The sequence below is a fragment of the Ascaphus truei genome, chromosome 1 (genome assembly GCF_040206685.1).
Source record: "Ascaphus truei isolate aAscTru1 chromosome 1, aAscTru1.hap1, whole genome shotgun sequence".
NCBI lineage: Eukaryota > Metazoa > Chordata > Amphibia > Anura > Ascaphidae > Ascaphus > Ascaphus truei.
In genome coordinates, this window is record NC_134483.1 from 224,432,263 (window position 1) to 224,504,351 (window position 72,089).

The 72,089-nt window shown below is 44.3% G+C and overlaps 1 protein-coding gene across 1 annotated transcript; it reads right to left on the reverse strand.

The window, feature by feature from the left end:
* Positions 1–5,015: 5,015 nt before the first annotated feature.
* On the reverse strand, positions 5,016–32,397 carry DCP2 (decapping mRNA 2). The gene is made up of 11 exons (XM_075601593.1): positions 32,198–32,397; positions 25,776–25,927; positions 24,693–24,820; positions 23,846–23,944; positions 18,865–19,017; positions 17,476–17,588; positions 17,137–17,244; positions 15,626–15,755; positions 15,006–15,116; positions 12,295–12,346; positions 5,016–11,492 (listed from the first exon to the last, which is right to left on the reverse strand). Exons 1-11 carry the CDS (start codon positions 32,251–32,253, stop codon positions 11,329–11,331), a joined length of 1,266 nt encoding a protein of 421 aa, XP_075457708.1. The 5' UTR covers positions 32,254–32,397; the 3' UTR covers positions 5,016–11,328.
* Positions 32,398–72,089: the final 39,692 nt, after the last annotated feature.

Here is a 72,089-nt window from a genome sequence, read left to right on the forward strand (position 1 = left end):
ACTACAGATCAACTACTGTAAAATTACAATACAAATGTTATTGTTTATAGAATAAAATGCACTGTTTAGTTATATTTTAGTATTCTACACCAGTCTTAATACTCCTTGTTGGTTACCACGGCTGTCCCCTCACTCCCGCGCCCCCCCCCCAACCCCAACTTACCCGCGCTCCGGCGTAATGACGTCACGTTGCCATAGCAACGTGACGTCACATGACCTCGCAGCGTCATTTTGACGCCGCGTTGCCATGGCGCCGCAGGGAGGAAGCCGCCGGAGCCACGGTAAGTTAGGTTTACAGAGGCCTGCAGCTCCCCCGGCACTTAATTTAAGTGCCTTCGGGAAGCGCGCGGGGCCTCTGTAAACCCCGCGCCCCCCGTCGGCAGTGTCGCGCCCCCCCTGGGGGTCGCGCCCCACACTTTGCGCACCGCTGGATTAGACAGAACAACCCATTCCTTTGCTACACAAAAGCCTTACAATGCTGTCATGTAATATTCAACGGAAATGTGATGGTGACCACAGCACAAGTGGAACTAAAGTGGCAAGACAGGAGACAATAGAAGGAAAAAAAACAACAGGTATTTTAGATGCAGAGTTCAAATGTGCTGGGAATCAGTCTTTCCACTTGTTTTGGCATCAAGGGGTGTGTGTGATTGTGTGTGTGTGTGTGTGATTGTGTGTGTGTGTGTGTGTGTGTGTGCGAGTGGCCTTGATTACCTTTATTGAAAACTAATTAACCAAGCTGCTGATCTAAGATCTTGCTACACAGGGTTCACTAAATGGCTGCCTTTCATTTTCAATCAATCAATCCTTCATCCTTCAATCCTGGAATGGGACACTGTGACGCACACTCCGCAACAGGACAGCTCGCCGCGGGACACTTCTCCGCGAAGTCCGCTCCTGCGCACAACTGCCCGCTCCGACAACTGCATCTTTAAATGTCCCGCGTGGGACATTTAAAGATGGTACGTCGGAGTGGCCTGTCAGGACTTGCAGACCGGGGCTTGTTGGGTCGGCCGCGCAGCGGACGGGCGCAGGAGCGGACATGGCGGTAAAGTGCCCCGCAGAGTTTTGGTCACGCCAAAAAACGTCCTAGACCGCCACTACAATGTATTCTTATATTACTAAGGTAACATTATCTATTGTTAGTTTGCAGCTCAAACTGCTGGGAATATTGGCAACAAATGATCACAAACAGGAAAATGTTACAAAGATCGTGCACTGCTGGGGGAAGTGTGCTAAAGAAGTATCCAAAAAAGTGATGGAAGGGGGTTAAAAATATAGAATTGAAGCAGGGGGTATCTGTAGCTGAACCCCTCAGCTCCGGTTACCCTGTGCTTCAGAAGATACCTACCTCCAAACTAGGTGTCGTAGCTGCTCCGGCTCAGCACAAAGGGCTTTCCCGTTTGAAGCTCCCGCCTCACGTGGACCAATGTGAAGCTGCACCGATGACATGACAGCAGTCTATTGGCCGCCAGATATCTGAAGAGCGGACATATTGTGAACCCTAGTAGCCGAGGAGAGCGACTACAGGCCCCTACTTTGGAGGTATCTAAGGAAGCAGGGGTTCCCGGGAGCTGAAATTAAACAGGGTCAGCTCCAGAGACCCCCTGCACTAGATATATGCCACAAAAATAAATAATAAATCCGTCGCCTTGGATTGCCTCTTTAAAACCTGCTGCTATAGAAGTTAAAGGATGCTTAGTATATTAAAACTAATTAAAAATGGCATTAAGAGTCAAAATTAAAAAAATGTAATAGCTAATACTAAAGAACGGATTTATTAAAGAAAAAAAAAAACACGAAACACGTAGTATATTGCAGGGATTGGTTCTTTGAACACATCACCCCTATCCTTCTGATGTGACTGCCATACTTCCCTTGAACAGGGGTTACGTAACTAGTGGGGTGGCAAACTTTGGCGTTTAGAGGCTCAGCGCTTCCCCGAAGGCATTTAAATTAAATTGTCTCCACAGCAACCCGGCATCAAATGACGCCGTGGGGATCACGTGACGTCACGTTGCCATGGCAATGCGATGTCACATGACCCCACGGCATCATTTGACACCGGAGCAGGCAGACTTAAAGTTTGCGCACCCCTTGGTTCGGATACATGAGAGGGTTGTGTGGGAGCTGCTGCTTTAAGCCTCGTTTGTAGTGGATGCTCGCGTGACGTCACGGGAACACAAGAGGCATGGCGGAGGAGTGACGTCACGCGAGCCGCTCGCTCTCATTGGCTGAACCACTCACGTGGCGCAGCCGCTGCGTGGCCAAAATTAAAATTGAAAATCTTGAGAAACGCTCGCAAGCTATGTGCAGCTGCATTGAAATACATTCATTATTGTTATTTCGGCGGCGCGTGCAAATATAATCACGGCCTTAGGCGCACTGCAACCTTGCAATTATTTGTGCATTCTCTTCAGTGAATTACAGACTCATCAACAACTCCCATCAAAACAGTACATACTGTGCATTGTATTTGAGCCATTCAAACCTTCAATTATAAAATGGTGTAAAATGATAGCAATGGTGTAACAAATGGGTGTTTACACATTATGCAAACGTACATACGTTTCTATATCCCTTCATAACTCAGGGGGAATGACTAAACTGCAGACTTATCAAAGGGCACGCTAGAAGCACCTACGCTGTGTGCACACTGCAGGCATTGGCTATAGTAAACCTGCCCAACACGGTTCATGGGATTTTTCACCGCATAATGTGCACTCTGTTTGCTGGGCTGTTATGAAGCCCCTTCTAATTTAAGATCAACTAGTGAAATCAGTTTTTGCATGAAAGAACCACCCAGTTACTACAGGAAGTAACCAAAAACAGTTAAACTGCAAAATGCAGCCTCTCTGTAATTAACAGAGCTCAGGTTTCATTATAATGCGAATCGGTAAAGTAAGTAACACAAAATGATTGTGCCCCGAAGAAAATTCACTTAAATGCACACCACTAGTTAAAATTTAACCTTTATTATTTTTATCTTAAAACATATATTACCGAGTGTTAATGTAACAGTGTCTATAACAAATGAAACATAAATTGAACACAGCACCGACAATCCCTTATGATTATGACCACTCACACATTAATAGTTGTGGGGTGGTAGGGATTGATGGTGCAAATCAGCAAGATGGATTGACCCACCAACACCAGCAAAATAACACAGTCAATCTAATTGTAGTTATTATAGGAGAGGAGTGAGTTAATAAGTCAACGTTGATAGTTGCCTACTCCAAAGAATACCACCATATTGTAATACTGATGTATGGTCCAATAGTGCCTGAAGGCTATGCTAGTAATTACAAGAGTATCAAAATGAGCTAGCATTACCCACACCTCACTCTATATAAATACTATGTATGCATGCATGCATATATATATATATATATATATATATATATATATATATATATATATATATATATATATATATATATATATATATATATATATATATATATATAATTATCCTTGTGAGGTAACACAACAGAAACCCACAACAGTGGGCCCCTACTACCACCAGATAATTATATGCTGTGGTAAATACTCAATATATACTGAGTGTGGCTCGATGTATACTGAGTATGATAGCAGCACAAAAGGTGCCAAAAGGCACAATATTGGACTGCAGTGGTACTTGGGAGAGGTGTATTGCCCTCACTATTAAGATGCCTTAAAATACTTAATTAATCATATATAGAGACTGTGTAACTGATGGAGCCGATAGAGCACTAAAACAAATTGTCCCTGAAGAAGCTCCGTAGCTGGAGGGAAACGTGGGTTGGACACGTGATGATGTCATCAGTCTCCGTTATGGGGCAGTTTTAGTTTAGTGCTCTATCAGTGAGGTGTGGGTAATGCTAGCTCATTTTGATACTCTTGTAATTACTAGCATAGCCCTCAGGCACCATTGGACCATACAGTACATCAGTATTACAATATGGTGGTATTCTTTGGAGTAGGCAACTATCAACGTTGACTTATTAACTCACTCCTCTCCTATAATAACTGCAATTAGATTGACTGTGTTATTTTGCTGGTGTTGGTGGGTCAATCCATCTTGCTGATTTGCATCATCAATCCCTACCACCCCACAACTATTAATGTGTGAGTGGTCATAATCATAAGGGATCGTCGGTGCTGTGTTCAATTTATGTTTCATTTGTTTTAAACACTGTTACATTAACACTCGGTAATATATGTTTTAAGATAAAAATAATAAAGGTTAAATTTTAACTAGTGGTGTGCATTTAAGTGAATTTTCTTCGGGGCACAATCATTTTGTGTTCCTTACTTTACCGATTCACTTTCAGTTCACAGTTTTGCACCCATTCTATAATTATCGGATGAATTTCTTTGTTAATTAGTATGGTTTAAGTTGATCACTCCCTATCCCTATCCTCTTTCTGTATTCATTATGTGTCCTTTAGTGTTAAATTCCTTTTACTTGATAACAGGCTGTCTCACAGGTACCCTGGAAATGATAACAGGAATCCTTTGCTTGAGACACCCATTGGATAAGAAGGTGAAATAACCGTAATAAAAATACAAAAATAATAAACCGTTATAAAAAAAAAAAAGAAAAAAAAAAAGAAACAAATGAAAAAGTGACCGTAGTTCACATCCAAACTAAGGGGAGCATTATCTGTGGTAAATCTGTCAAATGGAAAATCCATTGGCACCACAAATTGTGGAAACCCAAAAAGGTAGTCATCACCCAAAAGATGTGAGCCCACGTTCAGTAGGTACACTAATTCTGTATCTTCCTTGACCCAGACACAGCCGTATATGTGGAATAATGCGGCAGGTAAAAGCTCTGTCTATTAAATAAACTGGGTAGTCTAATGGGAGCTCATTTGCATGTCTCTTCCCATAATCCTTATCTGCAACCTAACCATTGCATGAAGGCGACAATGGGGTAAATGAATCACAATTGTGGACCTGTGGAAGACAAAGTCAACACATTTGTCACGCAATATGTGAACACGCTACAACAAACCCCCCCCCCCCCCCACCCCTCCCGAGACCTTGTCAATGGATTCTGAAGTATGTGTTCAGGTAAAGATACAGACATAGGACCATAAAGAGTGATAATATAATGGGAAAGATCAGCAAACTTTTTCTACCGGACTGGTTTTGGAATACAGATTATTAGTTTCCCCTACAGAAATGCTGATCATGAACAATTTGGAGTGTAGTAGCAAGAATAGTCGATCGTTTATTTTCTGGCATAACATTACTGTACTCCAATTCTGCATCAAACAATAGTTTGATGTGGTCATATCTGTAGATTACAACGGACGATTAAAAGGTTGCAACACAAACAGCGCTACGCTAGCTACTGCCTCAGAGGTGTTTCTGCTACCATTACTTGGCAAAGGTTCAAGAGCAACTGTCTAAAATGACCTCTGTTTCTTCTGAGCTTTGTAACAATCCAGTGAGATCTTACTTTGAAAATAACAATATAGCAACAAATAACAGGAGTCAGCTGCCAGCAACCAACAGAAAACCATGTACTGCAAATTGGATATCATTACAAGTGTTCATTTCACAGTACCCCATTTGTGTCTCTCTGTATGGACCACACAGTCACCTCTCAAATAACATCAAAAGTCACCTTAAGAAAAAGCCAACACTTGGGGGGGCTACGTTTCAAGACAACATTGGTAAAATGCAGGGGAAAACACACACTACCAGATCTATTAAAAAGCAAGATCGGTTTAAATGTAATTTCTTTTGTGCATATGGTGGAGAGATTTCCCCAGAATTGCACCAATATTGCCCTGATACAAACATCACACAATTTTGTCTGCGTATGATCCAACAACTTTGACCGCAAAACATGAAGTTTTGGAAGCAATTCAGCTAAACTCCTTTAAAAAAGGTACATACATTACATAAAAATATTACATAAAAGTAAAATCCCATCCAAATAGTTATTGTTAGATGAATGCAGGAAACAAACACTTTAGCAGTGTTTTATTCCTTAAACTATTCACCTTATAAATCAGAATAGATATTTAATTAAGAAACTGCAAAAAAATGTACAGTATTGCTCAACAGAAAATGGTAGCCTTTATATACTCCAAAAACAAACAAAAATGTATATGTATATGTATATGTATACACATTTCTTTGGCGTACTACAGTATAAAAAGGAGTGTTATTTTCAAAATAGGTTCTTACTAGGCAATATCTTAAAACTAAACATTATAGATTACTTCTAAGCACAAACACAAGCGTACATAAAAATACCTGCGTCTCAAAAATAAAATGATTGAATTTGCACAACTCGGTAAATAAATGCACAAACATTTGAGAGGAAATAAAAAATTGACATGGCAGCCTCCATGCCTTCTACAGAGCAGAAATACATGCATATATTTGCCATTGCAGAAGTGTCTTTTACGTCTCAGTAAATGAAGCTCCACAAAAGTGTAAACAGAGTAATGATTCCCGTAGTTGCTAGGAAATATATTCAAATTATACGGGCAACTGCTACATTTTCAAAATATCTCAATGCAAATTGTGACCAGAGTGAATAATAATTTGAAGAGTGGAAGATGGGGGGCATTATTCTCAGTGGGAGCCTTAGGCTACGCTTACACAGCTGGTGACTGTGACGCGCCTGAGGACGTCACCCGTTGCCATCGCCATTACGAAAGTTATAATGAATGTTTGGGAGATGTCGCTGGCTACAAGGCCAGTGACGTCAGCAAGGGGTAAGGCAGACGGGCGGAGAAGCTTCATGATTGGCTTATAGCCAGTCACATGTGGAGACCATCTCTTCAAAAATCAAATACCACCGACTACCAGATTTTTGGTAGCGCTATCGCTCCGTCGCGTCCACTATAAAGCGCCGGCGACAATGCATTTGTTTTGACGCAACATCGCGCTGCTGTCGCCGGCACTATAAACGCAGCCTTAGGCCGAGCGTATAGTAGCAGGGCTGACGCACGTCAAGCACACCAGTACTTGGCTATACCAGTTAGTCAAGTGCCTGCAGGCGAAGAGGCACCTTGACGCAGCAGCATTTTGAAGAGACAATAAATTGTGTCTTCTCAGGTGGCAGCCGCATGACGGCATCATGTGAGCTGGTTCAGCCAATGAGGGCAAACCAGCTTTGTGACGCGTTCGCCACGCCTCCGATCGCTGCCTCTCCCCCCCCCAATCTCCTGCGGCCAAGTGCACAGATCGCTGGGGCTGCAGAAGTGCGCGCAGTCGCATGCGGCCGCACAAGTAGTATACGCTCAGCCTTACTTGAACATGACAGAGAAATTTTGTAAACATTCAAGTCTGAATCACTCACTTTGTCAAATTGAGGTCTATACCAAGTTTTGAAAATGAAGGTTTTTCCTATTAAACTGAAGCAAAGAAAGCAAATGTTGAACAGGCATCATCCCCGTGGCAATATATTGAGGCATCTAGTACACGGAAATGGGACGTTTGGTCGTGGCTGTCTCTGCCGGCGTTCGGCCTCAGAGGGACCCTACTCTGCTGCGGCTCCACTGCTGGACACTCAGCCGCAGGCCGCTTCACCAAGTTCATTTAAGGGTTCATTTAGCGGTTAGGGTAGGGGGTGAAGGATAGGCATCTAGGTTTTTAGGGCAAGAGCGTTTAGGATAGGGGGGAGCGTTAAATATTAGTGGGTTTTAGAGTAAGCTTCGGGACATATCTTGGCAGCAAAGCAGCCGGCGGAGATTGGAATGTGGCAGAACGCCAGCGACCAAATGTCTTAGACCATCTAGTTCATGCACTTATTGCAGCCTGCTTGCATTAGCGAATGAGGTCTGTAGTAGTTTGGTAGATAGTGTTATGGAGAAGCGAATGCATGGACATACAGTAACAGATGGTACATTTTTTGTGCTATCGCTGTTTCCTTGATTAGTGACAAACAAAAAAAAAAAACTAGCATCTGAGGTGGGAAAAATCCCTTCCTGGTAGATCGTCATTCATTGCAACAAACATGACTAATAATTCACTTCGATTCTTATTGATGCAGGTAGAATACATTTAAAAAAAAAAAAATGATTTCTAGTACATTGGCCATACTGTTTTCAGACGCCAAAATATATTCATCTGATAAATTAGAGTAACCTGCCTCATTTATCTCACAAGTGTAAGGAGTCCGCAGGTATTAACAGGTCTAATTACTTGCATATTGCTTTTCACTATATACCAAACTTGAATTATTTTGTTAAAATTACACAATGTATTCTAGTGCCGACTGGGTTTATCATTTAAAAAAAAACAAACTCTAAGACCATTAAAAGAAAAAAAATGAAATGTAGAGAGAAAAAACAGACGACCGGGTAATCGGAGGTAACACTGACGAGTCCCGATCAGAACTGCAGGTCTGGCTTTTACTGCTAAAAGGAATTAAAAAGGGCAGACAATCAATTGAAAAAAAAAAAATGGATATGATGTAATTATAAAAAAAAAAGGTAGAAAGATTGTATAAAAAATTGTTTTTAAAAGCTACAGAAAATCTATTTACATACTGAAGTGAAACGGCATATACCAAACAGCAGGGTTTCCAAACAACTGGTGACACAGGGTCCTAAAAAAAGGTGATACCCCGCAGTCCTATGGCTGCTACGCCCGGAAGCTCTGTCCCACCTTAACAAAATAAGGTAACAGCTCAACAGAGAAAAACATACAATTTACTACAAAAAGAAATGTGTTGGGGGTTTTTGTTTTGTCAATTTCAGTTTATTGCAATTAAGTAATTAAGTAAGGTGTCTGAATGGATAAGAATGAATACCAATTATAAGAACACAGGCCAGCAATGACAAGGAACATGTTCGAATGCTGATCATGGGAAGAGCCCGCTGTAGGACGCTGCCACTGTCCCCAGCAATGCAACAGCAGCTTAAACATGCGACATAAGACAAGCTGGAAACAGGACACAGACCAAGAGGGTAGCTGAAAATGGCATAGGGGAGGCCTGGGGCAACAGAAAGGGAGCCATCTACTGTATGACAGAAAATGATGGAAACGGCAATCAGAAAGGGCTCAGCTAAGGTATCTTACCCTCTTCAATGCAACAGGGACCTCCCTCGCCATCAAGGGCTTAATTTTATAGGGTACGCACAGACAAGACTCTGCTCGCATTGCTTGTGAGGTCCCTTTTGCCGTCAATATTAATTTCCCAAACAAAGTCTATTTTACTCATGTCAGGACAGCTCAAGCTCCAATCCTGTCTGATTAAAATAGAAACGTATTCATTATACTGCATATATTTTCGACGCCTTCTTATCAAAAGGGGGGTTGGGAGGGGGAGAGGTGGAGTTCACAGTATTGTTCAAGTGAAGGTCAAAAGCAAAATAACACAAGTGTTAATAGTCAAACAAACTATATAACATGACTCATAGCAGCTCTCTACTGCAAAACCGTGGTGAAAATGTTATTGAGTGTTTCTTAACCCTTTGAATGCAAGAGCTGTGCAATGATAGTTTGTTTTGAACAGCCTTGGAAACAGAAAAGTACATGGGCGGTGGAGGTAAACCATCTTCTACACTGGTCGCAAAAGGGTTAACAGGAGCAACCAGGGCAAGTCACTAATGTTTTCTTATTAGGTCGGCTGAGTATTTTGTTGCAGAGCAATGAGTTGCCAACTTCTATAGGGGTCAGGTCTGAATAACTTCTGATCGGTTCCCGACATCTTATTCCACAAAAACGTACACATTAGGACAGCACAGTACCAGAGACACACACACACACAGAGAGAGAAACACACACACACACACACACACACACACACACACACACACAGAGAGAAACACACAGAGAGAGAAACACACACACAGAGAGAGAGAGAGAGAGAGAGAGAGAGAGAGAGAGAGAGAGAGAGAGAGAGAGAGAGAGAGAGAGAGAGAGAGAGAGAGAGAGAGAGAGAGAGAGAGAGAGAGAGAGAGAGAGAGAGAGAGAGAGAGAGACACACAGAGGCCGAGAGACACACAGAGGCCGAGAGACACACAGAGAGAGAGACACAGAGAGAGAGACACAGAGAGAGAGAGAGAAAGAGAGAGACAGAGACAGAGAGAGCTCCAATAAGCCAACCAAAGCTCAAGGGAGAAAACAAAGGGGAGAGAGAAAAGGGGAGAATGAGAGCACAAATAAGAAAAACACACGCCTCTCCAATTAGCCAACTAAAGCTCAATCAAAACAAAGAGCAGAAAACTGCATAGTAGCAGGCTCATCTAAATATTTCTGTAGTTTTGAAGGCAGCTTGAAGGCCAAAAGCAAATGATTGAAAAAGCAGCACCGCCCGTTTAACCCACATTTGGAAGGTCAAACAGTTGTGCTCTAAATTCCAGATGAGACATTTTAAACCAAGAAATCACATGGTACCAAAGTAATCAACCTCTGTCCCCTTCCATCTGCGCTATTATTCTGCGTGTGCTCCAATCCACCAACTGCAATCCAACAGGAGAAAGAAATATGATGTTCAAGAAGCCGCATTTTCTATATAAAGTCCGGTGCTTTTTTTTTTTTTTTTTTTTTTTTTCTACTTGTGCATTTTAAACTTGTGGCTTTCCGTTCAAGCCACTGCGGCTTATTGGCAGACAGCCTTTCTGTGCATCTTTTATTAGCATAGGATGCCCACCACTGCGTAAAGAACGTGTACAATCCCTATTTGCACCATTGCGGCATGCTGTGTGCGCATCATGGACATAAGCTCGAGGCTCACAGTTCTAAAGCAGCAGAAACAGACACACAGAAAGCAACATGTTATACTGACAGTGACATGTCAATCCTGAATACAGTTATTTAACCGCTTCAAAGCTGAAGGTGTTCATTTCTGCTAATCTGCAGTGCATATTGTACAAGGCAATAAAAATACATACAGTCAGGACAAGTGGTTTGTAGGACAGCTGATGGTTGCCTTAAGACAACACATTTAAACTACATTCAAACTGCAATAAGTAAGAAAATGAACAATAAACTTACTGTCACATCTATGTCAGGGACAATTAGAAATCTGAACCACTTTGTGTTAACAGAGACAAAATGAACACACACACACACAATGCCCACTGAATGCATACTGAAGAACAGGAGAGTTAAACACTGAGAAGGTACTTGTGTGAAGAAAACAAAAAAAGGTGATATTGCAAAAACAGTGCAAGAGGAAATAAAATTCTCAGCAAATACTGGAAAAGAACCAAGAGGCACTGTCCTTAGGACAGAACTCTTCCAAACCACTAGTACATCCCTGCACATCCTTAAAACACCTGAGGAAGGTAAGGCTTGATTAAAACCCGCTCTCTGCTGCAACAACACAGAGCATTTGTGAACCTTGTACAGCTGCCTGGTAGGTCAGAGGTCGAAGGATTTCATTATAGCATCCCGGTCGAATTGGAAGCTCAGGAAAGCTCTGGAGGAGAAAGGGTACTGTAAAATCCCATTGCAAGGGTCAGGGGCATCTTCTGTGTGGCCGCACTGCGGCTCTTCACTGGGGCAGCAGATATCAAGCGCAGAGTCTGGCAGGAAGTAAAAGGGGACATGGTGAAAAGCCAAGCATAAGAGAGTCACACAGGCTAACCTCACTACGTAATCCTGTAGGTGTCAGAATGCCCCCCGCACCAGTGTGCTATAGACATTAAAGCACTGCGATAATGTGTTCACCAATCCAATGGTCCTGTCCTCTTCTCCCTCCCACCTCCACCCCCCCCCCCCCCAAGGTAGCTCTGATGTGATTGCATTGATGGCTCACAGAGCTGCAGATGCAAACTCACCTAAAAGGGTGCAAAAAAGGCATGCTTTTTACTGGCCGTCATAAGGGCCCCCGGTGGTCAGAAAGGAGAGTGCAGCAATTAATATAGTTCAGTAATCAGGCAAAATCTCATTTTTTTTTCTACCCATGGCACATGAAACCTTATTTAATAGGACAGCTCTTAAACAGATAACTGCAAAATAATCTCCCAGTGTAGCAACTAATTAGAATGCGATATGCAAAGTACTTGTAGCTATGAAAGCAATAAAAAAAAATAGTTTGTACTATACTGGTAGGTTAGGTCTCTTGACCAGATATTTGGCATCTGTCCCACTGTACAAGTAGGACTACAAACTCTAGAAAAAGGCAGAAAATAACCCCTTTTATTGCGCCGTTGCCAACAACACTTTGCTGTGCAAAGTAAATTAAGAGGCTCACAATTCATTTAGTCACGTTAATTAAGTCACAAACATTAAAACTAGACAAGCCCTCCAGATCCTGGATTGACTGGAGTGCAGAAATGCCTGGTTACTACGAAGAATATTTTGACGCAAAGGCAACATACTTACCAGTTTCAAAAGTGTCCTGAAGTCTTCTAGGGTTCAGTTTTCTATCCGATTTCTAGAATGATAAAAATGACAACAAAAAAACTATTAAACAATGTTTTATAGTTTATATTTCATTAATCACAATATTTGACATAGTACTAAACAGTATCGCACAGTACAAGAAAAATGAAATACCAAATTCTCATCTTAACCCTGTGGGAGTATGTACAGTTTTTCACAAATATTAGGCAATCCTTTCCCTTGCTGCATACTCCCATTGGGAATTTTAAATATAGTATCTCTGAAACGTCATAGGGGTAGGTTTATTGGCTCATCTGCTTTACATAGCAGTTACTGAGCCCCTACCAATTTTCCAATTAGTGCAGGTATAATACACCCCAGTGTCAGTCTGGACATCACCCTCCATTGAATGGTAGGTGAATGTGTAAGGATGACAGAGAGATATATATGTGTAAGTTTTATTATATTCACACCTGGGAATTTGTGCACCCAGTTTACCTCCATAGTAAAGGTAAGTATGATACTGGCTTCAACCAGATTTTAATTGCACTACCCACATAAGCTCATGCTTTATTTAACCCCTTCAGGGCTTTAACACTTTTTTCACCAGTCCATGGGACAACTATTACATACAACTATTACATACATGTATAAATACACACATACATATAGTGTAGGTACCTGCATTAAACGGTTATACCTTGACGTGGCATGCAGGCTTACGAATGCTTTGGCCAAAGGGTTTAACAAAATACCCTTTTTCATGAGTATTATTTTATTTTAGCCTAATTGGTAGGAGCGCAGGAATCGTTCTGTTTTTCTATATGTAAGGCCTATCTTTTTACCTGCAGCAAACTTCTATAGGGAGGAGCGCGGTATTATGTATAATTTAAGAGAAGGACGGAGGTCTGACTAGAGAGGAAAGGGTAGCTAAACTAGATTTGTTGACATTAGAAAAAAGAGGCGTTCAAGAGGGCATATGACAACTATTTAGATATATATTTGGGACAATACAAGGAGCTTTCAAAAGAACGATTCATCCCAAGGGCCATACAAAGGATACAGGACAATCCCTTAAGGTTGAAGGAAAGGAGATTTCACATGCAACACAGAAAAGGGTTCTTTACAATATACAATATAAATGGATTCACTGAAAAAAAATCATCATGGCAAGCAAGTCAATAATGTCTGGTTGGACACAAAAGCAATAGGACATACTATTCTAAAAAAAAAAAAATTATATATATTTTCCTCCATATATTCTCTTGTGATATAGACATATATACAAACAAAAGACAGGGGAGCCCAATGCTACTTCCAATTGACAAAATATAGAGAGTAATAAGTATAAAGTTTAAATACTTCAAAAATAATAATAATTACTTGGTTATTTAGTTAAACCCTTTGGCCAAAGCGTCATAAGCCTGCATACCAAACGTCAAGGTATTACGCGTAGTATTTAATACCAGGTAGTGTCAATAGCATATCCATAACTTCGCCTGGGAGCATTGTTATATAGAGTCCAAGTCTCAACGTCCTTCTCAGAGATTGCTTCCATAATTTTATTGGCCAGAAAAGTAAAAAAAAAAAAAAACTACTTCATCCACAAGTAGTTGATAAATTAATAAGAGCTTTATATACAGTGGTACACATTATTTGGAATAAATCAGCGGGGAGCTCCTAAACCTGTGGCCAAATGCAGCCCACCAAAGGCCTTAATGTGGCTCTTGAACTCTCTGCTCCTGCTAATCTTACCAGTTACTTAGGCAGCCAAGTGCAATTTTTCACATTGGAACTGACCTGTAAGTTAAGGTGATCGATATAGAGATATAGAGATATAGAGATATATATATGGGATAGAGATAGATATCTAATACAGGTAAACTAAATGCTTGCAAGATGTTTAAATATATAATAGTATTGGAGTATTTAAATGAATTTAAAATGACACAAAAATAAATTTGTGGCCATTTTTCTCCTTAATGTTTTCTAATCCAGCCCCTTTGGATAACTAAACCATTTGTATTATTTGGGGCACTTTTAAAACAGATCTTCCACATCACTTATCTATTCTGATGCATAATTTTACATTGGTTTTCTCCAAAGTCAGCTGATATAGTAGCCTTCTTAAATGACATTATACCCCTTCATCAGAAATGTATAATAATTTTGTAAGCTGGGCTTTGGCTCTGTCAGGAACGAGACCTACTAACGATTTCTCCAAAGTAAAAAAGTTAAAAAAAAAAAAAAAAAAAGATACTTTCATTTAAATAAAATATACAACTACTTATTTTGTAGCTACATGTGACCTAAGCAAACTTTTTAGTAGCTGTTGTGCCTTTAAATAGCGGAAAGCAGTTTTCAGCACATAAACATAGCAATACTGTCATTGCATATAACTTTAAGTACCAAAAAGGAAACAACATATTCTAAATAAAAGCTGTCGCAGACTTCGTGGCACTAAGGAGGAATCACTAAAATCTGATAAGGGGTATTGGATCTTAACCTGGCGTTAATGACCACTGATTGGTTAGTTAACGCCAGATTGAGCACTGATACTCCTCAGTGAATCCCGGCGAGATGAATAATGCTTTTGTTTACAGAAGCATCTGGTGCCCTAGTTTATTCCACCTCAATGTGTTCCAACCACGACAGGAGGCAGAACCATATAAACGGCCCAAATGGAATCGGTAAGAAGCATGGAAGCTTACCAAAATACTAATCTGCTGCTTAGCTTGCGGATTGTGGATCCCATTTGTTTTCTTCTTTGGGTACGGAGAGTCTTGATGCGGCTTTTTACCATTACTCCTAAGGTTCTGATTCTACCAGACAAAAACAAAACCACACACCCATTACTTTCGTGTTACAGTAACAATGTGTGTCTTCAAAAACACACACCCATTACTTTCGTGTTACAGTAACAATGTGTGTCTTCAAAAACACATTCCCATTAGTAATATCTCACTACTGCAGTATAGGAAAAGATCTTGGTGTCTGTAAGCATGCATTAAAAAAAAAAATAGAATATAGATTATATATAGTACAGAAAACAGGCTTAATTCGGGAATGTCAACTTCCTCTGCAGGCCCACTAACAAATATTTTGGATGCGCTTTTCCTAAAAAAGGGGGCTACTGGAGCATTCTACAGGGTAGTAAATTTACACTACACAGTGTTGAGTTCTCTTACATATTATTAGTTATTGGGATAGGTTAACATGTTTAACAGGTGTTAAGCATTATGACGTTGGCAGAACAGAAAAAGACATGCAAACAAAGTTATTCTGGAAACCAGGACATACAGTAGATCTAAAAAACACCACATATCTGTACCTTAATCTTTAATATTTCCGACATCTCTACAGGATTAAAATGGCTATATGGCTTTTGTTGTTGCTTGGACTTTGTCAACTGGTCTCCTGGAGAGAGCTCAGAAAACTGAGGAGTACAACGTAATTTGGGTCTATAAAAAAAAAATTAAGCAAAATCAGACCTTTCGGTAAACACAACTAACAAGGAAACTCAGACTTCACAACAGAGGCTGTTTATCAATGCATGCAACCTTCCAACATGAGGCCACACACACACACACACACACACACACACACACACACACGCTCCATCATGAGGCTCTATAGACACACAGAGACATTTTGCCATCAAAGTTGGGAAATGCAGTCATGGGCCTGTCACTGATTGATTTGCCTGCCACCTGAGTCACAATCCTATCACAGCCTGGTTTTGAAATCCTTTCCTGTTACATTTTATAATATTCTAGATGTATTACATTTTTAGTTTCCTTCAGCGTGTTCATCTGCAAAGTATTTCTTCCAGATAATTATCAAAGCATATGGTGTAATATGCATGTCCGTAATGCCAAATAACTGATTTTCCTGTGTAGTGAGCAATCCTGGGAATCCAACAAAAATTGGCAGTGGTGATTATTGGAAATTATTTTTGCTTTCTTGGTTTCTTTTTTTTTTCTAAAATGTTTTTAATTAAATTAATCTCAAGAGCATTAAACAATTATAAACAGAATACATTTGGAATTGTTTGGCATTTGTTAAAATGGGGACAACCATTGCTATAAAGCAGAGACGCCATTAAAAACGGCACATTATTTTATTCATAAAAATGCCCAGTATTGGCCTGTTCTTGAATTAGCCTTTTCTGAAGACATGATTTTAAAAGCATTTTTTTCCCCATGGACCATACAAAACCAGAAGTTCCATCATTAGCGTTCACAAGTGTGTTCCACTTTGTCATATACTACAATGGGGAGGACCACTAAACGCATCTTCCCCAGGGCCCGGTAAAAAACCCACTTGCTCACCCAGGACGCATGGAAAATTGGGAGTGACGCATGGAGCAAAAAGACCGCAGCTGCTGAAGAGCCGCTTCGGAAGCACAGCTGTCAATCACAATTTACTTGTCAAGGTCACGTCTCCGTACCTTGCATAGTGATATGCGAGGCATTGTGGGGTACGATGCTGGCAAAGCAGAGCAGTAATTTACATTTCTGCTTCAGAAGTGTTTCTTCAGCAGCTGCGACCTTCCATTCACTTTCATATCTCAAAGTTACCAATCTGAGTGAAGTTTTGACAAAACATGCCATGTGTCAGGATGTCCCATTTACTACTCAACAGATCATAACTTTTTTTCTTTCTTCTTAGACATATCTACACTACATGAAAGATCTGAATCACTAAAGGGCATAAAAGAGCAGTCTCGGCACATCTCAAAAGGGAAAAAAAACCATCACATTTAAATACTCACTACAAGAAATATACATTTCCTTTAAGAAAATATTGTGGCCACCCTCGTATTTAGAAATAATGCCTTACTTAGATTTGTCCATGTTTGGTTTGGATGGAGTGCTGCCTGAAGAGGCAAATCCATTTTCACTGTCAGAGGAGTCACCCAGCCGTTTATGAATCCAGTCCCGCAATGATCTGAGAAGAAAGGGTTATTGTTTTACAACCTGGAAGCCACTCCACAAAGAAATTAGAGCAGGATTTTTCAGTAGAGAAGTTGTTAATGGATCATCACACCGGTTTCATGAGATAGATAATAGATGGGAGATAGATAGGAGATAAATAAAAATATATCTATTTTTGAATCTATTTATCAAAATTGATAAATCAAACCAGAAAGAAAAAAAAAGTGTAAAGCAAATTTCCTACCTGATGAACGGAATCACCATGAAAAACTTGTTTGGAGCCAACCCGAGCTTGGACTTTGGGGTCATGTCATTTTTGTGGCAGGGCAATTGCTCTATTGGAAACCACTCAATGTTCTAAAGCAAGAAACAGTCCGATTAAAAGTGGCATTTAAAGCAGGGAGTGGACAAAAATCTAAAAATGCTTAGGAGCCAGACAAAATTCCCAGGAGCCTGTGTTTTGTTAAGCGTGGGGTGAGGAGGGGTGGTGTTCTGGTGACATTCCCCCACATGAACAGACACCACAACCCCCCCCCCCCCCCTCCCCACGCACAAACCCTCACACACCTCCCATTGCCACAGTGTGTATCGGGAGAAGAGGAAGACAGAGTACAAGTGGACTCCATCCAGCTCAGCCCCCCGCCCTCCAACTAGACCCACCCCCAGTACAGCCTCTGCCTCCCACTTTATGACTCCCCCGGCTCTCCTCACTGTCTGAGCGGTGCAACAGTGACTTGACTTGCCAATCAGACTACAAGAAAAATATTTTGTAGCCCTACATTTTTCAGAGTTAAATAAAAAGGCCTCACTGTATACATAATCCTACAAAAATATTTGTATTTAACCAAATGCCACTTAATTTCTATTTACTTGGAGCCCTAAATAATTGTACACAATCTCTGCATATCACTATTAACAGTGGTTGACAAATCACCAAAAAATCTACTCGCCACACAAAAAAATCTACTCGCCACCTAGTACCAAACGTGTGCTGCTTGGGCCAATATTTACTCGCCCGGGTGTTAAATCCACTCGCCCGGGGCGAGCAAATGTATAGGTTTGTCGAACACTGACTATTAAAATAGTGCTTGTGACTCGTTGTGGAGCTGGCAGTAGCCTCTGGAGCTTCAAGGAACAAAACATTTGTAGGTCATTTAAATACCACGATATTCATCCCAAACACTTATCGATGGCCTCTCCTTCTGTTGTTACTGTTGGCACAACTAAAGTAAACATTTAAATAATAAAGTTCCATGTCCTCTTTCTAAAAAAAACATTTGTACAGATTGAAGTATATAGAAAATCACAAGACCGTCATATGTAGTGCAGCACAGTTTGGTTAATTCTGGGAAGATTACATTTTTATGCTCAGAGAAACAAAGCAGCTTTTACATATTCAGTTGGTCCGAATGGTTAGGGGGTACACTAATGGAAATGGACGTTATTCTTATTTCAGCATTGACAGAAGTCCCCCCTTTAATGCCACCTTGCGCTCTCTTTTTTTACCGTATCAGAACCTCCAGGACCAAAAGGGCTACAAAAACTCAGCACTGGTATGTGTGAAGGAAGAAAACATTTAATATCCAGACCCGGCAATGAACAAGTCAGTGCTAAATAGGTAACATAGGCTTACTCTGATTTCTCTTCTTGTTTTGGGGTTAAACTTGGTGTCTTTTGGGACTCCAGGAATGATGTACAAGCGAGCTAGCTGGTCATTGATCCTCAACTCAATGTAGTCATTACTGCACATACGATCTTTGATATCGAAGCCGGTTTCTTCAAATACCTGGGGGGAAAAAAAATCAAACACGATGAATGATAAACTTACCGCTCATATTCCAGTGTCAGGTAGCTAAACTCAATGCTCAGTGGCATTAACCAGGAGCAGTCAACTAACAGTCAAGTTGAAAACAGAACAAATGTATTGCTAATTGGACTATTTGGCTTTTGTACATATCTCCCTAGTTCTGAATTTGATCCACTTCACGTTACATGTCCACCAACGAAACCCACATTGATGAGACATAAAAGGTCGAAATAGCCGTCTGAGAGTACGTCTACTGGCTATGCATTTCTTTAACTCAGGTTGTGATGAAAAAACTATGCAATACGGCAAGCAGAAGCTTATAGGGGTCCATGTTAAAATGATTTATAAAATATTTTACCAGGAAATGATGCATTGAGTGTTACATCTCATCGTCTTCATGCATGTCCTGAGCACAGAGTTATGATGACAATACATGGTTACATTAAATAAACATAGGTTATACATCCAATTTACAGACATTTCATGGACAGTTAGAGATAATACGATTATGGGCGTATGTAACAGTTGCAGACAAGATTCAAATGTGAGACAGCTGAAGTCTTGATATTACTTATACCGCAGGCGGTTTTTAGAGTCTGCGGTAGATTGTTCCAGATGTGAGGTGCACGGTAAGAGAAGGAGGAGCGGTCGGATTCCTTGTTGAACCTTGGGACCGTGAACAGTCTTTTTGAGTCAGATATTGGAAAGCAAATCAGGAAAAATGTACAGTGATGTGTGTTGTAATTATATTGTACTATAAAGCGGCATATTGAGTTGCAGAGGGTGTTTAGTTTGCCAAAGCGAGTTTGGGGTGTTGTACAATATACTATGTCCCCATAGTCATAATTGGCATTAGCATCTGCTGTGCGATGCGCTGACAAGTAATCTTAGGGAGGATTTGCTCCCAAACAGTACACCTAGTTTGGCATAGGCTTTGGATGTCCGAGTATCAATATGCAGCCAAGCCAAATTTCCAAATACTTAAAACTAGTGACAAGGGCTAAAACGGTGTTATGGTTGCTTCAGATCTGTAGTTCTGTCGTTGGTAGCTTTAGAAATGTAGATTTAATCCCAAGAAATATGGACAATGGACAAGAAGTTAAGAGTGACACAGTGCTCATTTGCATGTCATTACCCAGAATCCCTGGATGCAGTGGTAGCACTGCATGTAAAGAGATAACGGGGAAAGACAGGGTTGCAGTACCTGGCTGAGACATGTGAATGTGCTCACAATTTTTATTTGCTGTACACTGTACAGTTGAGGGTTTTTAATGTCTGGTTATATCCAATTCTATGACACAGTTCAACTTGGGCCATTGTCACAGTTTGTCAACAGTTGTATTAACCGTGGGAACCAGGCTCTGCGTGGCCAATTAAGAAGTATTGCCACAACCTTTTCCTTGTCCTGCTGACTTTCTTGAGAACCCTCGAGAGAGGAATCTGTGGAAACACACAAGTCAGAATTTCCAGTGAAAGGAGAGGGCGTCCACCTTGGCAGGCTCTGGGTTAAACATTCTTGAGCAGAAAAATGGTAATTTCCGTTTTTCTGACGTTGCCATGATCTATGTTTGGTCCGTCCCCCCCATCTCGCAACTTGTTGGTTGAAAGTCGTGCGCGATAAAGACTACTCTACTGGATCTAGGGTCTTCCGACTTATGAAGTCAGCTCATAGATTCCTTTTTCCTGAGATATGAAATTGCTGTAAGGTCTGTAAAATGTTGTTCTACCCAGGCGAGAATCGGGAGTAATTCTTGTAGGAATACGATGCTCGTTGTCCCTTCTTGTCTTCTCAAATATGTCACCGTCGCACGGTTGTCTGATGGGACCTATAAGCTACACCCTCGTAACGGTCGTCCATTACCGCTCTTAACTCTAAAATGTATTTATACATTCATTATTTTACTAACTAATGGTGCGGTCACAAATGGAAAATTTCAAATGATGGCCATTTTTAAATCTTAAAATGTTTAAAAATGTTTGTTGATGTTTCGGGACTTCCAATATCCGAAGGGAAATGGCCTATCTCGGTGCAGAGTTGGACATCCCAGCCTGTGCCACTTGCATCGGTTGTAAGTACAAGCCAGACTTAATCTTGTAGAGGTCAACCTGCTTTTAGACTCCTGTTGCGTTCTCCCCATTTTAACGACTCTTACGTCTTGCGGTGACGATTCATTGGTTTAGGTTTGCTGCCTGTGCCATTGGCCCATTTTACCTCCTGAATGTTAGCTGATAGGCACCCTATCAGACTCAAGTATTGTCGAATATTGCTGGCTCTGGCAATTTCGATCATCTCCTTCAAAAACTTTCCCTTTTGTCAGATGGAAAAAATAAAAACTATGGTTTGTTGAGTGTTGAACTGCATTCCTAAGTATCTTCGATTTTGGGTTGAGTTTAATTGGCTCTTCTCAGACTGACCAGCTAGCCGTGACACAAGATGAACTCTAGTACCTTAGATAGCCGTTGGAGCAACTAGTCTCTGATCTGTGTGTTTATTAAAATATCGTCGATGTAGTGGAATATTTGTATTCCATCTTTTCTTAATTCAGCGATGAGCGTTAACAACCTTGTGAATGTGCTCTGTGAAGTAGAGTAATCCCCAACGCTGTGCCTGCCAAGCCTTTTGTAGGTTCCGCCAACAGCTGCTGCTGCTGCATGCAGATAGTCAAGGCACAACTTCCGCATCTGCGAGCGGGACCACCGTGGAACTGGATGCATCCCCCAAACATAAGAGTATTGTGTGTGTGTGTGTGCACACGTTAATTGGTTGGTGCCGCCACTCTATCCTGAAGTTTCATGTGTACCCTTGGCACAAAAAAATTTGGGGATTCCGAAAGCAGAGACCGTAGAGAAGAGCTCTGAATTGATAGTGATCTACCCCTATTGCAAATCCAATACCCATATGTCACAGACACAAAAGGTATGTGAAAGTAGACATCCTTTAGATCTACTGACACGAGTCAGTCTCCCTGGCCCACTGCAGCAATAATGGTCTTGAGGGACTCAATATTGAAGTTCCTTACTTTGAGCAGTTTGGTTACTCCTCTTTAGGTCCGGATAGACGTGAATGTTCCGTTCGCCTTCTTTACGATAAATATTTTTCTAGTGGCAGAACTGGCTGGATCGCTCGATCATTCATAAGCTGCATGATATTGCCAATTAATGCCTGTGTGACAAATTTGTTTCACTGCCGTTGGGATCTTATAAACCTGTCTCATCTGGGTATGATCTTGAATTCCAGACAGTATTCCCTGCAGACAACGTTTAGCACCCAGGAACGCGTAATCATTTGCCCCCAAAGTTCCCGAAATTGCTTGAGTCTTCTGCCTTTGTGGGATGTTCGAGCTCCACTCATGCGAAATTCTCTATTGGTCTATATGAGGGTTCAGGATCAAAAAAGGTGAGCGATTCCTCTGCTGAAAATTCATTTTTTGATTCCATCTTCCAGCTCCATCCTGCTGAATTGCTCATTGTCTGAATTCTCAGGAGACCCGCGCTCCTTCCAGGCAGATTTCTAAAAGGCCGTCTCAATTCCCTAGGTTACCGCGTGCTTCACCCAAATGAAATTGAGATGAAATTCAACATCGGTTCAATTAGGTCCTTTGCCGCATCTCTTAGGCAATCCTCAAAGTTTGTTTTTTTTCCAATGCTGGTTTATCACAAGCAGCACAGTGTAGTTTGCTTCGTGGCCGCCGGTTCTGTGGGTGCTCTGGCCCCTGGATCCTTCTGTTGTAATCGTGGAGTACCGACATAATACAAAATATCAGTAATTATAGCCATCTCTTTAATAAAAATTAAAAATAAATAAAATAAATCACAGGTAAACTACTTTCTCCCTGGTGCTTACCTTGGGATTTTAGTAACACTACTCTGTAGAGCTTGCATCCATGATGTAAGTGATCCTGACTGGGGTCTGATACGTAGGCTGCAGCACTTATACCTCACTTTGCAGTACTTGAGCAGGCTTCACAGTGTATGAACCGTCCTCCGCACGTCTGTATTCCTGTTGCGAGATGCAGAGCAGCAGGGCAGTGACAGAGTGTCTGCTGAGCACTTTTAAATCCTCCTCTTTTTCCTTCACATTTCTGGCGGGAGCTCCCCTGCTTCTCTGTGCACCCAGGGGGCAGGGCGTCAATCAGGAATGTTGCGTACTTGCCTGCAACAACCACGCTTCGGAAGCTGCAAGCCTCAGCGGCTATTTGCAGCATGGCCTCCTGTCGGCCCAACATAACAAGCATTTGCTTGGAGTGTGGAGGTCTGGGCTTCAGCGGAAGATAGACAGACAACGTACGCGGATCAACTACAAAAAGTAGTCAGGTTAGCCCCTTTCTACAATACAGAAAAATACTAACATCTACCTTGGCTAAGATAGGAGAGAAAAAGGAAAGGAGGAGCTATTTATGGTCCTCCTAAAGGAGGTATGTCCTCTCTCAGCTAGGGGGTGAAACTTAACTCATTGGTGATCACTGCAATGGGGACAACCAGGAACATTAAATGTAAAAAAAAATGTCAGGGTAAGTGCCCCTGCTACATTCAAGCCAGAGGCAAAAAAAAACTCCAGTCAAGACAGTTTCTCACTAACTATCAAATATAAGAGGGCCTAAAGACTCAATTAACAATTAGATTAGCACAGAACTTTGTGGAAGAAAAAGATGTTAATCCATGAGTCAATGCAAAAAAGCACGGTTACTAAAAATACTCACAGATGGAATGGTATGCCACAAATTAGCTCATTAGCAGATGATATGACAAAAGCAAATGCCAATTCTGTGCACTGGTTCTGTCACACGGTATTAATCAGATGTCTCACCTCTCTGGCCGAACAGTCATGTGGAGCTTCTTCTTTATTCACTTTTCCTTTAGGAAATCCCCACCCAGACTTTGCTAAATAGCCTTGAACAAGCAACACCTGCAGAATATAAATAGTGCTCAGAAAAATAAACTTAAAGCAATACAAAGACCAGTGCTTGCAGGAGTCCTGCTCTCATAATAACTATGTAGCATCTGTCATTGTCTATTAACAAACTAGGGGAAACCTGTAATCAGTTAACACTCAACAAAAACATCTATTTCAGCAACTGGAATCATCACTAAATAATAACTGTAATAAACTAAATGTATTAGTTTGTCAACGGTCTGTAATTTCTACATCTTTAGGATAAAAAAAAAAAAAAAAAGAAGAAGAAATACCCCTCTTTTAGAAACATTTTAGATCGTTGCTTGTCTCATGGCCCTCCGGAGACCAGGTAAGGGAAGTTAGAGGCCTTGCGCATGCTTCCCAGCATTTAATTTAAATACTCTCTCTCCCCCCTTCCCCTCTCCCCAGAAAATCTTGCGCCCCCCTGTGTTAAAGCACCTTTAAAATGTGACTGCACTGATAGGTGTAAAAGTACTTTTTACACAGAGACACTTATCAAATACCATCTGCCCAGATTGTCACATAATATCTACTTTTTTTGGTACGGAACAGATGTTTACTGAACAACGGATGTGTAAGTATTACAGTGGCCATCCCGAATAAATGATCCCATTATACCTTTACATGTGCTATCAAAAAACAACAACACTTCATGTATATTGTCCTCTATGGTAGAGATGCTAGTCGGATACTGAGGGGAAAGGCAGATCAGTAAAGAAGAGGACATGCCATCACTTACATTTTCAAGCGTCTCATCCAGAATAATTGCACCGTACGTTGGCACTCCCATTTTGTATTCCTTCCACTCGTCCAAGACCCTTTGCACATCTTCACCGTTGGGAAGTAAAAATGGGCAATGAAGAAAGAGTGCAGAAAGTACTAAGGAAATATACACAGAATGTACTGAAAGCAGAATACAAAAAAATATATATAGTTTATGGACCCGAGTGTGCAACCCCTTGTACTATATTTTGAAGAGTACAATCTATTTTCAATAAACATGTACACGCTCTGGTCAGTGACCAACATATTTCATTTATAATGTAAATCTTTATCAAAGATTTTGGGGAGAGGAAAAAGAAATAGCCATCATTTCCACCATAATAAATAAAGGCGTTGCATAAAATCAGTTATTACTGGACAGATTAAATGTTTTGGCTGTGCTATAAAGAAATAACTCATGGAAGTGATCAGAGATCATGTGAGCACAATGAAAAATACACCACAATAGTGTATTTCATCCGAGGAGGGAAGGAAATGCTGCCCAGAACACTTTACTATGATGCCAGTTCTCCACACAATGGCTTGTTCTAATTTATAGACACAAAACTAACAAGTCCATGCAACCATTTATCCTTCACATAAGTGCATTCAATTCTCTTCAAGACTCGATCGCTCACCCTGGTCAATCATTAAAACTGAGGCTTGTGCAGTCAGCTGAAGGTCTCAAATTTGTAATTGCCTCTTTTTCTCTTCTGTTTCAATTATAGTGACATTTAAACACAATTCGCTTACAACTGTAACCTAGTCTCATTGTGGATTTGTTTTCATCAAGTTCGGACTTACACAGGGGTGTTATCATAAAAATAAACAAAATTCTAAGTAATTTTCAATTGTATTTAATAGATTGCAGGTGTGAGTGTATACACCCCCGTCAGCTTTGGCATGCATAACCCAACAACTGGTTTGCCATTTTCTGCCTCTTGTTCCTTATGTACTGTAGAAAAACAAAAATTTTAGGCTCGGTCCTACAGTTACCAGTCAAACACAAGAAAATGTCCTAATAGCACCACTGCTGAATGTGCAACAGCAAAAAGGATATCTGCTTTAGCAAAGTCTCTTATCCCACACTGAGGTAGTCCTGATATGTTCTCCATCCAGAAGTCTAAGTAAAACCAATGGGCCAGTTCAATCTGGAAGCACACTCTGATTGCATTGTCTCGCTCTTCACTGGGAATGTGTAAAATGAATCGACTGCCAAGAGAAACAAAGAATAAGAACAAATTAAGTATTCACAGTTACAAAAATAGAACAGAAAGAAAACCTACAAATATTTTAAATGTGTAGTTTGTTTATACAGCACAGAGAACATCACTTTTTAAGAGATGTAGATACCCGACGACAATATTTATGCCATTCCCCAGAATTCTTATCTCCTTTTTGTGTTGAAGCAATTTGGAGATATTTGCTTATAACATCCTATGTTTTCCCTTTAAAAAAAAGTGAAGTAGTTCTATGCATGTCCAAACCATCAAAGAAATCTTTGCCCAGTCTACTACACTTTCTCCATTCCCATAACCTACTTGACCCTCTCCAAATCGAGCTTCAGAACAGCATACTCAACAGAAACTACACTTGCTAATGTAGCTATGTCCGCCATATTGCCAAATCTCAAGGAAACTAGTACATTCTGATTCTTAACATCTCTGCGGCTTTCAATACTGTTGACCAGCCACTTCTCCTACACATTCGTCACTCTTGGAATCTGTGACACTGTCTCTGAAGAAACAGTGAGAGGTAGGAGGTAAACAAGCAGTCTCCTCTCCCAAAACTCGGTGGTACTCTTGGTAAGTGCACATCAAAGATCAGTTTTAGGCCACTTACTCTTCTCTCGCTGGGTGACTTCAGTGACTCCGTTGGATTCACTCATTATCCTTATGCAGATAAACAACTATATCTACACCTGCGGTCCAGTCAAAAAATTACAGCAATCACGGCCTAGACGGCCCTTCGTCACCTCAAGCTTAACATGGGTAAAAGAGAGAGCTTCTCATATTCCCTCCCAGACGAGATCCCATTGTTCTTCATTATAGTCAATAACACTACTATCCACCCAGTCTAGCAAGCACACTGCCTAGGGTTTACAATTGGCACATCCCTTTCCTTCTCTCTACATATAAAACACGGTTATTACAGTACATCTTGGCCTTTCTTTGCAACATTGCCAAGATACTCCCCTTCCTATGTTCCACGGCCACTAAAACATTAATTGTCCTTGTTCTCTCCGGTATCGATTACTGTAACACTCTTATCTGGCCTTGCTGCCATGCACCTCTTCTTTACAATCCATTCAAAATGCTGCTGCCCGAATCATCTCCTGCTCTACAAGGTGTGTATCTGCTTACAACCACCTGAACTCGGTTCACTTATTAACTTCTGTATAAAACTACAAAGTCTCCTTATCTGTTTTAAGTATCTACACTTCTCAACCCTTCATATATCACAACTCTGATCTCTCGCTCCAGCCCCTACTTACCTCTTATGCTCAACCTAAGGTTGCCTCATCTTTGCACCTTTTACCTCGAAAGCCCATCTTAAACCTCTTTCACTAATCCCTTCCTACCTATGGAACTCTCTTCCATTCAATATAGTCATCAAGCAACTTTACTTTGCCCATTCAAAGCCCAGCTGAAAACCTACCTCATTAAAGAACCATCTCATTAACCTTTCTACGCCTCCATGACAAACTCAAGATGCCCTTAACTTGGTCTGCACTCCTAATAATGTATTTTTACTAGTACCAAGTCTATAAGCCTCCCATCATACCACTTAGCCTTGTGTTGTAGTTTACCTGTTGCACTTATTCCCATAGTTTGGGATTTATTTATCTTGTATTGTAGTGTTGTAAAGCGCTGTGCACGCTGTTGGCGCTATATAAATGAAATGATGCATATATAGCCAATACTAGTGATTTCTCTTGCATTTGCATTAATGAGAAGGACTGGAAGACATGGGGACACAAGCCATTTTTTGTTAGTGGGGCTCCAATGTTTCCTGGTCCTTTATTGTCACAGAAGCATCAGACAGGAACACACTAAATTCTGTTAGGAAGAATCTGTGATGGGTATTTTCTTACTAATCCTGGTGATGGGGGAAATTAGGCAGCAGAAAAATTCTTAAAGAGTGAAATGGCTGCGCTTCTTTAGAGAAGAAGCGTAAGTAACAAGGAGGCACTATGGTGCAAAAGATGAGATGTGCAAGGTTTGGCCCAATGAGGCACTTATAGTTTGTACTTTCGTCTATGGATTTTCTCCTAAATGGAAAAAAAATGGCAGCTCGCGCATGCGCCTGTCAGCACGTCCTGAACAGCAATACCGGCTCCCTACCTCTACCGAAGCATCGATAAGTGGAAAAAAGGTAGTGCTTAACTAAGTACATTTTCGCTTTACATACATGCTCTGGACCCATTGCGTACATTAATGCGGGGTATGCCTGTACATGCAACTTAAAATCGGAACCGAAACAGTTTTAAGCACTGTAACAGAGACATATATCCCTGTTTAAATAAAGCAGCCTCATAGCTCTGAGAATCCAGCAGAGAGATAGCCGATTGCAGCCACTCAATTAACTAGTCTCCACCTGGACTGAGCTCTGTAAAAAGCCTCATTTGAGACACAGGAAGGAGATTCCTTAGCTCACATTTGGGCTGACAGGAGAGCCCGCACACAGACACTGTCTTGAGCACAAAGGCTGTGCCGAGATCAAGAAACCCAGATATCTATATTTCCTGGACACAGAGGACCCAGGAACCTGCCATGAAGGGCCACCTGCTTAAGGGACTTCCTGAGACTGTGGGGTTCTGGTCTGGTAATGGGAATATCCCTCCAGTCCTGCAGATAGGGCCTGGGGAAGTAAGTTAGCCCTTACAAAGGGGATAGGGGTTTTTTATTTTGTTGTTTTTGTATTTTTTTGCCTGGATAAAAGGAACAAGCTCAATAAAACCAAGATATAATGTCACCCAAATCGGTCTCCATTATATGTACCTCTGCACACATCTCTTACAAGCACATAGTGGAATTTAACACTAAATGGATTGGTGGCCTACAGTCAAGACAAAGGCCGCGTGCATACTCTGTGCGATTGCAGCGCGAACAAAAGGCCATACCTGAGGCAGGCCATAGAGCGTGCAACTGCGCACGCGATGAAGCGCGACGGCGCAGGCAATTTTCAAGCAGACAAAAGATTTTGTTTTGGTCGAACGACGGCCGGACATGTGAGCGGTTCAGCTAATAAGGGCGAACCAGCTTCGACACGGCCACACCTCCCCCTTCTCATCCCAAAGGCCATGGATCACTCAATCGACTGTCGCGTGCGACGCCATGCACTCCGCCGCGCATGCGCCTACTGTAGCAGCAGCATCTCAACATGGCCGTGAAAAACAATGTCAGAGTGAAATGCTAGGAGAAATGTTGTAGGGCAGAAGAAAAGCAAGTTTACACTACAAACATGCACAACTTAAATTACACACTCATACACAACTAATAAAATCAAGTAGTATTTCTATTATTGAAACATGTAGCTTAAAGGGTGTATACAACAAACCAAATATGAAGCTGGTGTGGAAATCTGAATGTAAACAGTCGAGAGCACACACACTCCCCCACTGAAACAACTTATAGACACACGTGAGCAATTCACCTTTTGCCTGGTGTGTGTTAGCGGCAAATGACCCATTGCCAATATCTCAAGAAAGATAGATCATGGGCATAAACGTTTCATAGAGTGGCAGCAAAATATTAATTACTTTAGCCAAAGTTCTTACATACCCATGCATGTAAATTGCCTAAAACTGAGCCAAATTAATAAAGCAATACAATATTACAAAGCAATAAATTTGACAACCTAAGGGAAGTGGTGTTCTATTGTCAGTAATTCACCCATGAAACCGTAAAAGTGCACGTTGAACTGAAATACTGGTAACTTAAACAAGCAAAGGTAAGCTCTTTGGGGCAGGGCCTCTCTTTACCTTAGGTGGTCATTTACTCGCTGCTCTTATCCCCATTGTTTGTATTTTATTTACCTTGAATTGCAGGGATGGAAAAATCCCAATGGAGCAGCACTTAAAATTCCAACCCACCTCTCCCCCCCCCTCTCCCCTCCTCCCCGTGTTGTGATGACTAACCTGTCAACCACTTCTGTGCCCAGAGCAGCAGTGATTGACAGGTCAGTCAACACCATGCCATTTAGATAGTAGTGTGTATGACAGTTGGCAGCAGGGCTAGTCAGAGCACTCAAGTACTGTGCCCGCCACTGCTCTCAATGCACACCGTGGCCAGGGGCGAGGTAGGAGTTTCAGTGATATACACAGTGACACAGAGCCACTGACTGGTGTGGGGCGGGTGGCTTAAAACGCTGGCTCCTAAAAATTCTGTCCACCCCTTATTGTAATCTTGTGAAGTGCTACATACACCGATGGTGCTATATAAATAAAGTTATACATACAGAGCAGTTGTTGATGAAGTGGAGAAGTCAGGAAAGTATAATTAAGAGGAAGTAGGGGTGTTATGCTTGTGACAGAGCACATCAATGCTGGTCTAGTTAAAATGTACACTGTCCCAGTAGCATATAGTCATTACACAAGCTGGTGATGTATTAACATTTTCCTATATGGGGGAAAAATGCTGGGCAAAGGTATATTTTTTTCCAGGAACACATTCCCACTCTAAAAAGCTTATAATGTCTATAATTTTATAATCAATGTTCGTGCCGTAAGTCGCAAGCAGCTGACACTGGGACGTGAACCGGGTTCACACAATACAGGGGCCGTCATTGCCCCACTAAACAGCTCCTACAGTAACAATTCACACTCCACTGGAACAATGACACTGTGGTCTATGTTGCAACACAAACTTGGATATATATTTACAGTGATGCGCTGTGGTGAAACAATGATATATACATTCCGGTAATACTTTGACAACCATATATTAGTAGCGTTATAATAACACTCTCAATTGATAAAGTTCCTTTGATACTCCATTAGTACACTAATGAGAGGTATGTATGTATACACACACACCACACACCCCACACCCCACACCACACACACCACACACACACAGCGGCCGTTATTCAAACATTTCACGCAGTGTATACCTCAGAATACCATGTCATGGCGCGGGATTTCTTCCAACCGTACCGCCTTAAGGCCGCGCGTATAGTGCCCGCGACGGGAGACGTCACCCGTCGCCGCTAGCGAAAGTTATATTTCGCTTTGCGGTGGCTTCGCGGGCGTACAGGCATTTGATTGGTTCAGGGGCTATCACATGAGGCGACAGCCCTTGAAAAATCAAATATTGGCAGTTAACAAAATTCGCAACGCTCCGTCGCAGTTGCGCTTACTATAAGCGCACGCGGCGGCGGCAATGCATTTGTTTTTGGGCGGTCGCGGGCACTATACGCGCGGCCTAAGACGCGAGTGCAGAAAATGGCACTTTGGTGTTCTGGCTTTTAAACACCTGAAATTGACACAGTAGCACAGTAATGTACACATTACAATTCATTTCTCCCACGGATACAAAACAGAATCCATGAAATTCACACGAAGCAACCGCGATAAACACGTGTGCCTGGTGTGATTGGCGGCGTTAATGACGCGTGGAATACAGTAGCGCACACGAAAACGGGTCAGTGAAATGGTCGAATAACGGCCGCTGCATCTGTACACACACTGGAGTAGACAGTAAGGCAGGGAGTGCGAGGAGAGAGACAACAGAGAGGAGCAGGGTATGAAGGAGGAGAGAGTTGGGAAGAGGGTATAAGAAACAGCAAGGCATTACAGGAAGGGGTGAAAACAGAGTTTGGTTTAATTGATAACCTGTAAGATCTCCTAGATCGGTGTATGTTACCCTGGGTACAGCTTGTAGTTTTATATAACATTATAGTGTTACTGCTGTCAGTCAGCCGTGGCAGTCATTGATATCTATTGGGCAGCAAATGACATGCCGATGTTGATGTCAATACTGCAAAAAAAAAGGTAGTGCAGCACCCCTCCTGCCACCATCTATTGCAATGAATATGGTCATTACAATGCATTTTATAACTCCTGGATCGTGAGAACTTGTTATTGTTGTGATTGTCCAACCCTACTCCAGGGACAGAGGTATATGAACAGCTTCTAGTGACAGTAGTATATGTGTAGCTGAGTGTATAGATACGAGATCCATTCTAGTGACACATTAGTAGAGGTATACATGAGTTACGGTATGCAAATATTCTACTGACAGTAGATGAATATATATATATATATATATATATATATATATATATATATATATATTCTAGTGACGCAGTAGTAAACGTATAGATGAAGGTACCGATATAACACACACCGGTGCACTTTACGTATACAGCTGTAATAACCCGCACTCTGGTGACGCCGTTATAGTCACGCACACTGGTGTAAATAAACACAATAGATCACACGGACTGTCAGAGGGCGGCGAGCAGCAGCGCCCGCGTTACCTGCACAAGTCGTCCAGGACTCCGACGGGAATCTCCACCACGCGTTTGGTTTCCATGTTGAGCACAAGCACATCCCGGAGACAGTGCGGGGTCCGGGGCTGTGAGACACTGGGGGAGCCCGGCGGCGGCGGAGGGAGGAGGAGGAGGAGCCGGGCGCAGCAACAAACAACAACCCACTGCCAACCACACTGCGTCACTTCCGCCACCTGGGGCGGAATGTGACGTCGCCAACCGACAACCTGACCATTCACCAATGGGAGTCGCCGAGAACAGCGCGCGCGGCCAATGGAATACCAAGCCCTTGGGCGCGAGAACAAGAAAAAAAAAAAGTGGGCGTGCGGAAGCAGGCGGACCAATCATTGGCCGGCATGCGAGAAATGCATCGGCTGCCCTGGTAACAAGGCCCGGCCAATGGGAAAACAGACAGGAGGGGAGCGGGGGCGTGGTAGGTTTGCCTTGAGGTGCCAGGAAAAGACTGCGTTCTAGTGCTCAATGTTAATGCACCAATCCGCAGCAATACACAACAATGCACGGTGTTAATGCGCGCCAACCAGCAGCACAACACACCAATCCGCAGCAATACACAACAATGCACGGTGTTAATGCGCGCCAACCAGCAGCACAACACACCAATCCGCAGCAATACACAACAATGCACGGTGTTAATGCGCGCCAACCAGCAGCACCGCACACCAATCCGCAGCAATACACAACAATGCACGGTGTTAATGCGCGCCAACCAGCAGCACAACACACCAATCCGCAGCAATACACAACAATGCACGGTGTTAATGCGCGCCAACCAGCAGCACCGCACACCAATCCGCAGCAATACACAACAATGCACGGTGTTAATGCGCGCCAACCAGCAGCACCGCACACCAATCCGCAGCAATACACAACAATGCACGGTGTTAATGCGCGCCAACCAGCAGCACCGCACACCAATCCGCAGCAATACACAACAATGCACGGTGTTAATGCGCGCCAACCAGCAGCACCGCACACCAATCCGCAGCAATACACAACAATGCACGGTGTTAATGCGCGCCAACCAGCAGCACCGCACACCAATCCGCAGCAATACACAACAATGCACGGTGTTAATGCACGCCAACCAGCAGCACCGCACACCAATCCGTAGCAATACACAACAATGCACGGTGTTAATGCACGCCAACCAGCAGCACCGCACACCAATCCGCAGAAATACACAACAATGCACGGTGTTAATGCGCGCCAACCAGCAGCACCGCACACCAATCCGCAGCAATACACAACAATGCACGGTGTTAATGCACGCCAACCAGCAGCACCGCACACCAATCCGCAGCAATACGCAACAATGCACGGTGTTAATGCGCACCAACCAGCAGCACCGCACACCAATCCGCAGCAATACACAACAATGCACGGTGTTAATGCGCGCCAACCAGCAGCACCGCACACCAATCCGCAGCAATACACAACACTGCACGGTGTTAATGCGCGCCAACCAGCAGCACCGCACACCAATCCGCAGCAATACACACCAATGCGCGGTGTTAATGCGCGCCAACCAGCAGCACCGCACACCAATCCGCAGCAATACACAACAATGCACGGTGTTAATGCGCGCCAACCAGCAGCACCGCACACCAATCCGCAGCAATACACAACAATGCACGGTGTTAATGCGCCCTAACCAGCAGCACCGCACACCAATCCGCAGCAATACACAACAATGCACAGTGTTAATGCGCCCCAACCAGCAGCACCGCACACCAATCAGCAGCAATACACAACAATGCACGGTGTTAATGCACACCACTCAGCAGCACCCGCAGCAATACACAATAATGCACGATGTTAATGCACACCACTCAGCAGCACCGCGCAGCAATACACAACAATTCACGGTTTTAATGCACACCAATCAGCAGCACCGCACACCACGCAGCAGCAATGCACGATGTTAATGCACACCACTCAGCAGCACCCGCAGCAATACACAATAATGCACGATGTTAATGCACACCACTCAGCAGCACCGTGCAGCAATACACAAAATCCACGGTTTTAATGCACACCAATCAGCAGCACCGCACACCACGCAGCAGCACCGCACACCACGCAGCAGCAGCACCACACACCAATCAGGAAAGAATGGCGAATTCGGCGCAACTGCGCATGTCTGACTCAGAGAGGCTGCTGGGATGCTTCAAACAAACTTTATTGGAGAACACACAAGGGCTAACACCGCATTCTCCCCCCACCGCATTCTCCCCCTCACCCTAAGGGTGAAACGCGTTGAGGGGGAGAATGCGGTGTTAGCCCTTGTGTGTTCTCCAATAAAGTTTGTTTGAAGCATCCCAGCAGCCTCTCTGAGTCAGACATGCGCAGTTGCGCCGAATTCGCCATTCTTTCCTGACTATTCCTTGACGGTGGCACGCAGGAGCAGCCGAGGTGAGCAGGCCCCAGACCGGAGATGCAGGTGAGGTAAGTAACCTACAGCCCCCTGCACCGGTCAATTCTGTGGCCAAGCGGAGCTCCCTCAAGCGCTGCCCCAGTGTCTGATACTTCAGTTGGCCACTCTGCACACAGAAGCGCAGACAGACCTCCACACTCTCCACACACCAATCAGCAGCAATACACAACAATGCACAGTGTTAATGCACAACACCAATCAGCAGCACCGCACACCAATCAGGAGCACTGCACAACAATGCAAGGTGTTAATGCATGTAGCGCACTTTCCCCACCCCCTGAGAGATGTGTGGCTACGGACGGTGTGTGTATATGGTGCAATACCTGTGGTGCACAGGACATCTGAGTTTCCGCTACTGGGATCCTGGGCTGTACCTGAGTAGATGTTCGGGAGGTAGCGCCTCCACCTGTACAGGATTTTGTGATGTAGAATAACCCCGCTACAGGACCAGCATACAATAAAACAAACACGTATGAAAGATAACAGGTTTACTGAACATAAATAACCTAGGATATATAAATTATATATATATATATATATATGCCACGCACGGCCGTACCCTCCAAGGCTCCGCTCTCCCACCCAAGGTGTGTGTGACAGCGCTGCCCCACTATAGTGTTTGAGTTGGTGCACTGATGCTTTGGGTACCTGCCGGGTGATGCCACACCCAGGCGCACTGATGCCACGATGCTGGTATCCATGGATCCGATGCTGATACTGCGAAGCCTCCGCCTCTACATTGGGTGGGTCCCTCGTGGATTGTACCACTGTAAACAATGTCTTTATTAATATAGGGCAATCTGTGGCCTGGACCACAGTCAGCCGTCACCGTGCGGCGTCTCCCTAACACTAATATTGCTGGCAGGGTCCCTATCTGAGGGGCAAGTCCCTATAGCAGCCACAAACTATGTGGGAGTCGGGGCCTAGCTGGGGCATAATAGGGGGTATCTGGCCTAGTGCAGATGCCACTGACATCTGCACATATAACTTACTCCTTCATTGTCCCAGCTCCAACTGCCACTCTTCTAACTGTCAGCTCAAACTAAGTACAGTATATGTGGGTAGTGTCCGAGGAAGGGTTCTTGACAATCAGGAGGCCAGAACCTCCGTTTCAGGAGCTATAGCAATACTATAGCGGTCCCCAGCAAAGGGAGCCACTGTATCATGTAATCCACGTGTGTGTAGTGTCTCAATGGAGCTTTATGGGATCTAGAGAATCGGATCCCCCGAAAGAGCGAGGTGCAAGAAATCTCATCTTCAGCCAGTACTACCACTAACTGCGCCTACTAAGAAGGTCGTGCGGGACTTTTATGATCGAATCTGCAGCCTGCAAAAACTTATGGAGACTGCCTCTCCACGAGAAGAGCAGGACTGCATGCTGGCTCTCTATGACATGTGTCACGCCGACCGGTGGTGCACTAAAACGGGCCACAGTCATGACTACCTGGCGTTGATTGAGGAATTGGGAGCGTGTTCCCTGGATGCAGCTGCTGAAGAGGAACGGCGCAGTTCCAATCATAATCCCATATGTGACTGTGCAAGATACCAGAGGAAATGCTCGGGGAGAATGGACCTTTTTCACCCTCAGCGGAGCAAGCATGGGCCCAATAACTGAGAGCTACAGTAGGTACTATACTGCCGCCTCTATGGTCTTCCTTGACTACTGTGGCACCTGAAAAACTCTTATCTGATTCTCTAGTAATGAATGTGGCTTCCTGCCGGAAGCTACTCACCCAAGTGCCCGATGCTGTGCTGGAGGAGATCAAGGCTGGAGGCTCCATAGCAGTATTCCTGCCGGAGTGTTGCCATATTGTACCTGCAGTAGTGAGGACGGCCGTTCGGTGCGAGAGAGAGCGTCGCATACTGTCCGTGATGTCATCAAAGGGGACCCCACCAGAACTGAAGATGTCTGGAGCTGCAGAGGATCTTTGCGAGGCATCGGAGGTGCCTGCTCCTGGCCGGGAGTACCACAAGATGACATCAGCCGCGCAGATTGGTGAGGATGCATTCAATTCACAGGTTCCGGTGATTACCACAGCCCTGCTGAACTACGAGGGTGCTTCGGCCCGGCTGGTTCCTACGGAGGTGGCCATCTTGGAGATACCGGCAGGTACTTCCTCTTTTCCTATCAATGCTACCACCTTTCAGGTTCAACAGGAAGTCGTCATCGCAGATGCGGCCACCGTGGAGGACGTAACCCCCGCTCCTGTTGGTAAGGCTGAAATTTAAATTTTCTTTTAGCGAAGTCGTGCTTTGGGAGAGGCCAGGGAGCGCGAGAACCGTCAGAGCTATGATGCTCATCAAGTACTTGCGGTGGTGGGCCAAGGCCGGCATGAGGGTAGTGACACCTCGGGACACAATGCTGAGTCTAAGGCCTCACCTAACACTTCCCAGGACAATGAACGTGTGGTCAGACCTTACCAGGACTGTAGGGTATTGGTGGAGTTTGACGATGATCCTGCTGGGTGTGGGATGCAAGAGTATGTGAAAGATCCAGACCCTCTTCTGCTGTCGATTCAATGAGTGGTGTATCTATTCAAAATGTGGGTTCAGTGCGGGAAGAAGATATTGAGATGTCTGGAGCTAGTACCCAGAACGTGTTACAGTGGTGGGACCCCATGTACCCATATGAACCAGACCCGGTTCTTACTAGTCACCTTGGATACCGTGGATCAGTGGTGGAAGAAAGGAGAGTTCCTTGCAGAAGTGACGGTAGAGGCTCTTAGAGAGATGGATAGGGACATTAGATTAAGGCTAATCTCAACCGCAGGTTTAAATATAGTGCCCTAGGAAAAGATCCTTCAGGAGCCGTTATTTTGGGTGCTACCAGGTTAAGCCTGTGGCCAGAAATTAATTAAAAACTGCCGAGCTGACAGACTAGCAATTTAATTACCGCCAGTCCCATGGGTTTGACTATCCCTATGTTCCTGAACCTTTAATGCGGGAAGCCGAGGCCCATAGAGAGGAGTGGTTCAGGGATGCTGTCCTAGATTATCTGGCATCCAGGTGCAGTATATCCAGGTATTATAATTTAAAAAAAAGTGTGTTAAAAGGTTTATATTGATATATCTATATATGTATACACACACATATAGATATACAGTTCTAACACAGAAGACACCTCCGGGAGTATGGAAGGCGGGGAGGTACATATATATGGACCGAGTGGAATACATCTCTGAGCGAGGTCCAAAAAGGGTTTATTCTATTACCGTTTCTGACCACGAGGGTCAGTTGGTTAAGAAACCTGACCCAAAGCATTATTATTAAAGTGGGTATGGATTCTCCATGTTATGAGAGGGATCCGGGTGTACTCCATTGGATTTAAATTTTATGCCATGTAATGTCATGTTTCCTGTTATCCAATTGATAGGATGGTCAGCAGATTGGATGTCTCAGCGTGGACGCGTGAGTTTCACCAGGGAGAGTATATAGCCATGTAACCTCTGGCTACTGAATTCCTCTACCTAGCACGTCCTGGTACCAGTTCAGGCACTGTTAGGGTGAAATCTGCCCTTGCTGTAGTAAGCAACCCCCTTGAGTGACAGGAGGAGTGGCTTATGGTCTGGGTACTGCCCATATGGGGCTGAGACCTGGCGCCCTCCCCTGGTAACAAAAAGGAACTGCAGCCTTGTAACAGGGGCCTTATCCCTGTTCAGTAATGTGCCTTTAATCTAGCAGTGTGGTAGTTAATTACTAAACACCACCTGCCTGATTAGATTGTTTACAAAAACCTGTCTGTTCAGACAGGAAGTGACTCTCTTTAGCTCTGACTGAGAGCTGACCTTTGGAGAGACAGAGCAGAGGTTCTTGAGTCCCAGGAGAGACTGACCAAAAGAAACCCAGATCTCTGAAGCTGACCAGTCTTGAGCTCTGCCAGCCACACAGCAGAGCTGATTGCAAGACACCAAATAAGACTTCTAAACCTGGATGCTGATATTTTTCTGTGCACGCACGGGTGCGGTTCCAGGAGAGCAGAGAAGCTTACTCTACAGCAACTAAACAGATAAGACTTTCCTTATTAAGAGACTGCTTATATCTGGTTATTTTCATGTTATGTGTTTGGGCTGGGAGAAGCTTAACTAATGGAGATGTGAACTAATTGCAAGGATTTCACTAGAAATACTCTCAAGTGAATGGAAGCTTTGTTCCCCCCCCCTGTGTTTGGATAATTTCCTGATGAAAAGGAAAAGGCACAATATAGCCTATTATAATTTCACATTATAAACGTCTCCAAATTGTGTACCTCTGTGAACGTCCGTCTACATTTGGTGTCCGAGGTGGGACAAGAGGCGTCCTTGTAGTTAAAAAGGACCGGAGATTTTTATGTGAAATTTTTTTTATGCTTTTTGCCTACAAACAATCTGAGGAAAAAAAAAAAAAAAAACTCATGCAGCAGAGATCGGAATTAAATCACTGAAACTTACAAAAACCCAGAAGAGACTGCTGAAGTAGCTAAACCTCATTTTGCCTATCACAAAGTGTAATATGGTCATTGAAATAGGGGTCTTTGCATTTCAGCCATAGTCAGGGTTCAAGAAGTGAGTCAGCCCATGGAAAGGGATAGGTGTTTGTTGTTTTCAAAAGTTTCGCTGAAGCAGTGAATACATTTGGTGACCCACGAGTGGTACTGATTTTGCAGATAAAGGTTGCCACACCGCATAGGACTACCAGCTGTGAATGGAGTATATGCAGAAAAGTGTGAAAATTGATACAAGACTGTGCTGAAGCAGGGGAATTTTTAGCAAACCAATGCTGAGTGTAAAATTGCCCTATAGGGGGAAAAAGTGATTTCTGAACTGTGTAAAAGGTTTTTTCAAAACTAATTGCTGAATGTTGAGTCACCCTGCCGGGAATGAAAGAAATAGTCCACTGCAAAGAATGTTTTTTTTCTGCAAGTAAAAAAGTCTGCCTATATATATCTTGGGAGCAAAAACAGACACCCAAAGTGTGAAGTGTGAATGCCATAATACCCAAAGATGAGACTGAAAATTACTGACCTCAGGCAGAAAACCAAATTCTGTTGCTGAAGCGGGGAGATTGCACCCTGCAAGAAAATGGTGTAAAGCAAATAGACTTTTTTACCTAGCAACTGCACATCTTGTATACCTGATAAAAGAAAATGCATGCACAGTACTGCTGATATTGAAAAAAAAGAAAAAATTATCCAAGAAAGAAAAGTCTACAGAGATGCCTGTGAGAGCTACGACCTCTACAAGCAAAATACGCCCATCTGTAGGACTACCACAATTGGGGGTTTTAGCAAGTACAGTGGCAACAGCTGCAATAGCGCCTCCTGAGGTCAGGAAGAAAATTACACATGATAGCCTAAAAATGGAGGACAAGATGCAGCGTTCCTGTAATGAACCCTACGGTGGCCCTTCCAGTCCAATAAAGAGGAAGACATCTCTTACGGGGAACCCGAACCGAGTCACACCCACAAAACACCCCAAGAATGGTGGGGGTGCCTGAACTCGGCACGAACAGAAAAGACCGCCCCCTTTGATGACGAATATGATCAACAGTAGACAGAGCGGGAGCAGCAGATCACCCAATATTTCTGTCAGCTAAAGCAACTGCAAGAAAAGCCTGGCGTATATAATGAAGCGGCTAAAATTTCAAATGAAGATGGAGACCCCAATATCCCTGCAGGTACGGTGTCATCCAAATCAAAAAGGCGGAAAAAGAAAAGCAGTTCTTCACTTACCGTGGAAGGAACAGACATCCGCAGATCCTGTGGAGGAAAAGGGGGACCGAGTTGCCCTGCAGCCTAGAGAAAATAGAGAATTCGTCCCACGGTTAACCGAATATCCAGAGGGCCCAAGGCAGAAGTCGTGTACCCCAAAGAAGTGTCTGTCCGGTGCCAACAGTGAGGAACCCTCAACTAGTCATCCCAGGGAAGCGGAGCCGGAACCAGTGAGTGACGATCCCTTGACCAGCCCTGAAGACGCCCTGAAAATTGCCAGGCATGACTGTGATCTGCTCTGTGAAGAATTAGGAAGAGAGAGAAAAAATAATGCTGAGCTACAGAAGACTGTGCTCGCAATTTATTCTGCAGCCAAGACCGAATTGGAGGATCTCAAGACTGAGCTAGATACTGCAAAGGCTACTATCTCCGCCATGGATGAAAAGCAGAGCCAATCTGATAAAATGGTGGCTACGCTATAGCGGAAGTATGAGGAGGCACTGAAGCAGATGACAGTCTTCCAGCAAGAGGTTGACACTCTTCGTATAGAGCTTGATGCCTCACATCATGAGACCAACAGCTGCCGCGCAGACCTGGAAGTTTCCAGAAAGGAACTACACAGTCTCAATGAAGAGCTGGACATTGCTAAAGAAACTATTGGTAATCTTGGTACAGTTCTCAAAGTCTCTCAGAAGGAGCTTCAGACCCTCAACCTAGAGAAGGAAGTCTCACGCCAGGAGATTGTCATTCTCAAAGCAGATGTGCGTAAATGGAAGGAGGACTGCAAAGAAGCCCTGAAGAATACAGAAACTGAAAAAGGAGAAAGTTCAAGATTAAAAAGAGAAAACTTAAAACTGAAAGAAGAAAATTTTCAGTTAACAGAAGAAGTCAAGGAAAAGTTTGACGCAGAGCACCGACTGCAGAACCAACTGCAAGGTCTGCGTACACACCTCCAGTATGTTGAGGAGAAGCAGCAAACGCTACAGGAAGAAAAACTGCAGGCTGCTAAAGAGGTACAAGCGCTGCAGGAACGTATGAATACCCAGTACGTCCCCACAGAGCAGTATGAGGAGCTAAAGGCCACGCTGCATGTCTTCAGAGCATCGTTGGAAGCGGAGCTTCGATACCAGGTGACTGTATGAGAGGGAGCGTGAGAAGGCTCAGAAACTGGAGCAAGAGCTGGAGAGACAGAGAGACTGTTCCATTCCCTTGAGTCAGTACACCAAGGAGAAAACAGACGCAGCGGCAACCTTGACGAAAAAATTACAGAGCTCCAGAATATGAAGGAGACTCTGATACAGATTCCTCCAATACGGAAAAAGGTATTGGCTCTGCCCAAGCACCAGTATCTCACAGTAACTAATGCCCGTAAGGACAAGGGTACAGTGAGAGTTGGGGACTCCACGCAACTTCAAAACAAAATTACGAAGTTTGAGCCACCAAAGAAAGCACTAGCCAAACCTACAGCTGCCCAACAGGCAACAAACAGAGGTAGGAGTGCAGAATCAAAGCCAGAAGAATCCTTAGGCTGGAAAAAATCTTTTCTGGCGCTGAGGTGTGGTAGAGATGAATGGATATTTGATTTCTTCTGATGAGCAATGACCTCAGGAAAAGGAGAAAGAAAAAGACAAGACATGCAGGGGACCTGCAATAGTGTATTACCCAAGGGATGACCGGATGATTACAAAGAAGGAGCAATTTATTATTAAAATATTGTGGTTAAAAACCATGGATGACAGTTAATAAACATACATTGATATTAATAAAATAATATAATTAATGAACTGGTGCCTGAGCACTGTCCACACTTGAAAAATTAGGAACAATGTCCAGCAGTCCTGTTCTTTGCTCCGCCTGAGCTAAAATTGGAAACCTACTCACCACAGGTAAGTAGTATATAAGCAGTGTATAAGCACTTGGTGCTGGTGGTCTGACGAAGAGAGACGCCATTCGTACTTTCGAAACGCGTAGGAAGGTCTGGTGGTACCGCTGAGCCACCGTAGCCGAGGACCAATACAGGTGACGTCATCACGCCGAGGAGATCGGGTGTATTCCAGGAAGCAGCGCTCACAGGAACACAGTAACAGATCCCCGGCAGCAGATGCAAACACATCACCAGGCGGACGGCGACATCAGAGGCCAAGACCACCAGCACCAAGTGCTTATACACTGCTTATATACTACTTACCTGTGGTGAGTAGGTTTCCAATTTTAGCTCAGGCGGAGCAAAGAACAGGACTGCTGGACATTGTTCCTAATTTTTCAAGTGTGGACAGTGCTCAGGCACCAGTTCATTAATTATATTATTTTATTAATATCAATGTATGTTTATTAACTGTCATCCATGGTTTTTAACCACAATATTTTAATAATAAATTGCTCCTTCTTTGTAATCATCCGGTCATCCCTTGGGTAATACACTATTGCAGGTCCCCTGCATGTCTTGTCTTTTTCTTTCTCCTTTTCCTGAGGTCATTGCTCATCAGAAGAAATCAAATATCCATTCATCTCTACCACACCTCAGCGCCAGAAAAGATTTTTTCCAGCCTTCACTCCATCTCTGGGTAGAAGATACCAGAAATATCTTTTAAAGGCAGCTCCTGGACTACCTATTGGACTCTGTATCAAAGGGTTTTTTAATTCCATTATTGTCATTGCACCAGCGCTGAGTATACACCTATTATTCTACTTACAGAAGAATCCTTAGCTGAAAAAGCTGAACTGGCGACTCCGTGGTGTGGAGAAGCTGCAGAAAGACCACTTCAAGAGCAGAAAACTCTAAGGGCTAGTCCTAACTGCTCTACAACTGTTGCCATACACTTTGTCTACAAAAAGAGGAGTGCCTGACGCAACAGAAATCTCAAGACCGCGCACGCGATAAAAAGACTTTACGTGGAAAAAGTCCTCCTCGAGCGACTGAGGAGTGCTGATCTCAAGCATCTTCGGGAGGAGACAAAAATAAACTGGAGAAAAGGCTCCAATCCCAGCGGGACAGAGGGTTCTCTTCCTCCATCCACTCTCATTCAAGTCACAGAGATATCTAGAATGAGAGTGGAAGGGTGGGCTTTGGCCGTGGTAAGCCTGAGCTTCCCACAAACAGGGGAGGTATGTAACAGGGGACTTATCCCTGTTCAGTAATGTGCCTTTAATCTAGCAGTGTGGTAGTTAATTACTAAACACCACCTGCCTGATTAGATTGTTTACAAAAACCTGTCTGTTCAGACAGGAAGTGACTCTCTTTAGCTCTGACTGAGAGCTGACCTTTGGAGAGACAGAGCAGAGGTTCTTGAGTCCCAGGAGAGACTGTCCAAAAGAAACCCAGATCTCTGAAGCTGACCAGTCTTGAGCTCTGCCAGCCACACAGCAGAGCTGATTGCAAGACACCAAATAAGACTTCTAAACCTGGATGCTGATATTTTTTTGTGCACGCACGGGTGCGGTTCCAGGAGAGCAGAGAAGCTTACTCTACAGCAACTAAACAGATAAGACTTTCCTTATTAAGAGACTGCTTATATCTGCTTATTTTCATGTTATGTGTTTGGGCTTGGAGAAGCTTAACTAATGGAGATGTGAACTAATTGCAAGGATTTCACTAGAAATACTCCCAAGTGAATGGAAGCTTTGTTCCCCCCCCCCTGTGTTTGGATAATTTCCTGATGAAAAGGAAAAGGCACAATAAAGCCTATTATAATTTCACATTATAAACGTCTCCAAATTGTGTACCTCTGTGAACGTCCGTCTACAAGCCTAAATTTAGTTCTTTTCTGTGAGTTGGAAGTGTGGAGCCAGGGTTCTGGTTCACCTTCCTTCCCCCCCCCTCAGGGGAGTGGGACCAGCTACCCCACAATTCATCAGTGAGTGTGGGAGTCAGGGATAGACCTTTGGGGCCTCAAGCCCTGGGGGTTGAGTCCAGGGACCAAGAGAGTGTACATGTTGGTATACTGCTGTGATGTACTATGAAAAATAAAGAACCCGTTGCTGTTTTATACTCCTGCCTGAGACTGCAGTATATCGGGGGGGGGGGGGAAGAGGTTTTCCTGCAGGGACTGCACCTGTCCATGATGGGTCCTGCTCGAATGGAGGCGCTGCACTAAAGAGCAAAGAGCCGTTTGATCCCTAAAAGCCTGTCCTGATTATTCCCAATACCACCGGCGGATGCTCAGATCCTCCTGTGAACCTAACAGGTAGCACCAACACCAGGTAACAGCAGTGAATCTCCCATAGGGTGGGGGAACATGGGTTACACTTGATTTTGCCCCCAGACCCCCAGTAAGTGTGTATTTTACCTGTATCTTTGTATTTCACGGTGTGTACGGGGGTTTACCGAAATACTAAATTTTAGTCCACTACCTTGTTTTCCCTATTGAATGATCCCGGTTAAAAGGTGTTAAAAGTCCTGGTCTCCCGTGACAAGCTGCATTGAGAAAGTAGCAAAAAACACATTTATTGTGGGATGAACAGCAGACAAGTCACATTTTCTAAAAAAAATTGTGTGCCCGACCTTTACTCTGATACTCTACATACCTATCAGCAGTAGGATGGTCTTCCAGCTGTTAGGCATCTCCGATAGGTCTTTTTTGTTTTTGTAAATGCAAATTCCTATTTTTTGTTCTCTTCTGATTAAGGCTGCGGTGTCGGCGCTGCATGCGCGCCTGCCAGGCTGGCGGCACGTGCAGCTGAGATCCTCGGTCTGCACTGAGTTGCAGGGGGCAAGATGGGATGGCTGTGACGGGGGTGTGGCCATGACATCACCCGACAGGTTCGCCCTCATTGGCTGAACCGCCGGGGGCGTGGCCAGCGCTTCGTCGCCAGTTCTGAAGACAGTTTTTCTGTCTTCAGAAAAATCTGGCCGCGTAGCAGCCAAGGTAGGTAGTGGGCCCGGCCCATTGAGGGCAGCTCTTGTCCCTGCAGCACACGCCATAGCGCGCGCTGCAGCAGGCAGTGGGGACCTAGCCTAACACTTTTTTTTCACTCCCCAAATCTAGACATTAGCAGTTTAATTGTTCAGTAACTTAAAAAAAAAACATACCAAACAAAAGAACGGTTTACTTGATGTTGGTTAACCCCTTGGCTGCTATACTGCACACACAGTTTAACAGTTTCCTGGCTATGTTGTGACAATAATCTATCTCAATGTCTTGTATAGCGCATACACCGAGCGAACTCTGCTCTAATGCGCTTTTTTTTTGTAACAGTTTTTTTTATTGGACACGTTCATGAGTTATTGTACATACATGGTTGTCATGAGCCCATGACAGTTCAAATACAACAGTTTAGCCATATCGTGACCAATATCGTTTTCACATTTTCGAGAAAGGGGGGGGAGAAGATAAAGGAAGGACGAAAGAGACATAGAGAGAGGGGGGGGGACATGGACTAACAATAGGAGGAGAGGGGGTGAGGTGGTGAGGGGAGGGGGGGGGGTTCCCGAAGTCTCCTTGATAGTCTAATGCGCTTTTTAAAAACCCCGAAGGTAGAGCAAAGAATCAATCAGGGTTCGGAAAGGCGATGTCAAAGAGTCACGTCTTGAGCCGTTTTCTGAAAGTGGGATGGTCTTTGATGTTTCTGATGGATATGGGGAGGGCATTTCATTCCCTGGCTCCCTGTGTCACTAACATTAAATAATCTATTCGAATTATGAAATACAAAATATTATAGCAAAATCTAATATTATTCAGGCTGTCATTGTCTAACAGAACACAGGTTAAAAAAACATTGACATGCCCCTGTCCATGTCCCATCTTTTTCTCCACTTGAATTAGACAACAGCAAAACAAGGCCAGGTTGGTGCTGTACCAGGGGAAGAAAAAGCCAGCGTGATTAGTAATTAGTCTCAATGCAGCAGACAGTACAGCCATTCTATTAATTGATATCCCAAATCCAATATGGTGGACTCCTTACTAAAAGGGAACTGTCTGTCAAGGATTGGACTTCGGCTGAAGTGGATCCCAGTGGCAGGAACAGCAAGGAGCGTGGTAGAGGTCACAAGTAGAGGTCAGAGGCAGGCGGCATATAGCGTAGTCAAGTAACAAGCAGAGGTCAGAGGCAGGCGGCAGATAGTGTAGTCAGGTAACAAGCAGAGGTCGGCAACTGTAACGGAAGTGCTCGCCGCAAACCGGGATCGGACCGCAGGGCTGCGGTTGGGATGTGAATACACCGACCTTAGACCACAAAGCCAGTTCTGGATTGCGCAGTCCGTAGTCAATCGTAGCAGGGTCAGGTTGGAGAGGCCAGGGTAATACTTTGACACGCCAGGTTCAGGGTTGGAGACGGTAGAGTTATCAATGTCCAGGCTTGAGTTCGGCAACAGGAAGTCAGGAACACACCGCTTCAGCGTAGCAGCTGAAGCGCGGGAATGGCCTCTGCGCGAGGAGCGGTAGCGGCCCATGATAAGGTCTCTGCAAGGGGAGAATGCAGATCTCGGGAACAAGGAAAGGCTAACACTGGAGGACCAGCGCTTCAGCACAGGAACCAGATAGTAGACTGTCTGGGGTGAATGCAGCAAGTTTCTAGAACAAGGTAAAGCCGGTACTGGGGCCCAGCGCTTCAGTACAGGAACCAGGAAGCAGACCTCTGCCTTGGGTGCAGCAGGTCTCCGTAACAAGGCAAGACTAGCACTGGAGATCCAGTGCTTCAGTATAGGAACCAAAATGCAGACCTCTCCCTGGGGTGAATGCAGCAGGTCTCAAGAACAAAGCAAGGCTAAAGCAAAGTAGCTTGTGGCAAACACAGTTACATCCTAGTCAATCTAGGGTTATGCTCAGCAACTTCCTGGGGGGAGAGGCTGGCTCTATATAGTATAGCCAGCAAATAGGGGCAGAGCTGCAGTGATTGCAAGCACAGGTGAGTGCTTGCAAATCCAAGGGAAGGTCTGTTCTGAGCTCACCAACTCATATAAAGGAGATAAGACCGCTCATCCCATATGTACATAATATAGTATAGTGAAAATGAATTTAAACAGGTGCTAAGAGGGAAAAAGAACTACAGTGTTGATCCCAGAAGGATCAAAAAAGGTTCCCTCTATTAGTAGCACTCTATGTTGGAGTTCAATAGGCGGACTACAGTGGTCCAACAGATAAAAAATACTAGTATTTATAGTTATTATTTATAGTTATTATTTGTATCTGCCTATTTGGTCACTTTCTCTAGTACTATTGGTCAATCTGGCCCGTATGTGTTTTGTAACATATGGGGGTTAATTTGATCATGGTATTGACCATGTGTATCTGATTAGCAATTAGTAGTCTTCTATGTTCTGATTGGTTCATCTAACTATAAATACTATGTTCCTCACCTGTACTGTTTCTCCTGATGAAGTCTCTTTTGAGACGAAACGCGTAGAGAGTGTTTGGTGGAGGTGTATTGTTCCATTTTTTAATAATCATTCACTCACAAGCCAGCTATAGCATTTGTTGTTTCTTTGGAAACATTTATCTCAGCCGTCCACTGAATACACGTATGTGAACTTGTTCCGGCTATATCCACTGACGTCACTGAGTTCTCGCGATACCTGGAGCTGAGAACTCACTGTGTGACGCCGGATTGAGAGGAAGGTGGCGTCCCTCGTGTTTTCCGGGCTGCGGAGGCATCCATAGAGGCTGCTGCAGTGAATCTACACCGGACACTGAAGTCATCTGGTACCGGGTTCCTGTGTCGGGCTGGCTGAGTTATACTCAAAATTGCTTTTTATTAAGCTATGTTTGCGAGTGTGCATTTTAATCCTTTACTCCATAAATATTGTTATACCTTTTTACGCTATGAGTGCGCCTGTTTTTTCTGTGTTTCTATAGATATCTTCAAGGAAGTGGTGTTCCCTTCATTCGGGCTGCAGATACTCTTTTGGATAGCAATTGGAGCAATTTTTAGGATTTGTATACATTTTTTATATATATATTTTTCTGGACTTTACATCTGATAATTTTATTTTTATTTTTTTATATATTTTTGTATTGTGCATGTATACTATCTTTCCCCATTTTTGTACAGTATAGGTTTTTTTCTTCATGTTGATGTGGCTATTCATATAATGGTTTAGGTTGGCGCCGTTTTTTCTTTCTGTTGTGCTATATATATATATATATATATATATATATATATATATATATATATATATACACTGTCATTAATGTTATGGCGGGTAAAAAAAGTGACAAAAACCCTCCACAGTAAAGCATAAAGCAACTGTAAATATTACTGTATGTTCATTTGCATGTCTTAGACAGGTCTGCAACCCTGTCTTTCCCCATGGTCACCCAGCATACAGCGCTTCCACTGCAGCAAGGGATTCTGGGAAATGACATGCAAATGAGCACTCAGTGCCACCTTTTGTGGGGAAAGACAGGGTTGCAGACCTGTCTAAGACATGCAAATGAACATACAGTAATATTTACAGTTGCTTTATTTATATATATATATATATATATATATATATATATATATATATATATATATATATATATATATATATATATATATATCCAACTCGATGTAAACTCCTTTAGAGCCTGGCAAGGAGGGTTACACAAGTATATTAGTGAGTGAGGCACTATATTATAATAATGGCACACCAATATCTCAACAACAAAAATGCACTTGTTAACCAAAGGGCAGATATGAGGATAAAAGGAAAGGTAAAAAAGTTTGTCCATATAATCCATGCTGAAGAGGGTAGTCACACTTAAAGTAATTAAAGTCTTCAGATAAGGAAGTGGAAAAGCAGATGTGAGATAGCAAGACATCTAATACCCAGTAACTGGCACACATTGGGCGAAGCCCCCCAATAACCACACGGGGGCCCTCATATTATTATGTGATACTCACAACAAAGTGGGGTACACTGGAAGGAAGGACATTTTAAATACTCTTTAAAGCCCTGAGCTTAGAAATTCAGTGGACTTCTCATCAATGGGGAAGTCTGTTCCTCTCGACCCCTCTCCCGGGGATTGGTACATGATCAATCGGCATAAATGTAAGGGTCGGTATCTGGTGCTGGCATTGAGCAAAGTGCCTTCCCATCGGCTGCTTTTTCAATTTCTCCACAGGAAGCGTATTCGAGCGTGCTTGTGTAATAGATGAGCTATGTTGTGCGATCTTCTCCTTCAGCATTCAGGAAGTATATACGATCACAATGACATCTGATCATATAAATGATGCATTTACTCTCACAAGTCATACTGTATTTAAAGTCCATTTTGCAGCCACTATAGGCAAGGCAGAAAGAAGGTCCTGTAATAAGAAATGTACAGTCTACGCACCCCACGCATCTAAAGGAGCCACGTTTCATAGACAGCCACGTGGATGACGTGTTTATTTTAGTAGCCAAAAAGTCTGTTTTAACCAGTAGATTCAGGGTCGCCGGGGGACAGCCATGGCTGCTGTCCCGGGCCCGGTGTGTTTTGGGGGCCCGTACCTCTGCCCGCACATTAAGTCTCTGTGGGCAGCAGGAAGATCACAGACGGGAAATCCCTTCCTCTGCTGAACCTCCATATGGGGGTGGGGCCTCTGTCAGGGGGCAGGATCCCAAGGACATTAGCTGTGTGTGAACCTGCAGCCTGCTGGGAAAGGAAAGGGAAGAGTTAAATGAGGAGGGGGAAATATCCAGGGAGGATGACAATGAAGGGAAAACACATGGGTAGGGACTAAGGAAAAGAGGGGGAGGGGGAGAAAGAGGAACATGGTAGATTAAATAAAGATAATGGCATGTGTGAGAGAAGAGGACGGAAAAAAGACGCGGAGAAATACGATAAAAACATGAGGGGAGAACAGAGAGAATGAGATAAACAGTGTAAGAAGAGAAAGATTCTGGGGGGAGAGGAGAGAGAGAGACATGCTGGGGGGGAGGAGAGGGCAGAAAAAGATAGACTTGGGGGAGAAAGGAGAGAGACAGGCTGGGGGAGAGGAGAAAGAGAGAGACAGGCTGGGGGAGAGGAGAAAGAGAGAGACAGGTTGGGGAGAGAGGAGAGAGAGAGGTAAGGGGGAGAGGAGAGAGAGAGAGGCTAGGGGGAGAGAGAGATAGAGAGAGGACAGGCTAGGGAGAGATGATGGGGAAGGGATACAGGGGAACAGCCTACATGTTAAGAAGCCCATGGTTAAAGTGGCCCTTTTTTTTTTTTTTAAAACTTTCTTTTATTGGTTTTTGCAAAGATAGTACAATCCAAAATCACATTGGTATCATTTAGTCAGCTTTATGACATACAACATCAAAACAAACATGGTAGGGGGAAGACGTGAAGGGGATGGCGAGGGGGTGGGGAGGGGGGGAGGGGCATGTAACGGCTAGAGGGAGAGTGTAATCTCCTCCGAGTATTCCGCTAAACCTGGCTCTTTCTGCGTGTTCTGAACTAACTCATTGATCATCACACCGAGTCCAACGATCAGGGAAAGGCGGAGGTCTCTTTCTTTTGTCATATATTTCGAGCTTTTTGTCAACCCTCTCGTGTGTCTGTTCCGCCATTGAAGGACAGCCCACCTGCTACTATCAAAGCCAGACGGTGGCATTGCTCATCCCTGGGATATCGGTCTGTGCCAGCCACAATGACCAGACTTTTTGGAAATTTGAGCCAGTGTCGTTGACTAGACTTGTCAACTTTTCCATCTGGCAAGCGAACCAAATTCTATTCCGAATTTTGTCTTTGTCTATCGATGGAATTGCATTCTGATTCCACAACGCTGCGGTCTCGCACCTCATCGCCGTAGCAAAGTGTGCTATTAGTTTGTTTCCTGATCTAGATACATCGTCTGTGGGCTTACCTAATAAGAAAACCCACGGATCTAGTTGAATTTTGAGGCCCAAAAAGACCTTCTGTAGCCAATCTCTAATTTGTGTCCAGACGGGTATGATTCGTGGACAAGACCACAGCATATGCACCAGATCTCCCTGTTCCCCACACTGTCTAGGACAGAGTGGGGAAGCTCCCGCGACAAATTTTGCCCTTCTAACTGGGGTGAGGTACCACCTCAATAATACTTTATATGAGTTCTCCTTCAATGTCGTACAAATCGAGCTGCTGGCCGCAGCTTTGAAAATTGCTGTCCACTCTTCGTCTTCTAACGGTCCTGTCAAGTCTGTCTCCCATTGAGTCATGAAACTGGGTCTATGTGAGTCACCAATGTCTGTCCTGGCCACCTCTCTGTAAAGAGCAGAGATGAGTCCCCGCGTATCGGTTCCCCGATCACAGAGCTTTTCAAAATTAGTTAGCGGTGGTCTGTTTGGGTGTTTGGTATAAAATGCCCGAACCTGGAGGTATCTAAGAAAATCTGTGTTGGGTAAGCCCGTTTCTGACTGTAAAATGTCGAATGTTTTGATTGTGTCTCGGCCCTCCAGGTCCTTAAGCCTTCTTAAACCCCCTTTTTGCCAGAGTGTGAAATTCCTATCAATTAGCCCCGGAGCAAAGTCCGAATTGCCATATAAAGGGGCCATTAATGAATCTTTAGAGGTCAATGAGTGCCTATTTTTAGTCGATTCCCAGACCGAGAGAGAGTTCAACACAGAGGGTAGCGGGTTCTTGAGATCTTTTAGTCTAGTCTTGGGATACCAAATAAGATCCTTGAGCTCTAGCGGGGCACATACCTCCCTCTCCAAAGCGACCCATCGCCTCAGCTCCGGATCCCCATGCCACTGCGTAATTTAGCATAGTTGGGCCGCTTTATAGTAAGCCATCAAGCTTGGCACTGCCAGACCTCCAGTTTCCTTAGGCCTTTGCATAATTGACATTTTTACCCGTGGTTTTTTATTTTTCCAAATGAATTTCGTAACTGCTTTCTGCAGTTCTATAATGTCTGATCTTACTACGGGTATCGGAAGGGTTTGGAACAGGTATAGTATCCTAGGGAGGAGGTTCATTTTCACACAGAAGATCCTACCAATCCAGGATATCCCATATGCAGACCACTCTTTAAGTTCCTTTGTGAGGGCTCTTAGGAGTCTCGGGTAGTTCTCTTGATAGAGATTGTGGCTATGCTTAGTGAGAAAGATTCCTAGGTATTTTATAGCTCTGGTCTGCCATTTAAATTGAAAGTTGATCTCAATTAGTTTCTCCGTCTCCTTTGGAATATTTAGATTCAGCGCCTCCGATTTCGATTGATTGATCTTAAAGCCGGAGATTCTGCTAAATTTATCCAGTAGCGCGAACAGATTGGGCAACGAAGTAAGCGGTTTTGTCACAGATAATATAATGTCATCTGCGTATAGAGCGATTTTATGCTCTTGGGAACGTATTTGCACTCCGGCAATGTCTGGGTTATGGCGTATGTGTGCCGCCAACGGTTCCACGCATAGGGCGAACAACAGAGGCGATAGTGGGCAGCCCTGTCTGGTACCGCTTTTAATTTTAAACAATTTCGATGGGAAGCCCTGGTGTATCACCCTGGCGGTCGGGGTCGTATATAATGCTTTTATTGCCCTTATAGTTTTGTCTCCAAACCCGAATGCCTCAAGCGTGGACTCCATGTATGGCCAATCGATCCTGTCAAAGGCCTTCTCCGCGTCTAAACTTAAAACTACTCCTCGGATCCCGTTGGCGTTAATGAAGTTAATAATATCTATTATTTTTCTTGTGTTGTCGGCCGCTTGTCTGTCTCTAATAAAGCCAACCTGGTCCGGGTGGATAAGCCTTGGCAGGATCGTACTCAATCTATTGGCCAACAGTTTGGAATATATTTTAACGTCCGAATTGATTAAAGATATTGGCCGATAACTTTGGCAATTTGTAGGATCTTTGTCCTTTTTATAAATTATGGATATTGACGCCTGAAGCATCTGGGCCGAAAAGGGTTCCCCCGCCAGAACTCCATTAAATAACTTGAGCATATGTGGTGCTAGCACCCCTATAAATTTCTTGTAGTATAAATTAGAAAACCCATCTGGGCCTGGGGACTTGGAGGGTTTGAGATGTTTGATTACCGCTGTCAATTCCTCTAACGTGAAATCAGATTGGACTGCCTCGTTCTCCAGCCTGCTCAGCTCTGGTAGGGCTGCTTCCTCTAAGAAGGACTGTAAAAGTTTGTTTGTTTTTGGGTTGTGTGTCACTTTCTCCCCATTATATAACTGTTCATAATAAAGCCTAAACTCTTCCACTATGCGTTTGGGGTTGGAGGTCATCTCCCCCGATTTGGTTTTTAAAGTTTGTATGTTATAACTCGGTTGCCTATTACGGATCCTGTTAGCTAACATAGTGTCCGGCTTGTTGGCTTTCTCGAAAAATTTCCTCTTTGTCCAACTTATATCTCTCTCGGCCTGGGATGTGAGGAGAAGATTAAGCTCAATTCTTATATCTTTCAGCTCCTTAAGAATGTCATCTCCACCTGATCGGCTATGTAGTGCAGAGAGTTCATGTAACCTCTGATATAGCTGAGTCAATTTTGATTCTCTCTGTCTTTTACGTCTTGCTGCAAGACCAATCAGAGTCCCTCTTATTGTGGCTTTGTGAGCCTCCCACAGCGTAGTGTGGGATTCCACAGTGCCTGTGTTTGTGATAAAAAATTGTCTGATTTCGTCTTTGACTACCTGTGTCAATTCAGGTATTTTAATCAGGGACTCGTTTAGTTTCCAGTTTGCTCCCGGGCTACCCTGTCTGATTTGTGTGCATCTTAGCTCAATAGATGCATGATCCGACCATGTAATGTCATGGATCAGAGTGTTGGAAATTTGTGGGACCATTCTACTCGATACAAAGAAGTGGTCAAGTCTACTATAGCTGTGGGTGCGAGTAGAATGTATATGTGCGCTCACCTGGGTGTTGTTCTCGCCATATGTCCACCAGACATCCCCTTCGTAGCCCTTCTAGTAGCTCTTTGGTTCCTGCTTGTCTCCCCTTCTCCTGTCTCGGAGATCTATCAATGCGAGGGTCTAGGGCCTTATTAAAATCTCCCGCTAGTATCACATTACCAATTGCCCAATTTTGTAATTTGAGAAAGAACTCTGTAAAGAACTGGGGATCATTTTCACAGGGGACATATACACACGCCAAAGTTACCCTAGTTTGCTGCAAAGTGCCTACCATTATAATGTATCTACCTTCTGGGTCTCGTTTTAATTTTTCCAACACGAATGGGACTCTATTGTGGATCAAGATAGCCACACCCTTTGTTTTTTCTTTAGCTGAAGCCAGATAGAATTTCCTATAATGTTTGTCTATAAAACTCGGGTTCTTATTGCGGCAATAATGCGTCTCCTGAAGGAAGAGAACATCGGAATTTCTGCGCTTAAATTCAGCAAACGCTATTCTGCGTTTTTGGGGGGAATTAAATCCCTTGACATTCTGGGATATGAATGTTAATGCCATCTTTGTGTGTGAAGTGAGTCTGCGTATGTGTACAGGTTTCTCCGCCTACCCGATTCGCGATGTCCCGGTGGATGACGGTAGTGGATCTGCAGGTCTTGTGTTGCCAAGTTTTCTTTTTTTCTGAGGATACCTGAAGGGGGGGGGAGGAAAACACATAGGGGAGTGACAGGGAACATATAACCTTGTTGTACAAACAAGGGAAACCCATTTGGTCTTTGGAGACCTGTGGTTTGCTGCCCGGGAATACCGCACAGACTCCAGATGTTCCCATTTCCCCATGTAGGGTTGTGGGAGATCATCCAGGCCGCGGATGCCCAGGTCTTTGATTAGACTGTGGCTTAAGGCCACATTCCAACCCCAGAGGCACATGCCAACAGGCACTAGAGAGGGCAGACATCCGCCCCTCCGCCGGCAGCAAAAAGAAAACATTATTTTTAATATTCAGCATGTAAACATTATGATAAACCTCAGCTCTAACTCATCTTATGTATAGTGAAACTCTGGTTAATTCTAACCTTTAACTTTTTTTTTTTTTTTAATCTTTAACTGGCTACCCTGCCTCTATAACTCATCCTCTCTCCCCAGTAAGGGAATGCGCGGACCCCTCTGGAGAGCTCCGGTGCTCGGAGCAGACCCTCCGGTTTCTGCTCCTGTCCCCTGGGCTTGGGTTGTCAGCGTCCTGAGCGTCTTGCGCCAGAGGCGCTGGTAGTGACGTCAGATTCCGGGCGCCTCACTCTCGCGAGAGATTAGCCGTCGACGTCAGCTGAGGGTCGTGCGCAGCTCTGGCAGGGGATTGTAGCGGAAGTAGGCGTGTCACGTGGGCGGAGTCTTCTGGAGCACCTCGCGTTCGCGCCCAAACGTCCTCCGCCATTCGGATCCGGCGCTTCTCCGATTTCTCCCGCCCAGCTACTCGTGGAGCCTCGTGGAGCCATCTTGGTGAGTTGAAAAAATAAGAAACTTTTGCAGTGTTCTTTCTTTATTTAGCTTTTCCTTGTCCGCCAACGAGGCTAGTTCAGCTGTAGTCGGATCTTCCGGGGGGAGATGTAGTAGAGCTCCTCTTACTTGGGACTATAGTTCGGGAGGGTAGACAGTTCCAAACATGGTAACAATAACAACTGGCGAGCCTGGTATAACTGTGAACCTCAGTGTTTAATTTTCACCCCGGTCTTGAAGGGCCCGACTTTGTGTGCTGTTGTCCGGATGGCTATCGCACTTTTTCCCATTCGGTCCGCCTAGTTGTTCGGCCAACCGGGGCTTCAGACTGTGGTAGGGCATTGGGGTAGCCCAACTTGGTCAGGAACTCAGGCCCCTCTGCAATATGTTTAAGAACGTGCGACCTGCCATTTTGCAGTACAATCAGGGCAAAGGGAAAAGCCCAGCGATAGCGGACATTTTTCTCCCTTAGAAGTCTGGTGACTGGTTGTAGGGCTTGACGTCGTGCCAAAGTGATTGGAGAGATGTCTTGGAATATTGACATCTCTATTCCCTCGAATTTGATCGTAGGGGTGGCCCTGGTGGCTTTACATATGTCGGCTTTGGTCGTAAAATGGTGTAATCTCAGGATCACATCTCTGGGGGGGTTATTAGGAAGTGGCCGGGCCCTCAAAGCCCGGTGACACCTGTCCATTACCAGTTCTGATTCCGTTTTTCCTGGCATTATAGATGTCATCCAGCGGTTTATTAATAGCTCGGGTCCAAGATCTCCTCTGGTATCCCCCGTATCCTTAGGTTGTTCCGTCTGTCTCTATTCTCGCTGTCTTCGTGGTGTTCTTCGAGTTCTGCCACTTTTCTCTCCAGTATGGTAACTCTGGAGTCTGTTGCGGTCTGACAGCGGGTGGATTCGTCCATTTTCTCTTCCAGGTCATTTGTACGGGCCCCGATACTGTGTATATCTTTTCTTAAGGTGTCCACTTCCCCGCGAAAGAAGGTTTTTAGATCGGAGAGGAGTTTAGCAATTTCTTTTTTCAGGGCACCCGTCTGTTTCTCCGTTGTCACGTCCAGCTCCGGACCGGAGTCAGATTCGGATGCCGCCATGCTGTCCGTCTCCTGTATCTTTTGCGCTCCCACAAAGTATGTGCGAACGTCTTCTTTCTGTTTAGACTTTCGTCTTGTAGCCGCCATGAAGTTTTATGCCTGATGCTTATGTCTACTAAATCCTGCCGTCTTTATGTAGTTTGGATGAGTTTTACTGTGCGCTTTGTATGTTTACTGCCGGCGGGACTCGGAGCGATCAGATTAGGCTGCCATCTCTGCTCCTGCCGCGCATGCGCCTAAAGTGGCCCTTTTTTAAGTGGCATGCAGTGTGGAGTTTAACAGGGAGTTCAACGGGAGTGGAGCAAGTGGACAACAGAACACCTATTGGCCCTGGATACTGAATTTGATCTGCGCTGGACAGGAGGAGAGTTTCTATCACAGACTCAAGACGCAGCACTCATCACTCAAGAGCACCTTCATTCATATAGTGCATTTCTAACAACTTCCACTTGATCTTCATCCTAACTTAATTTTCACTGCCCAGTCCTCACTCACCTCTCAACACTAAACTACCACTGCCATGCTTCCTCTACTATTTATATTTGCTCTGACCCCACTTATTTTCAAAATACACATTTCTTTCTACCAGCCTCATTATTCCTCCAACTCTATTCATATATCTCCATCTCTCCTTTCTTCTCCACTTCTCAGTTCACATTAACTCCTTTCCTACCTGCCCTCTGACACTACACAGCTATACCTAGGGTGACTAGACATCCTGGTTTAGCCGGGACAGTCCCGTTTTTTTTTATTGTTTGTCTCGTGGCCCGAAATTGTAGTAAATGTCCTGGTTTTTAAAATCGTCAGCCGCGCATGCACGAATGGCACACACTGAGCATGCGCAAACGACCCGCACCAGCCCCACGTGCGCGAATGGCCCCCGCCAACTGCACATGCGCATGTGCGAACATCCCGAACCGACTGCGCATGCGTGAATGCCCCGTGCCGACTGCGCATGCGCAAATGGCCTGCACATTCGCGAACATCCCAGTAAAAATATGGTCATCCTAGATATACCACCTGGACACTAAAACACACCCTTATAAATCCTCCCAAAACATTCTCTTTCTTTCCATTCTTCTCCTTCTCCTCCTTGCTTCTGGGGACATCTCTCCCAATCCTGATCCCTGCCTTAATTTCTACATGCTCTCGTCCTCGTCTCCCACATAAAACGACTACTCCATCCGGTGTCAACCCCTCTAACCTCATACCCATCCCCTGTCACCCTCCCTCCTCTCTCCCTTTCTCCTGTGCCGTCTGGAATGCCTGCTCACTTTCCAACACATTTGTTTCTGTGCATGACTTCTTTTTTTCTAGGATACATACCAGGAAAGGGGCCGCCTGTACTTCCTGGTTATTTAAATCCGCTGCGTGACTCAGGCCAATAAGAAGCCACAGCGCTTCTTACTTGTTCACGTGAGGTGGGAGGTTTAAAACCTCCACTTTGTTTCCCCTAGTGGGGACCTACCTTTGCTACCTTCTGTGGTAAGTATCTCGGGAACCGGAGCTGAAAATAGAGCATTTAAGCTTCAAGGAGCCCTGCTTCGTATCTGTGCAAAAACAAAAAAACAAAAAGGGGGAGATCTGCACCTTTAACAAACCTGTTACAAAACTCCCCAAATCTGCTCTTGGATTTAGATCCCATATTTGTTGCAGAAATTAATTGAACAATAACAAAGAAATGGAAACAGAAAAATGCCCGCTTGTTAAAACATATAACAGCTTTTGTGAGGGGACCTACCTCTAAATATAAAATAATCTGGGGGCCCTGATTTGCATCAAAGAGGAATACTCAGCCATTATGTTTGTTAGCTGTGCCTTTCAGGTGATTTAAAAATAATGATCTTTCGATTAAAATTGTCCATAGCTGCCATTGTGAAGAGAGTCATCTCCTCATCAACTTTAGGTTTTCTGCTTTAGTACTTTCATTTATTTGATTTTACAGATATATCCCAACTAACTTGACCTGCTTCTGGGGGAAAGCTGCCTGCTGCAGAGAGAATTTCCCACAAGATAGTGACTTTTCACCCCCACAGCTGTAGGGTAATTCAGTCATCCTACATCTGTAGTTCTATCACTTTTAAAATATCTGCACCTTACATTTCTATTTTAAACTGTACGTTATTTGTATTTTTCTTGGTTCTGACTTTGTCATATATTTACCTCTTTGTTTCTTAAATGTTAGAAGTATAAAAAAATGCATTGATACTGTATCTTACAGTACTGACGAAGTACTGGCGAAATGCGTAGAGGTCACATGGGGTTGCTGTGCGAGATATCATTGGTGGAGCCACAGGCCGGTAGAGAGAGGAATCAGGCACAACTGATGGAGATTGCGGTCCAGACCCTCGTCACCTACTCCAGTGGCTGCTTATCCGGATCTCCCGGTCCTTGCTCTCACCATTTTTTAAACACATTGTAAGTCCTTTATTTGGTATACACACATCATTATTATTATTATTATGTAGTCCTGTTGGATTACTTTTTTTTTTCAATACATATTTTACACATTACTGTTTCTCAGTGCGCTTTCTACCTTTTTGTCTTTGTGCTTCAGTGGCACACATTCAAAATACCTTTATCTGGCCCGAACTCAATATGGGGGGATGCCCACTGAATTATGCATCAGCTTCCATTCAAATGAATGGACATTAAAGCTACAGTTCAGTATTTTTTTTTATATTTATTTTTTTACTTCAATAGTTTCATGTGTGCAATCTCTAATTACCTAAAGAACAGTATAGCTGCAGCTCAATTCGTTTTCCATGTATTGATAGGTCGAAATTTGGTGACATATTAAAAGCTGGCATTTGTTTATAATCTGCTTGACTGGCAGTGGAAGCTCATGAATATTCATGAGCAATCCTGCACTGACATGTGCTAGAGGGAGGGCAGGGCTGACAAAGGGGTGTGCCAGGGCTTGTGACAGGACATGAAGGGGCAGTGCCTTAGCAAATGGCTGTTAAAATAGAATACAAGAAAATTGGTCTTTCAAAGTTGTTTTTTTAAAAACAGAAAATGCTAAAAGTATTTTTTCTTACTACAGAACTGATTTATTAAAAAAAACAAACATGCAGGATATTGACTGAACTGCAGCTTTAATGCATCATTAACTTTACCATACTTTGCTCCTCACTGTATTGAATAGGGACATTAAAATACACACATTTTCTTTGTTCTGTAAATAGGTTTAGTTTCGCTCACTGTGGATAAACATTGTATACAAACAACTCCATAGCAATCATAATTCAATTGCATTTCCTAAACTTCATGTGTCACAAAAAACAGCTGCAATAAATAAGCCTATATTACAGTATGTTCATGAGACTGACACGGCTCAAGTCAATCAATGCTAATACCTATTCTTTAAGGGCTTAAGTCCGTTTACATCTGAAGAGTACACTTTTTGTGCAACTAATAATACGGGCATTATACTGAAGATCCCTTGTTGTGCTGACTTAGTACGGTTTATCTTGCTGTCATCAGCTTGTCATATACAGCAGGCCAATTTGTAGAAAAGATGAGAAAGCTCAATATAAGTAAAAGGTACAGGTCAGTGTTTCTCAAACTAATCTTTCCACAAGAAACCTGTACTTACATGATCCGATTTAATATATCGTCGTTGTAAATGTAAAAGTACATTCTTTGAGTACTGAGGAAAAGGCGATTAAATGTTTTTTGACATTTTTTTCAAAATCATACTTAATAGGTTTTATGTTTTGGTAACTCTGAAGTCTTTCTAAAAAGGCACAATGAGTTTTTCAATAGAAATATCAAGATATTCCAAGTCAGGAAGTGCATTTAGTGAGTTTTTGCCAAAAATGCCCCCTAATAAGTTTTACCTCTACAACGACGATATGATACCATATTATCAGATTATAATTGGTTAGAAAGTAAAATTAATTACTACTATTGCTTATTTTAACAATGATAATGACTGATAATGACTGTGGAGGTTGAAAAAAAAGTCACGTCCCTCAAGTTCAACCTATGTTAAATTTAGTTGACTATGGTACTCATCCTTTATCTGTATTTATTTTGATCCAGAGGAAGGCAAATAAAAAACACCAATGAAACATTATCCAATAATTATATCTCATAAGGTTTGTGTATGTGTGTGGGGAGGGGGGAATTACCTCCTTGATTCCAGTATTTGCAATCATATTATCCTTCCCATGTTTACGTATTAGGTATATCACTGTGTACCTTTCCTTCCTAAAATGATGTCCAACCTTTTTTTGAAGAGATCTATTGTATCTGCCATCACAGTCTTCATGGGTAATGAATTCCACATTGCCCTTATTTACGATAGTCTGCGCTATTGTATGTCTCTTTGTTTCTGTTTACATATCTTCTACGGGAGACAAGGGGAGATTTAACCCCTAGTTGTCTGTTTCATGATGCAAACCTTTGCCTGAGGTCTTGAGCCAGCATACATTATTTTATGTGAGTGTACATTTCCTCAGTGTTTTATCAAGTTGTGCTTCATTAGCAGTATTACACTATTCTGTGTTTTTCCTGTTTATATTCACATGTATTTTCCGGTCCATTGCGCTCCCTGGTACACTATACCACTGAGGACCTTAAGGGAAGGTCCATTGAAGGTCGAGCTGCAAAGGAATTGGTTATTATAATTTTTTATATTTATTATATTGTACACAGTTACAGTTTCACTTTTAGGCGACAAGCACACTACGTCTATCACTCACTGTTATAGGAGCGCCTCATGAATATCTTGTTTTCACTTTGGAGTGGGGGTCATAGAATCAGCAGAGGATGCATCGGATACTGCAGGGAAATCAGAAAGAAGTGCGCTTGTCTTCAAAACAGGAGAATACGAATTAGCAATGGGTACATCAGGCTCTGAACAGGAATCAGGAACAGGTAAAATAGTCTCTGAAGCTAGAGACTGAAAAGCAGCAGTGGTTATACCAGTTACAGCACAGGAGTCAAGGAAAGGAAATGCTGCCTTTAAAGCGGGGAATGTTACATCAACAAGGGTTAACACAGGTACTGTAGAGAGATCAGAGGGATATATGATTGTCTCTGAAGTGGGAATATGAGAATCAGCAGTGGTTATATCAGGTACTGCAGAGGAAACAGGGACAGATATGCTTGTCTCTGAAGTGGGAGAATGAGAATTAGTCATTGGTATACCAAATATTGTGGGGAACTTGAAGGCAAGAGCTTTAGAATCAAGGGTAGGGATATCAAACATCACAGGAGTCAGAGAAAGGAGGACCTGCCTTTAAATCGAGGGCTTTAGAACTAACAACAATTATAGCAGGAACTGCTGAGGAAATAGTGAAAAGTGAGCTTAACTTTAAAACCGGAACAGGAACCTTGGAATCAGCGATTAGGACATCAAACACTGCAGGGGACCCAGTGACAGAGGAACTTAATTTTGAAACAGGAGCCTTAGAATCAACAATAGTTCTATAAAATTCTTCATGTAAAGTAGGGAGAGGAACATTTGTCTTTGAAGTGGGAGCCTCAGGGGAAGTGGGAGTCTCCGCCACCAAAGACGTTGAGGGAGCCAGGACCATGGGTATAGCATCAAGGCGGGTAGAAATGCTTTGCAGCAGTGTAACAATCATAACCAGTTGCTGGTCCTGAAGTTACAGATGCTGCTAATGATTTCTGATGAGATGTCCTTGGAGAGAAATTACCCTCCCTACCTCAGTGGGGTCCATGCCTGGCCCGAGCATAATATAACATTGCTCGTCTCCGAAAGGAAGCGGACCTTCAAAGCTAAGGTAGGGGTATATGATCACAACCATAGCCAGGGGACAGAGTCCCGTAAGATTAGTTGTAATGCAGGCAGAGGTGAAGGCAGGCGGCAGAGATGCAAGGTCGGGGTCACAGGCTGGGGTCGGCAACAGGGAATCCACAGGAACAGGGTACAGGTGTGGTCCAGTAACACATGTAACAGAATACCATGCTCAAGCAGGGGCTGGTAGTAGCTGGCTGCTAACTCCAGGAGGAGGTTTGCTAGGAACCAAGATGGTTCCAACATCCACGCAAGTTCCAGGAAAACTCTGGACCAGAATCCTTACAGGTACCAGTCATTGCATTACCAATGCCCAGCCTGCATGAATTCAGCACCTTGACAAGTTAATCAACTCTTAGAAAACCAAGATAAGAGTCATTTGATGTAAACTGCCTAGGTGCCGTACAGGGAGGGTTACATTTGGTGCCCAAAGTGGGGCTAGGCACAGAAAAGAAAAGAACGATTTTCGTCTTTTTTGTGAGTTTACTGTTTTCTGAACTGTCTGTATGAAGAATATACACCTTTTAAAAATGTTCACTGAGGCTGTGTTTCCTGCTGCTGAAACTGTACTCGCTGCTAAAGACAGTGAACTGCTAGTTGACAAAGCACTCATATGTGCAAAACGCAGAGGTTCTTACATAGTTACATAGTTACATAGTTACATAGTAGATGAGATTGAAAAAAGACGTACGCCCATCAAGTTCAACCTATGCTAAATTTAGACAACAGATACTTTATCCTATATCTATACTTACTTATTGATCCAGAAGAAGGCAAACAAAAAACCCCATTAAGGGGAAAAATTAATTCCTTCCTGACTCCAGGAATTGGCAATCGGATTAATCCCTGGATCAACATCCTTCCCATGCATACTTATTTGGTATATCCCTGTATACCTTTCCCATCTAAAAATATGTCCAACCTTTTTTTGAACAACTCTATTGTATCTGCCATCACAGTCTCCATGGGTAATGAATTCCACATTTTAACTGCCCTTACTGTAAAGAACCCTTTCCTTTGTTGCTGGTGAAATCTCCTTTCCCCCGAGTCCTTAGTACTGCCCGTGAGATGAATAGTTCTTTTGAAAGCTCCTTGTATTGTCCCCGAATATATTTGTATATAGTTATCATATCCCCTCTTATACCTCTCTTTTCTAATGTAAATAAATCTAATTTAGCTAGCCTCTCCTCATAAGTTAGATTGTCCATCCCCTTTATTAACTTGGTGGCTCTTCTCTGCACTCTCTCTAGTTCCATAATGTCTTTTCTTAGGATTGGTGCCCAAAATTGTACTCTATGTTCAAGGTGTGGTCTTACTAATGCTTTGTAAAGGGGCATAATTATGTTTACTTCCCTTCCATCCATTGCCCGTTTGATGCAAGGTAAGATCTTGTTTGCCTTTGCAGCTACTGCATGACATTGGGCACTATTGCTAAGCCTGCAGTCTACAAGCACTCCTAAATCCTTATCCATCAAGGATTCCCCCAATATATCTCTATTTAATTTGTAAGTCGCCTTTTTATTCTTGCATCCCAAATGCATAACCTTACATTTATCTGTATTAAACCTCATTTGCCATTTACCTGCCCACGTTTCCAGAGGTTCTCTCTGCCTGTCCTTCCTATTTCTTTAATTATGTTGCGATTAGCCCAATAAAATAGATTTTAACTTTCCTGAGCGATCCAGCCTTTATCTTTGAATTATAGCAGTGCACAGCTTTTTCTTCCCCGACGGGATTCTACTTCTGGTATATAATGATAGTCCACTGAAAGGGGAGGATGAGGACCACACCCTCCCCCATCTAATTTTGTTTAGGCTGGAGTTTAGCCTTGCCAAACAGGAGACACGTACAGATAAGGGTGACCGAGACTCTCCCCCTGCTGAAAATAGCTGTGAGCAAGTGTGCTGTGATATCTCAGCAGTGCCTTCACTAAAGATGTCCTCGCAGGCAAGTGCATCCCTTCTTGTGCATTTTGAAATTCCCAGCTGGGTTTTTGTCATAACCATGGATGGAAAAGAGTCTCTTCAGGCAGCGCGTGTCTCTTGTAGACGCCCAAGAGGAGAACTCTCTGGTACTGCCCAATGCTTGGAGTGTGGCCTTAAGTATCTACAGCTCTGTCGACCCGTACCTTGCAGTCACTGCTATTCTGTGTCTGGGGTATTCAAATCATGAACAAGATGAACATCTCCCTTGCCGGCCTCAACGCGGGTCAAGAGGCACCTCCACTGTATATTACCAGACCATGATCTGAAGGAGAATGGAATCCATTAGCTCTTTCTCAGCAGCAATACAGTGACGCAGTTCCTATTCCATCCTGAAATGCCACCTTAAGAGATTGCCCCGGTGGGATCACCAGAGAGCATCGTGCATCCAACCAAGATCGCCCTGCGATCTACTGAGACACCTGACACCTGAGAGTTGTGTGACTTTCAAAGGGCCTATGAGAAGAGTTTCCCCTGCATTTCTGTCTGAAAAAGTGCCCGGTTGCCGCCGTGCTACCTGGCTATAGTATCAGCCAGGAAAATCTTGGGTCTTGAGTCTGTTCTTGGGTTTGCCGAGGGGGATGATCTGACCATCCGGGGGTCACCTGTCCCTAAGTTGACATGTATGGTCTTCTGCTGATGATGTTGGGTTGAACGATGGTGGGAAGGACCTTAAACCTCTAATGAGAATGAGGTCTACCAATAACGCCTGGATGAACCAGATGATTGCTTGTTTTTTAGCACTGATGTACCAGGGGACTTTGCTCTAGTGGAAACCCCTAAAGAGGAGCCTGTTATCTGGGTTCTGCCCTGTGCTCTCTACTGTTGCAAACTGACCCAACTGAGCCGTGCTGATCGCATGGTCCAAGATCAGGTGAAGAACAAGTGTGGCTACGAATAGCCCTATGTCTTTGCTGATACTATGGATGTGATTGTTATGTTCAGTGGTTAGAGTGCAAGGTAAAAACTTATATTACATGTAGCGCACTTTCCCGCACCCTATGGGAGATCTGGCAGTTACTGTGTGTGTGGTGCTTTACCTGTGGCTCACAGGAGGCCTGACACTCCGCCGCTGGGAGTCTGGGGTGTACCTGATCCGACTGGTGACAGCGTCTCCACCTGCAAGGAATTCCAACTTGGTGGGATGAGCCCATTACAGGAACAATAATAATAATAATACACACACTCCAGCATATACTAACATCCTTTACTGGACACACTATAACAGTACCCTGTACCACACAGTGTAATAGACCCCAACCCGAATCCACCAATGAGTGTCCCCAAAGTACCTTGGGTGCCAGGCACCAATAACCTGATGTCCATTTCCGAAAGGCCAACACAAACCTAGGAGATAGCGCTATCCCATGGAGTGTTGGTGCACTTAGTGGGGTACCTGCCCTGGGCATCCAGCACCTGAGTGACGCAGAAGAACAAGAGGATCCGTCTGATCCAACGTTGTCGTCCGCGATGGCGTCCGCCTCCACATGGGGTAAATTCCGGCGTGGATAATATCACCTTACCGTCTTTACCATGTAGATGGTCTGGTCCCAGACCACAGGCCGCAGTTACCGCGTGGCGTCTCACCATTGCTGTACCTGGCTATATGCAGATACTGGGGAAAGGTCCCTAACTATGGGCTTTACATATAGCAGCCACACGCTACAGTGAGTCGAGGCCTAGCTGGAGCCTAAGGGGGGAGGTTTGGCTTAGTCCAGGGAAGCACTGCTCCCTGGACACTACCTGCTCCTCAGAGGTCCCTCTTCCAACTGGCGTGGTCCCTGGCATGCCAAATGTATCAATAGCGGTGCAGGGGGAATACTGTAGCCCTATTGGCTGTTCTTGTTCACATGTCCGGCAGATCCAGTGCATGCTGGGTGTTGTAGTTCCCTTGTGGGCTATTCCTTGCACTGGCCGCCTACTCTGCGCATGCGCGTTACACTGCGCATGCGCACGCACTCAGACATGGCGGCGCCCTGCTATGGGAGCCGCCGGCGACTCGTTCACCTCCGCTTCGCCGCAACCCGCCTCTGCAGCTCTGCTCCACCTCCCTGCACTACCAAAGGCACGCACACCCCGTCACTGGTACCCGAGCGCCCCGCAAAACTCGTCACCCGTCACCAGCAGCAGAGGTAAGGGGCCAAGGGAGGGAAAAGGGGGCCAGGGGAACCCGTGCTATATACACAACATGATCATGCGGTAATTGTTGAGAACAAAGATAAGGTAGTTAAGATAAGTACGAATCTGGCACATTGGGTACAGCATTTATAAGGATCGAGTGGAATATGTAGATTGAAATGGGGCTAAGCGGGTTCACTTTGCAGAGGTACCAGATGGGAAGGGTAATATGGTCCGAAAGTCTTACCCTGCTAATTACTGGTAGGCCTAGTAATTTCATAGGAAGTACCTCACCATGTTTTCTCATATAAGTGAGATATGCTGATTCAGGCCAGTAGTATCTTCCTGTGTAAGTTGTAACAAGTGAGGTAACTGATACATGCCCAGAATGTGTATATTGCGAGTATAGTGCTAAAATAGTTACCAAAATGCTATGTATTCAGTATTATACCAGTCTGTATAATCTTGTTATATTGCATTACTAGCTGAGAGACCCGGCGTTGCCCGGGATGTAATTTTGGGGGGGCGTACGACAGGGTTAGGCTTCCCCCCCCCCCTTGACAGCTAGGTGGGTGACTGAGTTGACTGAGTGTGTGGGTGACTGGGTGGGTGTGTGACACTTGACTGAGTGGGTGGGTGGGTGACTTTGGGTCGGTTTGACTTTGGGTCATGGGTGGGTGACTTTGGGTCGGTGGGTGGGTGACTTTGGGTCGGTTTGACTTTGGGTCGGTGGGTGTGTGACTTTGGGTCGGTGGGTATGTGACTTTGGGTCGGTGGGTGGGTGACTTTGGGTCGGTTTGACTTTGGGTCGGTGGGTGGGTGACTTTGGGTCGGTGGGTGACTTTGGGTCGGTGGTTGGGTGGGTGAGTTGGGTCGGTGGGTGGGTGAGTGGGAGACTGACTGGGTGGGTGAGTGACTGACTGGGTGGGTGAGTGACTGACTGGGTGGGTGAGTGACTGGGTGGGTGAGTGGGTGACTGACTGGGTGGGTGAGTGGGTGACTGACTGGGTGGGTGAGTGAGTGACTGACTGGGTGGGTGAGTGGGTGACTGACTTGGTGGGTGAGTGGGTGACTGACTGGGTGACTGACTGGGTGGGTGAGTGGGTGACTGACTGGGTGGGTGAGTGGGTAACTGACTGGGTGGGTGAGTGGGTGACTGACTGACTGAATGGGTGGGTGACTGGGTGACTGACTGAATGGGTGACTGAATGGGTGGGTGACTGAGTGAGTGAGTGGGTGGGTGAGTGGGTGACTGACTTACTGAATGGGTGGGTGACTGGGTGACTGACTGAATGGGTGACTGGGTGACTGAATGGGTGGGTGACTGGGTGACTGAGTGGGTGGGTGACTGAGTGGGTGGGTGACTGAGTGGGTGGGTGGGTGGGTGACTGGGTGAAAGTGGGTGACTGGGTGAAAGTGACTGGGTGGGTGTGTGGGTGGGTGACTGGGTGGGTGTGTGGGTGGGTGACTGAGTGGGTGACTGAGTGGGTGACTGGGTGGGTGTGTGGGTGGGTGACTGAGTGAGTGAGTGGGTGGGTGACTGAGTGAGTGGGTGGGTGACTGAGTGAGTGGGTGGGTGACTGAGTGAGTGGGTGGGTGACTAAGTGAGTGGGTGGGTGACTAAGTGAGTGGGTGACTGAGTGGGTGGGTGACTGAGTGGGTGGGTGACTGAGTGGCTGGGTGGGTGAAAGTGACTGGGTGGGTGTGTGGGTGACTGGGTGACAGTGCGTGGGTGGGAGACGGTGTGTGACTTACCTTGACCCCGTGGCATCTGGCTGGGGCAGGAGGTGAGTTCGGGAAGCTGGGGGGGGGGGGGGGCAAGAGTGGCAGGAGTCCCGCGCCGCGTTTCCCCTCTCCGGTAGCGGCGCACGTGATGGGGAGAGCAGGAGGCCCGGCCCGCGCTTCCCCTCTCCGGTAGCGGCGCACGTGATGGGGAGAGCAGGAGGCCCGGCCCGCGCTTCCCCTCTCCGGTAGCGGCGCACGTGATGGGGAGTCCCGCGCCGCGCTTCCCCTCTCCGGTAGCGGCGCACGTGATGGGGAGTCCCGCGCCGCACTTCCCCTCTCCGGTAGCGTCACACGTGATGGGGAGTCCCGCGCCGCGCTTCCCCTCTCCGGTAGCGGCGCACGTGATGGGGAGTCCCGCGCCGCACTTCCCCTCTCCGGTAGCGGCGCACGTGATGGGGAGAGCAGGAGGCCCGGCCCGCGCTTCCCCTCTCCGGTAGCGGCGCACGTGATGGGGAGTCCCGCGCCGCGCTTCCCCTCTCCGGTAGCGGCGCACGTGATGGGGAGTCCCGCGCCGCACTTCCCCTCTCCGGTAGCGTCACACGTGATGGGGAGTCCCGCGCCGCGCTTCCCCTCTCCGGTAGCGGCACACGTGATGGGGAGTCCCGCGCCGCACTTCCCCTCTCCGGTAGCGGCGCACGTGATGGGGAGAGCAGGAGGCCCGGGCCGCGCCGCGAGGGGGAAGGAGCCTGGAGTTTGCTGCTGAGCAGCAGGGCCGCGCTTCCTCCGCGGCGCACGGTGAGGGTGATGGTGCGGCTGGGGATGTTGCGGAGCGTGGGGATTTGGGTGAGGTGGGGAGGGGGGAGAGAGTGAGGGGCACCGGGAGAGGAGGGGCACCGGGAGAGGAGGGGCACCGGGAGAGGAGGGGGGGGGGGTGTGGAAGGTGAGCTGCGGTCCAACTGACGGGGGAGAGTGTGTGTCCCTGTGTGTGTGTGTGTGTCCCTGTGTGTGTGTGTCCCTGTGTGTGTGTATGTGTCCCTGTGTGTGTGTGTCCCTGTGTGTGTGTGTCCCTGTGTGTGTGTCCCTGTGTGTCCCTGTGTGTGTGTGCCTGTGTGTGTGTCCTTTGGTCGTCACTCCGCCTCAGGCCAATGAGAGGTGTGCGGGGGCGGCCCAAGGGACCAATGAGATTTCCCCTAGGGACACCGGACATCCAGGCAGGCAGGCAGGCTGGCATGCATGCATGCAGGCAGGCAGGCATACAGTGCTTTCACTAATATAGTATAAGATGTACTAGAATGTGTACAACTAAGTGTCCAACTGTATCCATGACATTTATGCGGATGTTGGAGGCAACATCAGCTTTCGTTAGGGGAGAGTGTAAGCCACCTTTGAGATTACTATGGCTGTAAGGAGTTAACTGTGTGGGCCCACACAGAGTAACGGCATTTCTCCATCACATGGTCTCGGGTGACTAGACAGAATGATAGCCCTGCCCTCTTCTGCCCAGTGATAGATATGTCATGGCAGTATATATATATATATATATATATATATATATATATATATATATATATATATATATATATCAAAAAATAAATAGATGATACCGTTCTGTGGCTAACGAAATGCTTTTATTTGTGCGAGCTTTCGAAATACACTGATCTCTTCTTCCGGCGATGTTACAATGAATGAAGCAAGGATAACTTGAAAACAGTGTCTCTTGGAATGTTATCTGTGCTTCTCCTTCCCCCGGTGTGGATGTGTTTTATGGCTAGAGGTGTCAAAGGGTAACTGAAAGCAAGTGAAGAAAGAGTGTGTATGTGTATCAGTGTGAATAAAAATGAATGGAGAGCCCACAGTATAAACAGTGCTCTACACAAGGTGTGTGTGGAGTGAGAGGGATATAACACCTCTAGCCATAAAACACATCCACACCGGGGGAAGGAGAAGCACAGATAACATTCCAAGAGACACTGTTTTCAAGTTATCCTTGCTTCATTCATTGTAACATCGCCGGAAGAAGAGATCAGTGTATCTCGAAAGCTCGCACAAATAAAAGCATTTCGTTAGCCACAGAACGGTATCATCTATTTATTTTTTGATTATTGAAGCTCGGCTAACACGGTACTGATACCTCTACATGTATATATATATATATATATATATATATATAAAAGTATACATTACCGCATAGCAGCAAAAAGGGAGACAGCACTCAGGTGAATGAAAATAAATGTATTAAATACAGCACATAACTCCAACGTTTCGATCCCACAGGGGGATCTTTCTCAGGCACCACCCTGAGGAAGATCCCCCTGTGGGATCGAAACGTTGGAGTTATGTGCTGTATTTAATACATTTATTTTCATTCACCTGAGTGCTGTCTCCCTTTTTGCTGCTATGCGGTAATGTATACTTTTATTATTTATATGGGACATGCACCTATTCATTATTGAATTTCTATTGGAGTATACACTTATGGTTTACCCCCGCTACAGCTTAGATATGTAACATAGGAAATGGTGCTGCAAAGGGCATATAACTTAGTACATGGTAGACAGACAGAGCCCCTATATATAGCACTCTGATCCAGTGTGAAATGGTGAGATTCTTAAAATAACTTTATTAAATGACAATGTCGTTAAAATATTGGGGTTTAAAACAATGATTAAATAATACCAAGTGATTCTTACTCTATGGATAAGTGTGTCCAATTGAGTGTGCAGTGGTATATATAAATGTCCAGTGTTAGGATAAATCACTGGCCCTAGCAATCCTCTATAGAGTGGGTTAGCTAGGGTTCTTGATGGAAGTAACGGCAGTTTGAGCCACAGATGTAGTGCCCCTGTAATTTAATACTAGTAGGTGCACTCGTGAGTTGGACCTGTACTATGCTGTATGTATACTGCAGCTGATAGTATATTATAGATTCGTTGTAACAGATCTAGGTCTAAGTGCACCTAATGTGTTGTTAATTGCACTCACTTATGTTATAGAATATGTAATTATTGCTGTGTGGTGCTTAACACATATATATATATTCCAGGTATATGATGGAGTAAATGCTAGTATTACTAGATATATTACAGGTGAATATAGTGGCACTGCTGTAACTACTGTATAAGCTTATACTGAGTTATCAGCTGAGTACTGCTCCTGGTAGGGTTTATATTCCGGTCAACTTGAAAAACCTTCCCCTAATAGGGTATGTACTTTACATGTGTGGTGGTGATCTGGCACTTGAGGTGTTAATACCTGTGTTGGGTGCCGTTTTGCTCTATGTATGACCCCCTTGAGCTGATTGCTGTAGTGGGGGGTTAGCATTCAGGCTTCCTATATTGAAATGGTATTGTATTGCCAGTATTATTATGTGCCGTTGCTGTGTGGTGACTTATAAGATCATTGGATCTTATTTTGGTCCATTACTGTGCACGGGCTGAGATACACTGACTTTCTAAGTCTGACTGAGTCAGTGTACATGAACTCCGCCTCCGCGTGTGCACGTGGTCACGTGTTCGCCGACGCGCGCGTTTCGCGAGTGCTTTGTCAAGGCTAGGTAATCAGAGCTAGGTAATCTGTTACAACGAATCTATAATATACTATCAGCTGCAGTATACATACAGCATAGTACAGGTCCAACTCACGAGTGCACCTACTAGTATTAAATTACAGGGGCACTACATCTGTGGCTCAAACTGCCGTTACTTCCATCAAGAACCCTAGCTAACCCACTCTATAGAGGATTGCTAGGGCCAGTGATTTATCCTAACACTGGACATTTATATATACCACTGCACACTCAATTGGACACACTTATCCATAGAGTAAGAA

What these genes read in the sequence shown, in the direction of transcription:
- DCP2 (XM_075601593.1), bottom strand. Translation starts at nt 32,253, where the DNA reads ATGGAAACCAAACGCGTGGTGGAGATTCCCGTCGGAGTCCTGGACGAC. An exon ending in AAGAGACTTTGCTAAAGCAG is followed by an intron (nt 24,821 to 25,775) that starts ATATCCTTTTTG and finishes TACTTTCTGCAC; the next exon opens with TCTTTCTTCATTGCCCATTT. An exon ending in AAACAAGAAGAGAAATCAGA is followed by an intron (nt 17,589 to 18,864) that starts GTAAGCCTATGT and finishes TTCTTGCTTTAG; the next exon opens with AACATTGAGTGGTTTCCAAT.